This window comes from Dermacentor albipictus, chromosome 6 (genome assembly GCF_038994185.2).
Source record: "Dermacentor albipictus isolate Rhodes 1998 colony chromosome 6, USDA_Dalb.pri_finalv2, whole genome shotgun sequence".
NCBI lineage: Eukaryota > Metazoa > Arthropoda > Arachnida > Ixodida > Ixodidae > Dermacentor > Dermacentor albipictus.
Genome location: NC_091826.1, coordinates 55,381,118 through 55,453,206, shown reverse-complemented (window position 1 = coordinate 55,453,206; position 72,089 = coordinate 55,381,118). Strand labels below are relative to the sequence as shown.

At 46.1% G+C, this 72,089-nt stretch overlaps 1 protein-coding gene across 4 annotated transcripts; it reads left to right on the top strand.

The window, feature by feature from the left end:
• Positions 1 to 36,027: 36,027 nt before the first annotated feature.
• LOC135907811 (serine/arginine repetitive matrix protein 1-like) lies at positions 36,028 to 63,140 on the top strand. 4 transcript variants are annotated; one of them, XM_070540588.1, is made up of 12 exons: positions 36,028 to 36,051; positions 38,728 to 38,832; positions 41,249 to 41,495; positions 42,233 to 42,474; positions 43,570 to 43,791; positions 48,436 to 48,684; positions 52,203 to 52,621; positions 55,224 to 55,330; positions 56,115 to 56,141; positions 56,759 to 56,836; positions 61,996 to 62,084; positions 62,776 to 63,140. In XM_070540588.1, the coding sequence occupies exons 2-12, from the start codon at positions 38,773 to 38,775 to the stop codon at positions 62,806 to 62,808; spliced, it is 1,773 nt and encodes a 590-aa protein (XP_070396689.1). In that variant the 5' UTR covers positions 36,028 to 36,051; positions 38,728 to 38,772; the 3' UTR covers positions 62,809 to 63,140. The 4 variants fall into 4 exon arrangements, with proteins under 4 accessions (XP_070396689.1, XP_070396687.1, XP_070396686.1 ...); XM_070540586.1 differs by lacking the exon at positions 36,028 to 36,051 and adding an exon at positions 38,275 to 38,301; XM_070540585.1 differs by lacking the exon at positions 36,028 to 36,051 and adding an exon at positions 38,585 to 38,645 and having other exon boundaries at positions 38,694 to 38,832.
• Positions 63,141 to 72,089: the final 8,949 nt, after the last annotated feature.

The window sequence follows — 72,089 nt, the reverse complement described above, 5'->3', positions numbered from 1 at the left end:
ACAACTAAAATAAAGGCTAGTATGCTTCGCATCCTGGGCTTAACCTTACCTAAGCCACAGCCATTTTTTTTTTGAAGGACAACGACGTGATCCTTTTGGGTGAACCAGACCATACAAGTCGGCGTTGACACAGGTTGATATCCCTGGCCAATTCATTAAAATTACATTGTTTGCGCGTTTGGCACGTCACTGAATGGTACATGTTAACGTAATGCTTACGTAACTTTCCGAGGCTCTAAAAAGATCTCACTGATACAAGTTCTTTCACAGTAAGTTCTTACTAGCCATTTCCACTAGACACTCTGTACATTCGCGTTCATTCGTTGTATACATTAGTATTAGTATTTTCCTTTCGAGATATACCGAGACAAATAATTTGAGTCTGAGACCACTACACCGGCAGTGACGTCATCGAATTCGCAGAGGGAGAGGCAGTATGGGAACGCTGGCATAATGAGCGCCACCGGAGCTATACTCGGCGGACAAATTCCTGTGGCAATGAAGGCAAAGCTACGGTGACAAAGCGTGCACAAGTGAGAGCGCTTCTGAAAAGAGTCGCGTGTTTTCATCCACGTTCGTTTAAGCTAAGGAAGAGAAAACAAACACTTTATTAGCAACAGTTAAATAAGATAAAAGACACCACTCAAGCCAAAGGTTCACTTATTTTGCCGCTTTTCCCTTCCGCGTCTGGGCAAACGCGAAACCGCCGCACGTGAATCTGCGTCGACGATTCAGCGTCTGTTCCGAGCAACGAAAAGCACTGTCAAACGCTGGTGGACTACTTGGCGTGGTAACACATGTGCAGCAGCCAAGCGCCCGTAGCTTTCCATTCATTGGCACAGGAAGTTGTCCGCGAGTAAAGCTGTGGACGAAGAAGACGACGACGAACGCGTGAGTTGTGACACAAGCGCGTTCACGCGGTTACGCCGAGGGACGCCAACGAGCCAGCGGTGGAAGAAGACGACGAAGAACGCGCGAGCAGCAGCACGCGAGCCATTGCTTATGATGCACATTTCCTCGCACACATGAACATTTCACGGAACCATAGCCCTAGAGAGCTTCAGTCTAAAAATGATGTGGTCGTTATCTACTCAAAACTCGCGATTGAGCCCAAAATACGGCAACGAACTTCTGCAGTAAGCCTGATACCTTCCTGCAACCGCTATGTTTTCTGTCGTGTATAGACAGAGCGGCCTCTCACGGAAAATTTAAAAAAAAATACGCCAGGCTTAAGGTTGTCGTTTCTGTGACTTGCGGCGCGAAAGAAGTACTGTCGTTGTGATAAAATAGGATTGTACTTTGGATACGTAAATGGGTGAAGGATGAGTCTTCTGAAATCACGACAGCTGTGAGCGTTCCTAAGTTGGGTCAAAACATTTCGCCGTTTTAACTGCGCTTTGGCAATTGTTGGTGGAGGAGTACGCTTTTATTGTTCCTCAATCTACGCTCACGACCTTGTGGGCAACATGCATGCGGAAATATTTTGCGTTTTTTTCTGCGTTTTCTACCCCTGATTTGCAGGAAAACCTTCCAGCACAGCCAAGAACATAGTGACAGTGCCTCCGACGCAAGTTCCAAGCCATCTTGATCGTCGGAACCGAGTGCGAGCTTGAAGCTCGAAATAGCGAATAGTCATGTCAATTTACGTATACATTTACATTTATGTGTAATTAGTGCAACTAATCGTGTTCAGAATTTCGGTATTTAGGACAAAGCACTATTAAAACGCAAGCTCAGGTATGTACTCATGCGGAAAGACCGTGTTCGCACAAATTACTCCCATATTTCATTAGGGGCTTCAGCGTCCCAAGAACCACCATCCGATCCGACTGGTCATTCGAGTTATCAAAGTTAATGTAATCATTATTCTTAAGGTTTCCTAAACTACGTTTGGAATGTTCTCTATGTAAAGGAAATGGGATCATTTAAGGGACACTTAAGGCAAATACAAAGTCGACGTGGACTGTTTAAATACGATTCCAGAAACCTCGCAACGTTTCTTTCGCGCCCAGGAAAGATTTAGTTTACTAGAAAATTGCATCTCAAATATCCGAATAGCTTTTAAGAAATTCAAATTTGCCGCCGCCAATCCTGGTGAGTGGTGACGTTGCATACGCCATCACCGCCTTCTGCTGCCGTCGGTGAGTAAAACGGCGCCCGACGGACGGCGGTACCGAGCCAAGACAGAGCGGTGGATTCGCCGCTGCAGCTGCGTTTTGTTCAAGTGGCCTAGACCGTACGGGCATGCCGCTACGTCACATGCAAGTTGAATTCTCTGCCACTTGCAGTTTGTGCGAGTTCCGCGAGTCAACAAAGACAGCGCAGAACCCACTACGCGAAAACGAAACTACTGAAACGCAAAGCGTGGCCGGCGCAGAGTCGAGCGAAAACGAAACCTTTCGACCGACCGCGTTGTTTGTGGAGAGTAATATTAGAACTGGAGAAGTGGCATTTTATTTTGTCTTATTATACAATACAACGATGTTATTGCAACGAGTGGTTGAGTACTCGTGGCAGAATTTAACTGAGGAGGGCTTTCATCCCCGGACGAGTACTTGAACGTCCCGGGGGACTGTCTAAACATGTCCTGTATTTGCCTCGAATTCTCGGTTTTTAAAACTCTATTCGCGATAATATCGACGCCTCAGAGTCTCTCTAGCACTAATATATCACTTTAGCTTGACTTAATATTTGGTTTTAGTGTCCCTCTAGGCGATTTACTGGGAGTCGCCTTTATCACTGAGCCTCAAAATTGAATACGACGTTAAAGTATTTCAAAATATATAAAAGTGAGCGAATCAGTAAACTATTCGGATGACAGGGTTCATTTCTGTCATTACGGTCAATCACCTGGCTCTTATTGTTCAAAAAAATTAGTACAATTTTTACAATACCATGCATATTTATTCGCTCATGTCATATATTCTTAGGATATGAATATATGACATCAGAGGTTTAAGATTTATGACATGAGGTTTAAGATATTTCTTACGCATTTTATCAAATACTGAATAAATTAGATATGTGACTGGCTTTCAGTGCCCCGGTTTTATTATCTGTATCAAAGCGACAACGTTAAGGGCACGGTTTGCAGACAATGCGGTGTCGGTTTCGGCTGAGTTTTGCGTGAGCGAAAACTTCCGCATTTATTCAGGCATATGTACATGACGCGCCTTGTTGCATGACATGCAGCGTCTGTGGGCTATAATGTTATACTATTCCATTACTAAAGTTGCTCATACCTTGTCTTACATTCCTGACAAAATTATTCCTCACAATTTTCAGAATGATACACCACACACTTGAAACAAGACACCCACAGCGCATGACTTCTATGTTAGATCTTCTCAAAAATAAATATAAAATGTGCAAGGCAATAACAGGAACCTTAAAACAACCTGAATTTCTTATTTCTTTTTCTTTTTTTTTGCGCGGCTGTGCACTACCTTCGCGATCGGCCCTCGCAAGGGGCCGCGTTTCCACCAGAAAGCTTGCCTTCGTGCATAGCGTTCTCCTTGGCCGTTTCGGTGTAAACATCGCGACTACATAAGCAGCAGTTGCCGGTAAACGTGAGAAGCACTCGGGTATCTTTTAATGCTATCGCGTTCCACTCTTAAATGCGATGCTTAGGCGTCCTCCAAGTTTTTTTCCTTGTGTTTTATGTGGACGAGAGCGTCGATACGCTCACAAGGATTTGTCTTAAAGCTTGGTTTTCCAACCTTCATCCGGCGCTGCACGTCTTATGTATACAGCTCAATATACGCACTCGCCCTTTGTTCCTGGATACGTCTACATTGTCCTCATTGGTTAAAGGGAACATAAAGTAAGCATGTCTCGACTCGTTACTAATATTTAGGCACAGAGGCCTCGGAAATAACTATTTATCAGCGCAAGCCTAGATAACGAATGATATGCGTTTTTTTTAATAAAGATCACGATGAGTTCAAGTTATGTTTGTTTGAATATTATATAGTGCCGGATGGTGGTGGCCACTTTTCAATGGAGGCGAAATACAAGAAGACTCTAATAACATTCATTGCATGCACCTTAAAAGAAAGCCAGGTGCTAGAAATTATTCCAGAATCCCCTACTCCGGCGCGCCTCGTATTTGTATCGCGCTTCTGGCACATCAAACCGCTGAATTTATATATGAATGCCGAAGCATTCTTTGGCGATTACACCATCAAACTCTGTCCATCACGCGAAAAGAGTGCCACCTGCAGGTGAAATGCGTAGTTTGCGAAGTTAAGACATTTTAGCGGTACAATAATGTACTTGAATGATGATGAATATTATAAAAAATACATAGCCATTCCACTATGTAAAGGTGGACGAACAGCGAAGGTGTTTCACCCATGACACAGAGACAACATCTAGATTTGAAGAAAGGTACGAACACATTTATCGTCCTGATCGGTGGTCACCCGGACGATAGGTATGAACACACATTCTCGTATTACCTAATGGAAGGCTTCCTCTCCAGTCATGAAATGCGGCAGGCTACGACCCAAACACAACAAAAAGTCCTTAAACAAATCAAGTTGAACTGCCCTACAGATGCTAAACCGTCCAGACACCTTCCAGAAGACTCATGACGTCACGTAAAGACCCATGCATTGCCGAAATATATGCACCCGGCCCACCACCAAGGGCGGTGCGAAGAAAGAGGTAAGGCCCTGGGCAGCACCTGTGGGTCCCTCCAAGGGGTGGTATACACAGATCCGAAATGGGAGCTTACCATGGCAGAAGAGCCAGAGCCGTCATTGGGACGACAAAGACGGAGCTCCTCGTCAGCACCATGATACCAGATGCAGCAAAACAGGAAGCAGAGCAACAAGCCGTGGCATTAGCCCTAACACGCGGTACGGCAACAGTCATCATAACTGACTCTCAAGACGTGTGCTGGAGTTTTACATCGGGCAGGGCGCCAACGGCTCAACGCATACTAACAGCCAAGCTGCCAGAAAGAAGTGTTAAAATAGTGCGGACGCCCCCTCACGTTTCCTTGGAGGGCATCAAGCTCGCCCACTTCAAGGCCCGAGAAATTATCGACCAGACCCCGCAGGACACAAAAGATCCCACTAGACTGACACCATATCAAAAATCACTCAACACTGCAGAGAGAAATAAAATTCAGCGCGGCATTCCTATTGACACCACAGAAGAGGAATTCTAAGCTTAACTGATGCGCGGAGGGCCGAGCGAGCTGTGGAAGACGATGACGAACGCGCGACCATATAGGCCCAAGCTCGTTCGAGCGGTTGAGCCGAAAGCGGCGCAAACGACCAGGCTGTGGAAGAAGACAACGATGCTCGGGCCATTGCTGGAGCATGACAGTTTATGAGGATGCTGATTATGATCATAGTTTCCTCTTGCCAATGAATGACTCATACCCCCTTAAGCAATGCGCGGCAACGGAGCCACTGTGGAAGGAGACGACCACGACGAACGCATGAGCACGGGCAAGTTCGCGCGGTTTGTGCCGAGGGGCCGCAACGAGCTAGTTCGCGGGTTTTTCGCGTATGACGGAAATGTCCCAGCCATCCACAGCTTCGCTGTTTAAAAAAAAAATGGCTGTGCCTTAGGTAAGGTTAAGCCCAGGATGCGAAGCATACTAGCCTTTATTTTTGTTGTTGAACCACTGTTTAGCCTGGTGAACTGCTGTTGCTTGGCTATATTTGGTTCGGCTAGACGAAGAAACAACTCATGCGTTACTCTGCTTCGCCTTCAAGAGTGGAACGCGACAGCGTTCCCGTCGACCCGCCAAGGGGTGTACGACAATGCGTTACGGCGCAGCGACTACGCGCCCCGCATTGGACGCGGTGAGCGTCGAGCAACGCAGCGTTCGGCGCGGCAACGAAATGTGCGCCTGGGCAAGCGACGCACGCCTGAGCCTTAGAAACAGCTCGTTTCTAAGGCAACACCGCATTTACCAGAGGCGCTTTTGTACCGCTTTGAAGCATCGTACTCGTGGCTCAGTGGTAGCGTCTCCGTCTCACACTCCGGAGACCTTGGTTCGATTCCCACCCAGCCCATCTTGCAAGAGTTGAGCCAAAAGCCACTTATCCTCTGTCGTGACGTCACGGTGTCATGTGGTATTGAAGGCGACACCGCCGCGCCTGAGGAGCTGGGTTGAGCTCTCGTAATATGCTTCGCATAAAAACGATCAGAGAGAATACCCGTATGACCAGATTTTTCAGAGTTACGCATACCCATAGGCATACGTAGGGCTCCAAAGAACATGTATGGCAAAACCTATAATTAGGGTTGGCCCAACTGAAATTTGGGGGTATGCTTATACATAGCAACGCTATTCGAGTCTCTGGTTCAACTGGTCGCACAAGCATCGCGTAATTGGAGCCAAATAGCTGTTGCGAATGACGACTTGTTCTCAAACAGAGCGGTTACAGAGACTCATGGAAAATTTGCCAGTGTCTGACTAGCGCTTCTTATTTGTGCGTCATCCTGGAATTACAGAAGTGGCCCCTTTAAAACAGTCCGCAAGCAGCAAAAGTCTTTTAGTTCAAAATATTTCCAGCCCGTCTTGAAAAAAAGCGATCACGCAATATTACAGACGAAATCTCAATGCATTTTTAGCAGTTTGAGCATTCTCCTAGGACGTTTTCAGCGATGACGCCACTATAGGCTGAACTTTATCGCTGCGGGCGCGTTCAGAATACGTCATAGAAAACGAAAAAAGCGCGCGATGGCATGCCGATGCCAATACAAATGCAAGACTGCCTGTGAGATGAAGAATTTTCATTCCTAGATGTCGTACTATTCATACGTTTGCGCGGTAATTTGTACGTATGTTGCGCACGTTGCACGGGTCTGCATCTGCGATCCTATCATGCTTCGCTCAGGCGCAGCAGCGCATACAAACACAAACGCAGGAATGAGGCTTCTGAAAATTTTCGCTTGGAAATTTCTTTGAAGGATAACCACGTGATCCTTTCGGGTGGACCAGACCGTACAAGTCGGCGTTGACGCAGCTTGATATCCCTAGCTACATCATCGTAAATTACATTGGTTGCGCGTTTGGCACGTCAATGAAAGTTACGTGTTAATGAGACAGCGTGTTATTGGCTTACGCAACTCCGCGAGGCTCATAAAGAGCTGACTTATACAATTTCTTTCACGATACGTTCTTGCTAGCTATATACACCTAATTAAATGTTCTGTGCCGACATAAAAAGAACTGTTTGCTCAAATAGCTTATGCGCGAAGGAGCGGCTTCAAGTAAGGGGAGAAAAGGACGACCGGAGAAGGACATAACCTCTTCCATGACACCGGTTGCATTTATAGCTTAGGTTAAAACAACTTGTGAAAAATTGAGTGTAAAATGGTCAAAATTAATCAGGAGCAAATCAAACCTTTCTCATTGAAGACCGGTATTTGTTCGAGTCAAAACGACAGTGAAATAAACACCACCAAGAGAAACATGCCGTATATTTAGGAGTTACTCGAGTATACCACGGCTTCGTCAAGATTGCCCAACATCGCGACCTTGGTGTGTTCTCTGACCTGGAGGGGCAGGACGTTGACGAATGGCTCAAGCTATATCAACATGCCCGCGCTAATAACAATTGGGACCCAACCATTATGCTTGCCACTGTCATCTTTTACCTTGGCGGCACCCCACGCGTGTGGTACCAGACGCATGACGAAGAGATCAGCAGTTGGGACTCTTTCAACGAAAAGCTACTGGAACTGTTCAGCGACCCCATTGGCCGCAAGGTTGCCGCGACAAAGGCTCTTGCGTCTCGCGTTCAGGCATCTACAGAGCCGTACGTTTCCTACATCTTCGACGTCTTGGCTGTATGCCGCAAAGTTGACGATGCTATGTCTGAATCAGATAAAGTGTCACATGTCCTAAAAGGCATCGCTGACGACACTTTCAATTCGCTTGTTTTCGGCAATGTCTCGACAATCGACCCATCATTAAAGAATGCCGTCGCCTTGAACAAACCAAGAGTCGTCGTATCACACACCACATCACACAGCTACCCAACACCACTGCTACGTCGACATGTGAGGGTCGATCGCGTCAGGCCAGCACCTCTGACGACGTCACCCGTATTGTTCGCCGCGAGCTGGAGGTCGCCTGTTCGCCAGCTTTCTCCACGACGCCTCCCGATCCGCCAGCAGCCACGATTGCCATGATTCAGACCGTAGTCCGACCAGAATTTGAGAACATGTTTCTGAACTCCGTGTGTTCAACATCTCAACCCAGCGTTCCCCAATTCTCCACCGGCCCTCCTCGTCCCCGACAGTCCTTTTCCGCCACATCTCGCCGCAGCCCGTCCGATTGGCGTACCCCTGATGACAGACCAATCTGCTTTCACTGCTGTCGCATCGGCCACGTCGCTCGTCACTGCCGCAACCGATGTCCTCCGCCTCCTCGGACATACGCCGCCACTTACTCCCGCACCTTTGGACCTTCTGTTCCATATGCCACCCGCCGTGAACCCACTGCCGCTGATGCTCCTGCTCCGAACCTTCGCTACAGCCGCTCGCGCTCACCTCGACGCCGTCAGTCCCGTTTGCCCCAACCCCGCCGCTTCTCTTCGCCGCCTATCACCTCCCGGGCCTTGCCGGAAAACTAGGCACTGCAGATTCTGGAGGTTAAGCTGCGTTGTCGACACCGCCCTCAAATCCTCTGCTCACGTTAAACACGAACCAAAACCTTCTTGACGTTGACGTTGATGGATATCCTGTCACGGCACTCATCGACACAGGGGCACATCTTTCTATTATGAGTGCTGCCTTCCGACGACGACTGAACACGCTCCACACCCCAGCGTCGGCACGCGTCGGCACGCGTCGTCCGCGTTGCGGATGGCGGTACTGTGCCTATCATCGGCATGTGTACGGCACGTGTTAGCATCGCCGGCCGCCACACTCCTGTCCTCTTCACCGTGATTGCTAATTGCCCCCACGACCTCATTCTCGGCCTCGATTTTCTCTCCGCACATTCTGCTCTTATTGACTGCTCTGCCAGTACCCTTCGCCTTGAGTTACCGATTCTCGCAGAACCTTGTGACGCACCCCAGTGCTGCCTACGCTTCACTGGCTTTATTTGCCTGCCGCGAAAATCAACAGCCTATACTGAACTCTTGTCTTCCCCACCAGTCCCGGATGGCGAGTACCTCGTCACTCCTCTGCGCGACATTCCACTACAGTATGACGTTACCGTGCCTCACAGTATACTTACTATTACTGCGAACCGCACTTTCATGCCTATCTTTAACTTTGGATTGGCGAAGCAAATTCTACCACAACATTGATTGTCTCGGCGACCATCACGTGGCAAATATATCAACCGATCCTTCTTGCAAGCTTAGCAGGCCTCTCGTGCCAGCCTCGGCCGCCGATCCCAAGATACAGAAAATGGTTGCGACAGACCTGTCTTCTGCGCAGGCTGAAGACCTTTATCGAGTATTATCGGCCTACAGAGATATTTTCGACTTCGACGATCGCCCTTTAGGCCAGACGCTCGCGGTCAAGCATCGGGTTCTTACTGGCGATGCTGCTCCTATTCACCGACGACCGTACCAAGTTTCTGCGTCGGAATGCCAAGTTATTCAAAGCGAAGTGAACAAAATGCTAAACAAAAACATCATTGAACCTTCTTCGAGTCCCTGGGCGTCACCTGTAGTGTTGGTTAAGAAGAAGGATGGCACGTGGCGCTTCTGTGTAGACTACCGTCATCTGAACAACATTACAAGGAAGGACGTCTACCCGCTCCCACGTATAGACGACGCCCTTGACTGCCTCCACGGTTCCAACTATTTCTCTTCTATTGATCTTAGTTCTGGATACTGGCAGATTGCCGTTGACGATATGGACAGAGAAAAAACCACCTTCATCACACCTGATGGCCTATATCAATTTAAAGTAATGCCGTATGGATTATGCAACGCCCCTGCCACATTTGAGCGTATGATGGACTCCTTGCTCCGAGGTTTCAAATGGTCCACATGTCTCTGCTACCTCGACGACGTCATCGTCTTCTCACCCACGTTCGACACTCACCTTGAGCGTCTCAGAGCTATACTTGATGTATTTCGAAAGGCGAAGCTGCAACTTAACTCGTCCAAATGTCGTTTCGGCCGCCACCAAATTACTGTTCTGGGCCACCTCGTTGACGCTTCCGGAGTACAGCCTGATCCTGACAAAACTCGCGCTGTCCAAGACTTTCCGTTTCTGAAGACAGCCGCCGACGTTCGAAGCTTTGTAGGGCTATGCTCGTACTTTCGTCGTTTTATTCAAATTTTGCGGCAATTGCTAGACCCCTCACTAATCTTTTGAAGAAAGGCGTACAATTCTCATGGGGTACTGCAGAAGCCGCCGCCTTCTCTCGTCTCGTTACTCTTCTCTCCTCACCACCCATTCTCGGCAACTTCGACCCTGATGCCCCTACAGAATTGCGTACAGATGCCAGCGGTCATGGCGTAGGTGCCATCTTAGCCCAGCGTCAGCGTGGCCAGGATCGCGATATTGCTTATGCGAGCCACCTCCTCACACCACCGGAGCGCAACTACTCCATTACGGAACGAAAATGCCTTGCTGTAGTCTGGGTGGTATCGAAGTTCCGTCCTTACCTTTACGGTCGCCCTTTTTCCGTAGTCACTGACCATCATGCTCTCTGCTGGCTCTCATCGCTAAGAGATCCTACAGGCCGGCTTGGTCGATGGGCTTTGAGGCTACAAGAATTTTCATATTCCGTGGTGTACAAGTCTGGCCGCCTGAAGAACCAAGACGCTGACTGCTTGTCACGTTACCCTGTTGACGACCCTGACTCCTCCAATATTACTAGTGCTGCTTGCGTATTCTCTGTGTCGCAGCTGCTTCATTTCGCCTACGAGAAACGTCGTGACGCCTACATCAGAGCACTTATCGACCGTTTTGAACACTCTCCGGCCGACGCCACACTACGCCTCTTCGTCCTCCGCGACGGTACTCTGTACCATCGTAACCTTCATTCGGACGGCTCTGAGTTCCTACTTGTCATACCTAAACACCTCCGCTCAACTGTATTAGAAGAGCTTCACGACGCACCAACGGCAGGACACTTCGGCGTATCTCCAACCTATGACCGTGTACGTCGCCGTTTTTTCTGGCCGGGCCTTGCCCGTTCCGTACGACGTTACGTCGCCGCCTGTGAACTTTGCCAACGACGCAAGAAGCCTTCCCAGCTCCCCGCTGGTTACCTGCAGCCGCTCGACATCCCTGCCGAGCGCTTCCATCGTGTCGGCTTAGACCTTCTCGGCCCATTTCCGGAATATACATCAGGAAACAAGTGGGTTGCAGTCGCGGCGGACTACGCGACCCGCTATGCCGTAACCCGCGCTTTTCCGACCAGTTGCGCAACTGATGTTGCGGACTTCCTCCTGCATGATATCATTTTATTTCATGGTGCTCCGCGTCAATTGCTAACAGACCATGGCCATAGGTTCTTAGCCAAAGTCATTGACGACATCATGCGTGCCTGCTCAATACAGCATAAGCTTACCACCTCCTACCACCCTCAAACTAACGGCCTCACTGAGCGTTTGAACCGCACCCTTACAGACATGCTATCCAAATACGTTTCAGACGACCACCGTGACTGGGACCAGGCTCTACCTTACATCACCTTTGCGTATACCTCTTCCCGTCTCGACAATGCTGGCTTTTCTCCTTTTTACCTAATGTATGGCCGTGAACCGACGCTACCACTGGACACTGTGCTTCCGTCCACCACAGCATCAACTAGCGCTTATGCCCGTGATGCTATCGCCCATGCTGACCATGCTCGCCAACTTGCGCGCGCTCGTCTACAAGTCTCTCAAGACAAACAAAAGCAGTGCTACGATCTCCGTCACCGTGATGTCAATTTTGTGCCCGGCACCCTCGTGTTGCTTTGGTCTCCATCGCGTAAAGTTGGCCTTTGTGAAAAACTGCTTTGCTGCTACACGGGCCCATATCGCGTGCTTCGCCAAGTGACAGATGTCACCTACGAAATCGTTCTCGCCACGACCACTACGTCCTCTGCTGTGACAACCAGTGACATTGTCCACGTCGCCCGACTCAAGCCCTACAACTCTCCACGTGCCTTGGATATTTAACAGCACCGTGACGGCGCTTTTACAGCCGGGGGGTAGTATTACGATATTAGTTTGCCTATTCAATCTGAACTATTCATTTTTCCCGCATAACGTGAATCATTCATGAACGGGGCAGATGTGACGCTGCCGAACGTGAAGTGTTTTGAAGGGTAGAAGCTTGAGCACGGGGGTAGCTAACGTTTACATTAAAAGCAGCGCAAGAAGCAGAAGCGAGCCACAATAAGAGAAACGTGTATATCTTTCTTCATTTGCGCTTGCTTCTCGCACTGTTCTTATTTTAAACCTTAAGTGTTCCTCAAGCTGTCGCGCTTTTTCTGTTAGAGTATTTGGAAATCAAATGTAAGAGATGCAAAATATTTGCCGACAGTACAAATTGTTTACTGCTTGACATATACCTTTAGGTACACTGTGATCAGACAAAAAAAATAAATTATGGGGTTTTACGTGCCAAAACCTCTTTCTGATTATGCGGCACTCCGTAGTGGAGGACTCCGGAAATTGCGACCACGTGGGGTTCCTTAACGTGCACCTAAATCTAAGTACACGGGTGTTTTCGCATTTCGCCCCCATCGAAATGCGGTGCCGTGGCCGGGATTCGATTCCGCGACCTCGTGCTCAGCAGCCTAACACCACAGCCACTGAGCCACCACGGCGGGTTGTGATCAGACAATTCCACGGTGCAAAACAGTCATAGCATCTTCGTAGTATTAGTACGTGTATTTCGTGTATCGGCGATAGCACCGCTAAATCCCACATCATGCCCATCTGGTCGAATGGTAACAAGAAATGAAAAACTGTTAGCCAATGTACAAAAAGTGTGCGCATGCGCACACTGTTTGTATTTTGTATATGTATAGTCAACCGCCAAGTGAGCCTACCGATGGAACTGAGAAAACGTTGGAACTCCGAGCAGTCTGCGACCATATCGAGTATGTTGCAGGCTTATACTTGCATAGTTACGAAATCCGAATACCAGGTTGCGTTTTAAGGCGGTGAAGATGGTGACGTTTTTGTCAGATTCCGAGGTCTGTGAAATTTTGCAGTCAGCTGTACATTAGTTTTTCTTTTTTTTTTCAGTAAACGCAAAATTGTAGTAGGAGGTACGTGTCCTACAGCCCTTCTTCGCCTTGTTCCAGGTTTCACGAGCGCTCTAAGAGAAAGTACGAACATCTTGCTTTGTGGTGCACATACCAAACGTATATTCATTATTTCCACACGCAGTACACCGTCGTTTTGACAAAGTTATCGGCACAGCAAATGGGCTTCGTTACGACTTACAAACAGATATTTGGTTAAAGATTAGAGCAGCTATACACCAGAACACCGTGAATTCAAAGGGCGCCGCCATATTGATGAGCGCCGGTCGCGCCATCTATCCCAAGCGCCGCGAAGTAGCAGGCCTGGGCTGCCACGCCGGGAGATGCGACCCGGCGCGAAAGCGAAACTTGGGCTTTTTAGCTGGGCGGAAGGCGTGTTTCACGTTTTTTCTAACCTGTCATTTTCGCTGTCTGGATTCAATCAAACTTCAAGACCTCGTGCAAGTCCACAATGGACACACTGAGTGCTGTGCAGACTGCAGAAGCGAATACATCGGGTAGGTACGCTATTACGTTTGTACAAACCGCGCGCTATATGATAAAACACCTGTGAGCTTTTTGGCACGTAACCTGTGAAGGAATTTACAGCACTGTGTTGGTGCCATATATTATTAAAGCACGCAGAACACTGTCATCTGCACTTTCAGTTTGGTCTTCTTTGTAATGGTCTCTACTGGGTTGGCCGCGCTTGGCAACCAACTGGCGAGGTCGTTTGACTTCCTGGTTAGCAGACGCCTGCCCTTCACCACCTGCACACTGAAAACAAAATATATGTTATAGTAAGAAGGGCTGTAATTCTTTCCCATGCCATCACTTTTGCGAAGATATAAAGTCCTTTCAAAATGAAATAGAAAATACACCAGGCCAATTGTATCGTGCAACCACTTAAGAGTACAACATTCAGAACAAAAGCCTACAGCACTCGAACAAGCAGCATATGATGCTAAACCTGCACTCATTGGAAAATGAGGTACTACAGTAGTTATAATGTTCAACTACATGTGCAGTCAAAGCCCGTATAACAGGGCGAGCATGACAGATGCAGGTGTTGTACAGTTGCACAAACCATGACAGGGCACGTAAAATTACCATCCCTACTTAAAGCTGCATCATCAGGACCCCTTTGGTACAAGACAACAACCGCACCTGCATTCCAAGAAATTAGCCACACCAACTGCAGCGACCTGGTACCAGACCTGTTTCGCTTGTGCGAGGCCATCGGATTGTTGGCGCTCCCTTAGAAAAGAAAACAGTAGAAAAAACTAGTGAGAACGATCAAAATTTTGTTACAAAATACAAGTATAATTAAGCACCTTATTTTCCTCGCCATATGAACGGAAATATTTTGCGCTTTGCCCCGCATAACAGCCCGCACGCAGTTTAGAGCTCAGGAGGCTCAAATGAATTCGTTACGAATGACACCTGCAACACCAGCTCGTAAAGGTAGGTGCGCTGCAAGAACACCTTCGGCGACGAGTAGTCGTCGTTTACGTTTTTGTGGACGCATGCTACGTGACGAGCAGACTTCGGCTTACTTTCATTAATAACGCTCACCAGCAAGGCCTACAACTTGTCGTTCACGCTTAATGGTCATTCCGTGCACCAGCTGCAAGTATCGCTAACCGCAAACTCAACTGTTCCGCTTAACCGTCGGGAGCTCTGTTGAATGAAAACACGAAAAGGCTTGCCTTTTTGTTATAGCCAAGGCGAAGCACCGGCGCGGGATTCTGCTCTGTAGGCTTGTTGCCCAGAAAGTGCTCGGAGCAAACCTGCGTATTACGTTTGTAGGGCGCAAAGTTGAACGTGACACCAAAATATACACAGATCGAATACTCACTCGTGCATTTTCACTGGGTTGGTAGTTCTTCCTATTCACTGCAGCTATTATCCACCGGTGGCGCAGCTTGGCATTCTTCGTTGCGGATGGAAATCGGCGCAGGCTGAAAATACCGCACCGGCACGATTCCCTACCTGTCTTGTGCTCTTCGCAAACAGCGCTAAGCAACCTGCTCCTTTTCCGCTGGTTGTTTTGGCATCCAAACACGACGCAATGATGCCCAGATGACTTCTTCTACTTTGGATCCGTGTGAACGGGCACATTTCCGCACTTTGGAGCCCTAGAGCTGGCGCTTGCCACGTCTACTGGTCGCCGGCGAACACACTTTGGCAGCCCAGTACAAAATAGCGCCGGTCGACAGGGCAACCCGGGTGCGAGAGTATGCGTTCGGTTAGTCTGGGTGCGAGACTAGCGTGTTCTGGTCTATAGGGTAGTCATTGTAGCGCAGGAATAATGTGTGCTCCCATAGCGCATCACCTCGTAAAACTCGCATTGGTCGCGCGTTCCAATACTCGCTGCCGACGGCGAAGTAGGCGGAAAACGGAGAGCGGCCATTTTACGCCACGTTCCAATTCCGAAGAAAATGGTCAAAGAACATGGCTAACATCTAAGGCAACGTCGAAGTCAAAAACGATGCAGTCTACTTTCTTATCCAAACAAGATGCTGAGGCCAGGCGCACAGGCGCCTGGCCTCAGCATCTTGTTCGGATAAGAACGATGTGTTGAAGCCGAAGAAGACCTCGATCTTCTTCGGCTTCAACACATCGCTAACGTTGTACGAGACGTCGATCGAGAACGACAGCGTTACGCAACGCTTGTTCCCGCCGCACTGGAATTTCGGACACCTGCGCCAGCGAGTCCCGCGTGGTGTTCGCGCTTATGATCGACCGAACGAGAAGCGATTGGCAGTTAATTTAGCCCGAGGGCGAATCATCGACGACCGATAGGGAAGGTGTTAGCGTTACGGGAAAGGCCTCTATAAGAACGCTTGGCGGGATTATTAGCGCAGGGAAGCTGGCTTCTCAGGCGACGCAGTTAACTGCAGGTGACGCGTCGCAGGGTAGTTGCGACTCCCATGTGCTACCGCAAAGCGAAAATGGAGGAGGGATCACGAGAACGACCGATCGTAATTGCCTTAATTCCCCGGCGGCAGCAAGTTGACCGCATCGTATTGCTTTACACAGGCACTGAAAGAGGGCGTCGCAAGTTAAAATGTCTGAAGCTGTGACTCGGAAGCGTGGATGAAAAGAAGCAGGCGGCTAACGTGCGTAAATATCTCCACCACGAAACCGTGAGCCCGGAATGACGGAGAGAGAGCGAAAAAGAATGGAGGGAGGGAGGAAGGGAGAAACGGAGTGTGAAAGGCAGGGAGGTTAACCGGAGGAAATTATGGCTTGCAATCCTGCGCTGGGGCAAAAGTAAGGGGAATTGAAATTCGGAAAGAAAAGCGGAGAGGTACAGCAGAGGTACGAAAAAATTAGGAGCAGGAGATGGAGAATGTCTGAGAACTATAGTCGCTCTAATAGGCCACTCGAATGAATGAATATCAAGGGGGCCTTGATATTCTTGTGGTCCGACGACTGCATAAGCCGGTATTCCAGTACTGAGGTCAAGAAATTGGCGACTAAGTACAATATAATTTAAAGTGGGACCAGAAAGTCCGGAGTCGACAGAAAGGAAACGAAAGAAACAGATACTGTAAATCAGACGGGAATTATTGAAACACGAAAGGTTATTAATATTTACAAATGCGGCAAAAAAGAAATCAGGAATAAAATTGGTACAGTACCACAAAGGGCAGAGCCTTGTTTGAGGTCCTAGCTGGCTGCCTGACGACAAAAACAAACCGGGTAAAATATTCGTAACTGCATGAGACATGTGCATCTTCAGCCAAAGCATGGAAACTATTGAGCATATCGCAATTTGTTTCAAGGTTATTCCGACTTCCGAATGACACATATTTATTCAGACCAAGAAATACGTGTGGGAAACGGCCAACTTCAAGGAGCGCCGGGATTCAAAGCTGATGGATGCAATAAGTGGTCAGCCGCCAATATAAGCAAGGTGCATTTAGAGTATTGGATGGGAAAGGGCGACGAAGAAGTGGCTAGAACCAGAGCATTTACTGAGATAGGCAAACGCTCAATATAGAGATAGAGGATTTAATAAAGAGAGAAAACATTAAGGAAAGATAGGCAAAATTCTACAATTCTACGCCTGATCGATACCTGATCAGCTCATACAGACGAAGTGACTATTTGTCACCGCCCCATTTCGAAAGGGATGCGAATAAAGTTAACCACGAAGTTTGACTATTCAACCTGAACAATTCTTTTCCCCGCATAGCGTGAATCATTCGTAAACGGAGCAAATGTGATGCTGCCGTACGTGAAGTGTTTTGAAGGGTAGAAGCTTGGGCATGGGGGTAGTTAACGTTGAAATTAAAAACCGCGCAAGAAGCAGCACCGAACCACACAAAGAGAAACGCGTGTGTCTTTCTTCATTTGCGCTTGCTTCTCGCGCTGTTCTTTTTTTAAACCGGAAGTGTTCCTCAAGCTGCACCGCTTTTTCTGTTAGAGTATTTCGAAATCAAATGTAAGAGATGCGTAATATTGGCCGACGGTACAAAATGCTTACTGCTTGACATATACCTTTATCAACGCAGAGCACAGACAATTCTGCGTTAAAAAACACTCACAGCATCCTCGTAGAACTAGCACGTGCATTGAGTGTACCGGCGATAGAACGGCTAAATCCCGCATGATGCGCATCTATACGAACGTTAAAAATAAATGAAAAAAATGTTAACCAACATACAAAGAGTGTGCGCATGTGCGCACCCTTTGTATGTTGGCTATGTATAGTCAACCGCCAAGTGAACGTACCGATGGAACTGAGAAAACGCTGGAATTCCGAGCAGTCTGCGACCACATCGAGTATACAGCCATGGAAGAATATGTTGCAGGCTATATGTAACCGCACAGTTACGAAATCCGAATACAGGTTTGCAAACTTTTGCAGTCAGCTGTACATTAGTTGATTTTTTTTTTTCAATAAACGCAAAGCTGTATTTGGGGTACGTATCCCACAGCCCTTCTTCGCCTTGTTCCAGGTTTCAGGAGCGCTCTAAAAGACTGTAAGAACATGTTGCTTTGTGGTGCACAAACCAAACGTATATTCATCATTTCCACACACAGTACACCGTCGTTTTTAGAAAGTTATCGGCAGAGAAAATTGGCTTCCTTACAACTTACAAACAGATATTCTGTTAAAGATTAGAGCAGCTATAGGGTATTCATTGTAGCACAGGAATAATGTGTGCTCCCATAGCGCATCACCTCGTAAAACTCGCATTGGCCGCGCGTTCCAATACTCACTGCCGACGGCAATGTAGGCGGTTAAACGGAGAGTGGCCATTTTAAGCCACCTTCCGATTCCGACGAAAATGGTCAAAGAACACGGCTTCGCTAAGGCAGCGTCGAAGTCAAAAACGATGCAGTCTACTTTCCTGTCCAAATAAGAAGCCGGCCGAACAGGACACTGGGAAGATCGACGGGAACGCTGTCTAGCCACAAGAAGTAGTCACGCTTTCCTATACGCTTAATGATAGACACGCCGTGTTTTTCGTAGGTTCGTAGACGCTATGATATGTAATGCGTGCTTTAATCAAGTTTGTCTTGTGATTCCTAAAGTATAAGTGGCCCAACTGAAGTTTGGGGGTTTGCTTATGCATAGAAACGCTATTGGAGCCTCTTATAGGGTTCATCGCCTGGATAGGGTGTGCTTGGAGCCAAATAGTTCTTGCGAATGACTACTTGTTGTGGAACAGAGCGATGACAGTCCCTCAAGGAAAATTTGCGAATTTCTGACTATCGCGTCTTTTTTGTCTGACATCCCCGAATTACAGGAGTGCCCTCTTTAAAACAGTCCGCAAGCAACAAAAGTCTTTTAGTTCAACATATTTCTAGCACATCTTCAAAAACAGCGAGCACGCAATATTACAGGTGAAATCTCAATGCATTTCTAGCAGTTTACGAATTCTCTTAGAACCCTTTCAGCGATGGCGCCGCGATAGGATGAATTATCACTGCGCACGCGTTCAGGATACGTCATCGAAAACCAACAGAGCGCGCACTGGCACGCCGAGTACCGATACAAATGCAAGCCTGCCTGTTGGATGTAGACATCACATTCCTAGATGTCGTACTATTTATACGTTTGCTTGGTACTTTGTACGTAAGTTGCGCACATTACACGGGTTTGCATCTGTGATCGCATCACGCATCGCTCAGGCAGAGCAAGGCATACAAAAACAGACGCCGAAATAGGGCTTGTCAAAATGTCCTCTTGCAATTTTTTTGGAAGGATAACCACGTGATCCCTTCAGGTTCACAAGACCGTACCAGTTGGCGTTGACGCAGCTTGATATCAAATAATAATATTTGGCGTTTTACGTGCCAAAACCACTTTATGATTATGAGGCACGCCGTAGTGGAGGACTCTGGAAATTTTGACCACCTGGGGTTCTATAACGTGCACCTAAATCTAAGCACACGGGTGTTTTCGCATTTCGCCCCCATCGAAATGCGGCTGCCGTGGCCGGGATTCGATCCCGCGACCTCGTGCTCAGCAGCCGAACACCATAGCCACTGAGCAACCACGGCGGGTGCAGCTTGATATCCCTAGCTGAATAATTTTACAATGGTTGCGCGTTTGGCACGTCAATGAATGTTACGTGTTAATGAGACATTGTGTTTATTGGCTTACACAACTTCCCGGGGCTCTAAAAAGCGCTCACTGATACAATTTCATTCACACTAAGTTCTCACTAGCTATCTGCGGCAAAGACTTCGCCGACGAAGCTGCTAGGAAAACACACGAAGGAGCAACCCTTGTTTCCGTACTTTTATCGCGAACTGAAGCAGCCCATTCACTTAAGCAAGCTAGAGCGCCGTATGACATTGGCGAAGTGGCGTAGACCCGAATTCAGCCGAGATCGATTGCAGTCGCTTGCCCCATCTCGGCAACTACGGCCGTTGCATGAGCTTTCGCGAAATGAAGAAACAACGCTGTGCCGCTTACGCTTGGGCATCGCGTTCACCTATGCGATGCATGACGTGTTTGACTGAAATGGCTGATAGCGCCGAGTCAATGGCCTGCGGTTTCGAGGAGACTATACATTATCTACTGTGCTCTGCCCATCCTTTGAATATGAAAGGCATGACCTCTGAGCAGCTCTCCTTGCTTGATTTGAAGTCCCGGTAAAATTTCGTTGTAATCTGCGTGTAAAGTTCATAGTGTCGTAGCACACGGCACGAAGTCGCCTTCGCGCTTTCCAACGAAACAATGACGTGTTTTCAAGAGAAACTCAAATCCTGCCGCAACCCTTGGAAACCGCTAGAAACCCCACAAGTATGGCTGTAAGTTTAATTCAAGTGGTCTTTCTGTTTTCTTTTTCTTCTCTTCATTTGCCGACTAAAGTTTCAGAGCTACGTCATATCGGATTGAATTGTTACCTATAATCTGAAAGTATGCTTCCCTGTTTACCCCTCGCCTCACCATTGACAAAGTGTAAAAGGAAAAATTTTAAGTTTTTTCGATTCGGAGATTTTACATACTGTTACGATATACAGACGCCTAAATATCTCCGGTCGTTTCAACTACAGCTATCTCGACTTGACAGAAATGAGAGGTGGGAGACAAAATGAACGAAAAAAATCATGAACCATCCCACTCTGTGAAGGTGATCACCAACGAAGCTCTGTAGCACACGACAAATAGATGACAAAGAATTTTGAACAAAGGTACGAACGTATTTACTGTCTTGATCGGTGGTCATAGTGACGAAAAGTACGCATACGCTTTTATGTTTGTAAAGGCTGTCCCAGCTAACGAGCCAGAATGTAAATATATGCAAATGCCACATCGATGGCCATACCAAATATAATGTTGTTAGCCATCGCTTGGAGATGCTCAAACTAATTATTTTTATTCCTCCTAATTAGACAATTAGTTCTAAATAATTATTCAACATCTAAAACATTATAATTAGATGAAAAGTGTCAATGAGGGAACTGTAGAGCGGCATGAAAAACTCCCGATATAGCCTTCTTTTTCAGAGTACGTGTTACATGGTGTTTTTCCAAGCGTGAAAGAAGCCCGCAAATGCATGCGAAATCACCCCGTGACTGGCCACTCGAGGCACTTTGCGTGCATTCGCGGGCTTCTTTCACGCCCGGAAAATAACTTTTATGTGGCCCGTATTGAGCAGCAGAAAGCTTTATCGGGAGTTTTCCATGTCGCTGTACAATTTTTTCATTGACGCTTTTCATCTAGCTCTAATATTTGAGAAGTTGAATACTTAGTTCACTAATTATCTAGTCAAGCGGAATGCAAAAGAATACTTTGGATATCTCTAATCGACGGCAAAAACATTACCTTTGTTCTGTTCAGCTGCGTGGCATTTGCATATTTTCAAACTCTGGCTAAAGTTAGCCGGGACACCCTGTACATTCGTTTCATTCGTGGTATACATTCGTTATACACATTCGTGCTTTCTTTTCGCTATATATTGAGAAAAAGAATTTGAGACTGAAATCACCGCACCGACTGGCAGTGGACCAGTGACGTCATCGCCTTCGCAGAGGGAGGGGCAGTGTGGGAACGCTGGCATGATGAGCGCCACCGGAACAATATAGGCGGACAACTTTCTGTGGCAATTATTTACATTTACAAATACTGCTATCCCATGAATTGGAACATTGCAGGAGTGGTACAGAAGATTATACATAAACAATATTAGGAAAGTGCATGATTACAAATGTGAGTGTAAATATTTACAGAGGGAACAGTGCAGTGTCATGAAAAAAATACATGATTTGGCAATTCTCGCACAAAATTATCAACAGACATTTCACGTAACGTGCCATCTAAATCGTTCCACAAATCAACTGAGAAAGGAAAAAATGAAAATTTGTAGCTATCTAAAAGCGGCATAAACGGAACGATGTTAAGCGGGTTGGAACAGTGCGTGACACGTGCTGAAGAACTGGCGAACGAAGGGGGCGTCAACATAAATACGCTTGTTGATAATCTTGTGAAGTAGGATAATGCGATCACATATTCGTCTGCGTTCAAGTGTGTCTAGTGATAACGTGCGGGCGTGAACTGTGGGATAGAAGTGACGGTCGTAACGCTTATATGTAAATCTTATTGCTTTTTTTCTGCACATTTTCAAGTTTATTAATATCTTTGGCGGAGTGTGGCGACCAGAGCGCCGATGCATATTCAAGGACAGGCCTTACTAAAGATTTGTACGCCGTCAGCTTACAGTTTTTGGTTGCATCTTTTAATGTACGTTTTAAGAACCCGAGTTTCCCGAGTGCCTTGGAGCAAGTTAAATCTATATGCCTAGACCAATTCAAGTTTGAACAGAATGTTACACCGACGTACTTCAACTCGTTCACGTGCGTTATTTTATGCGTGTTGGTAGTGCACGAAAAACGGAAAGGATTTTTCTTGTTAGTGAATGACATCGATACAGTTTTGCTAAAATTTAACCTCATCTGCCATGTGCTGGTCCAGTCACAGAAAGAAGAAAACACATTGTTTAGAATACGCTGGTCGCATGTATTACCTATATATTTGAATACAGAACGCAGTCATTAGCATATAAATGGATTTTCACTGCAGTGTTATTAGTTATCTGGACGACGTAATAATGTAAATGAGAAATAAAAGTGGTCCTAGAACTGATCCCTGCGGGACGCCAGATGTTATATGGACAGATGTTGATTGAGAGTGATAACGTGACAAACTGTGATCTTAATCGCAAGTAGCCCTTAATCCAGCCTATTAGACGCCGTGAGTTCCCTTGAAAAAGGCACCAAGTTTGGTAATGAGCTTACTATGACAAACCAAATCAAATGCTTTTGAATAGTCGATAAAGATGGCGTCCATGTGACCGCGATGATTTAGGCATGATGCAATATCGTGTGATAATTCAATTAACTGCGTGAGAGTAGAATACCCAGCCCGAAAGCCATGCTGAAGATTAGACAGAAGATTATTGTTAGACAAGTACAAGACAATATGTTTATGAATAATGTGTTCCAATACCTCGGAGCAAGTGCATATTAACGAAATCGGTCTATAATTGGGGAGGCTTTGTTTGTTACCAGACCTAAATAATGGTACTACATTAGCTATTTTCCAGGTTTGTGGAACGGTTTCAGTTTGGAGGGATTTTTGGAAACTAACAGTCAAGTACCGGGCGCATCACTCAGAATATTTTTTTAGGAACATGTTAGGTATATTATCAGCTCAAGCACTTTTAGTCGTGTCAATTTGCAACAAAAGATTCAGAACTCTGTTATAACTTATATCCAACTTCGGGAAGGCTGGCAATTCAGTAACTAGACTAAACATCGGTCTAGTGTCGTTGTCGCTGACAAATACCGATTTAAAATATTTATTAAGAGCTTCAGAGATTACAGAAGGGTTAGAACAGCGACCAGACGGAGTAATTGTTTTCCAGAATTTGTGCGGGTTGGTTTCCATAAATGTTGTTAGTGTGTGCTCATAATAAAATTTCCTAGCGTCATGCATTTTAGTTCATAGAGCCGTTTTCAAGGAAACTAGAAGCGCACCATCACTTATATGCTGTGGCCTACATCGCTTGCGAAGTCTTTTTATGCGACGGATATGTTGGGTGATTTCCCGGCTGTACCAGATATGTTTGGGATTTCTTTTAACATACTTCTTGGGCACAAAGTTACACAGACAGTGTAATAATATCGCTCAACCAACATGTCAATATTACAGTGTTTACTACTAAATAAAAAATCATCAAAATGTTACGCCAGAGCACCAAGTATCATGACATCATCAGCACGAGTGAAGTCAGTAATCATCCTGTATTCTGGGCTTTTGCGTTCAGGTGCAATATTCAATTTAAGAACGACTACTTTGTGATCAAACAGACCATCACCGACTTCACATTCGAAACCACATTTAACCAACTGCTCATTCAAAAGCACAAGATCCAGCAAAGAGTCACCATGCGTAGGAGACTGGACAACTTGTGAGAAATCGAAAGAAACTACTATGTCAATGAGCATGTCACACTGTACCTTGTCGCGACCAGTCGATACGAGTGAAGCCCAATCTATGCATGGCAAATTGAAGTCCCCGCACAAGACTATTTTGTAGTTATCTAATCTATGTGCTGCGATATAATCATTCAGAGCAGGAAACACATTGTAATCGGAATTTGGAGGACGATATATTACGCCTATTACTAACGTTGAGAAGGAAATATTAACTTTGCACCAAACTGACTCAGTTTCTGGAAGCTCGGGTAGCAAAGAAAAGTTGATGCCATCTTTAATGAATAAGGCCACACCGCCACCACGACCGGACGATCTATCTTTTCTTAGGACGCAATAACCAGGTGGTACGAATTCTTCATCTACGATTCAGTTATTGAGCCAAGTTTCGGCCACACAAATCATAGAAGGGTTGTAGGTTTCTATGGGCCAGTTAAAATTAACGATTTTGTTGAGTAAACTGCGAGAATTCACATTTAAAAGCGTGAGGCAAGGTATTCTACTTCGAGCATTTTCATTCAGTAATCTGGTCTCACACTGGTCACGTCATTCCCGGTGGAGCGATTCACCATCTTGGTTGTTCGCAAGCCTCACACGCGTGTTAGACTGCGAGTCCCACGTATAAGTGGCACGATCGATAAAAAGTTTATCGCGGACAATCTGGTCTCACACTGGTCACGTCATTCCCGGTGGAGCGATTCACCATCTTGGTTGTTCGCAAGCCTCACACGCGTGTTAGACTGCGAGTCCCACGTATAAGTGGCACGATCGATAAAAAGTTTATCGCGGACCAGCTTAATCTTTGCCCCGTTGCGCTTTTCTTCTTGCACTGATCGCCAAAGCAATGTCCTTTTTTGCGCCGTTTCCCGAGAGTAGTCATCAGAGACACTGTAATTGGTTCCTTTCAGTTTGCTGCATTGTTTGAATATGGCTGCTTTTTCATTATTGTCATATAACTTCATAATAACTGGTCTGTGTCCCCATTTTTTCCTGTGACCAATCCTGTGAATGCGCTCCACCGATGAAATAGTGACGCCAAGAGTATCAGAAAAAATTCCCTTCAACAGTTTTTCTTCAATATCCTGTCTTGTCTCGTTAATGCTCTCCGGAACACAGAAAACAATCAGATTATTTCCTCGCGCTCTGTCTTCCAATTCAATCAGTCTTTGTCGGTGTTGGTCGACTATGCGATGAAGATGTTGAACAGTACTTTCAAGGCTAGTTAATTTACCGCTCAGCTCGGAGAAAGATTCTAGTTTTAGTTCAATTCCAGCTAGTCTAGCTTCCATCTGTGTCTTCTTGTCCAGGATTTGATGCAATAACGCCTGCGTTGTTGGACCCGGATTGGTTTCAATTTCCCCGGATAGCATAAGTGAAAGACGTGACCATAAGACACTGAGCATTTCAGAAATGTTCACTGGGAGCGGCAGTACTAAAAGAAAAGGATCATTTGAGCAAAAATGGGATACAGAAGTGTAATATCCAACTTGCCAGATAATCCATGGATGTTTGAACGACATGTTCAACGCCGTACCGCCGCTCCCACTGAAGATGGGTCGATGTAGGGGCGCTTTTATACGCCCGGTGTCAGGTGACGTGCCCCTGCCAGGGTGTATCCGAAGGCTTTCCTCGGTGACGTCACAGTGAATGATGAAGGATGGTTCAGGCAAGGCAGGAAGTCTGTAGCTCGTTCCTTGCGAGGCAGTCATAAGCGGCACAATCTGCAAGATAATCCATGGATGTTTGAACGACATGTTCAACGCCGTACCGCCGCTCCCACTCAGGCACTCCCAGGCATATACACTTGAATCGGATTCTCAGAATAACACCAGTTTCGGGATAGACACCGCCAAGCTTGCGGTAAAAAATTCACTGTAAAAATGCAATGAAAGAAAGAACATTACCATTTGTGCTAGACTCAGCATCATGGCGAACACATAAGATACCCGCCCTTCACCAGCTGAAAATTACTTAAAATAGGCTGCGTGGTAGAAATTGCAGTGAGACAAGTACACGGGGGATGTATCCTTGAAGGTGAGCTGCACTATTTCATCAGCGGCGAAGGTTATGCGCCAGCGCAATATTTGCAACCATTGCCACGCGTTACCGAGCTTATCTAATATTCAAGGCATACGCACCGCAACGGCATACAATTTTTAGCGAGATCGAAAAGATATTAATCTGAGCGAAACTCCTGCATTCATCACAAAAGTAAGCACCCCAGTTGACCGCCATTCGTTAAAGAAGAACGCAGAATGGCACCGAACAAACACTAAGCCCACAAAGAAATAAAACGTTACAGATAACTTTCTGAATAGAGCTGAACATTTGTCGACCATATATAACGAAGGTCTCTGCAGGCACCAAAGTTTGAAGAAGACGAAGTTTTGCTCTAACTTTAGGAACGTGCGAAAGATGGAGGCAAAAATAAAAATCATGCGACCGCTTTCAACCCATTTGTCACGAATGCCACGGCCCTTTTTTTAGAGTATTTGAACCTACCTCACTAAAAGTACCATACAAAAAATCTGTGTGGCACTCATTTTGGTTTCGTGTCTTCGAAACACATACAGCTTGGTGAACATGAGTTCGAAGACGCCTTTAAAAGTTTCCCAAGTTTTGTATGACACGGAACACTGGTTAGTTTTTGCCATCACGGATAAACCACACAAATTCCCTATATCTTCGAGGTCTTCTTTTCCGTTCAAGAACAAAATACTAACCGGCGTGTTCCCAGCTGAGCCTCCCTTGCATATATTGTTCTTCAATTTTAAGATCAGTCTCCGTGCCATGTGTCGTGCCTAGTTTCCTGTTAGGGGCACAGTACTTGCCTCCGTGTTTAGTTTCCTGTTATCACTTGTAGATTTTTTTTTTCAGGCGCTGTAGCATGTACAGACAATTTCGAACATTAGGCCAGGAGTTCAAGCATGCTAGTTGTCTCTTGCCGTATATGCTGCACAAGCAAAAAAAAACTATTTCACTATATTTATAAATGTTTCAGCTCCTCTAGGTGTATGAGTGAATGATACTCCTTTTGTCTTCTTTGCAAATCGAATATAAAAGATGTGAATAGAAACTTCGATTGGGACTCCTCTGCCTATGAATGGCACGCCTGCAACTTGCTCTCGCATGCGTCATAGATCTCTCTCGTTAGAAAAATTTAAGCCTGTCCTAGCTAGAGCATCGCCTTTCTCTGTGTTTAGCACACTATATTAGCCGTCACGTGTTTCTGTCAACTTGAGTCATTTTAGTTTCGGGCATGTGTGCGGTGGAGAACCTGAACCGATCAGTATTTGCGTTTGAAGAGAGAGAGAGAGGGGAGCCTTTATAAGAAGGCATGGAGATGAACCATGCTGGGTCTGGTTGGCTACCCAGCGCTGGGGAAGAGTGAAAAGGGAGTGAAAGTCCAAAACGAGGAGAGAATTTCAAACAATGTACGGTCACGCACGGAGTGAATCGTTCATCATTCAGAAGTCGGTGACAGCCATACAATATGCAGAAATTCCACTACCGGCGTAACACTTCTCAAGGAGGTACTCATAGGACAAAATTTTCGATAGCGATGGCGTATACTGAAATTCCATAGTTAGCATTACTTTTCGCATGAAAAATGAAAGAGTATTCATTAAGCATGTCAAGCGACGATGCGCAATCCCTTTATATATGTTTACGGCATTCTTGCCAGAAGTATTTAAGACACTATATTTGGAAATTGAACATGCCATCCTCAGGAGGGACAATGCACAGAAAAAGACGGACAACACGTTCAGTTCAGAAGATCACCAGTGAAACCAACACTACGCCGTACCGTGTTAGGAAAGAATAGGATGTCTTTTCGTAATTCTTCATTCATTGCAGGCAGGACTGACCATTTCAGGACGCTAGCTACAAGCGCACTATCCTTCGTACGTCAGGGCTTATCATCTCTAGTTTTAACTCATATGTTGCCGCCTAACGAAACCTTACGTTAGGTTATCAGGTTTTTATTCCGAGAAAAACTTATATACTGAAAATACGAACCTCGCGCCAATAAGGCCCTGCTCCCGTATGTGACAGCGCACTCAAAGGTGGTAAAAAGAGGCATCGCGAAGTTATGCCTGTCCAATTTTTTTATGTGAGCGGAAAAGAATTAGAAGGTGTGATATGAGTAGGAAAGTCCCAGGTACTGGGAGGGCGAGCTGACACGAAACATGGACAACTGAAGATCACACCCAGAAGTTTTCGTCGTACCGTGTAAACAGGCTGCTGGTGATTATGATCCCACAATCCCGGATTTAGATGGGGAGCCTAGACGTTAGTGGCACATACCCACTGTGGGAGATCGGCCGCGAAATGAAGATACGAGAACTTATACGTAAACAAACAAACTAAATTTGTGAATATATAGCTGAGAATTAATAGATATTGGTAATAAAAATTGCAGGTAATCATTACACACTAACGAAGAAATTATTTAACGCAATAATACAGCTAATCGAAATGATTTTGTACAAGGCGAACGGTGTGTCTAAGGTTCTTTTTTCGCAAATTAGGATATATTTTTCAATCAGTGAGCAAATGATCTATTTTTCATGTTCCCCACGAAAAGAACAGATTGGTGAGGGAACCAGAACAGCCCTGTCTGGGTGAAAATTTAGAAATGGAATTCGACAGCGTAGTCTACTGATAGTGACTTCAAATGTTCGCGTTTGACAGAGTGTACTGTTCCAATGGCGTGCATAGTGCTGACAATCTGAGTAGTTCATTAAAGATGGCGTTTGCCATACCTTCAGCATCATTTGTGGACGAAAACTAGCCCCTATGATGAAAGCTCATGCCGGAAGTATTTGAATAATCAGACCATTCAGGCACGCTTTCACCAACGAATGTGCCATTTTGTTTAGAAATATAACGTCATTCCTTGGATCCCAGACCAACCTAATCAAAGCTAAATGATAGAGCCCTAACGATTTGAAAGCGCTCAAAATCTGAGAGTCATAATAAGCAGTAAGAGATGAGCACAACGACAGAGTCCGTCACAAACTCCGTGGAACGTGTTGATGTATTAAATGCGAAGCACTTTTTTGCTGAACATTTGCCATTTAGACGATATCTATCTATCTATCTATCTATCTATCTATCTATCTATCTATCTATCTATCTATCTATCTATCTATCTATCTATCTATCTATCTATCTATCTATCTATCTATCTATCTATCTATCTATCTATCTATCTATCTATCTATCTATCTATCTATCTATCTATCTATCTATCTATCTATCTATCTATCTATCTATCTATCTATCTATCTATCTATCTATCTATCTATCTATCTATCTATCTATCTATCTATCTATCTATTATAGCCGCCTGCGTCTTGGTACTTTCATGGTCGTTTTGTTAATTTGGTATGTACCAAAATTGGTATGAGAAGACAGTATGACGAACAATAATGATAGGTAATGAAATGAATGTCATGACATGCGTATCATGTAGGTTATGAAAAACCCGCCTACGTGTTTGTACTCTCATAGTCGTTTCGTTAACTTGGTGGGCTCCCCGTACACTGCTTCGCATAACATCGATTCCCAAAGGGTGTGGGATCTGCAGGCTTTTTTTAGTTTACGGATGGCTTGAATTAAAGCTAAAAATTCTGCTGGAAAGTTGGGTACGTAGTCTGGGAGGCGAAGAGAAAACGTCCAGTCGAGAATAGGAGAAAATGCTCCAATTCAACACATTTGTTGGCTTTGGGAACGTCAGCGGCAGTAACTGTTTTGATCGGTATGTGCAAAAACTAATCGATAATGGTAGGGCGCAAATATGCGGTAAGTTAGTAGCATTTCGTTTTGAGGAGGAATATCGTCGAACTGTACATTAATCGAATTGCTGTTACAAAAAAAGAGCGTTCATTTCATGAACTTGCACATTTAATTGATCTAGGAGAGCTCGCATAAATAATAATTCTTGATGGCCGGCATATACGCTACTTTTCTTCTGTTTTAAGAGATCGCAAACATGCTCATCAAAGCCTGATGCGGCACGTGTAATCGCGTTCTGGTCTCATTTCTTTTTCAGTTACTTCTCTGCCATGAACCAGTGAATATGTCGTCCTGAGCCGTCGTAGGCACCCATTGTTGGCAATAAAATTATATTGAGCACCTTGGCACCATAACCAGCTCTAAATATTACCAAACACAGAAATGCAAGAAAGGGTGAAAAAGAACACGAAGGATGCCCCACATCGGTGATAAACGGAGCTTTCTTTTGATATTTATGAAACGTGATGGGACGACTTCATCTGCTTCTTCTCATCGTGTGCATAATAGCTCGCTGCACGCTCAACGCACGATCTCGTCCCATTTCATTCACTTCTTTCTGCAGAGTGCGATTCTTCTGGTGCCGGCTAGAAACCTATGCAGTCGATTTCTGCTATTTTCGCCTCCCGAATTCTTTACTTCTTGCCTTAATCGTTATCCTTCTGTATTCGGGCACCTCGCCGGTGGCGTGTACTACATGTTGACCAAGTATGCTAACGTCCCACGAGGCCTAATTTCTTTAATGGGACATATAGCCAGTGCCGCATCTCTATGCAGGGGGCCCAAGACTATCTGCATGCCACCGTCTTTCAAGTAGTGTATTTGGGCGCACACCTATTTGCATGTTGGGGTTGTTGTTTGGTTTGGTTTGGTGCCTACGGACAAGGCTCAACCAACTACGAGGGATCGGACATGAATTGGGCGCCAGTATGTAAAAAGGCCAATATAACCAGCGTTATAGAGCAGTTATACATACATACATACATACATACATACATACATACATACATACATACATACATACATACATACATACATACATACATACATACATACATACATACATACATACATACATACATACATACATACATACATACATACATACATACATACATACATACATACATACATACATACATACATACATACATACATACATACATACATACATACATACATACATACATACATACATACATACATACATACATACATACATACATACATACATACATACATACATACATACATACATACATACATACATACATACATACATACATACATACATACATACATACATACATACATACATACATACATACATACATACATACATACATACATACATGCATGCATGCATGCATGCATGCATGCATGCATACATACGTTGTTTCTAGTGCTTTGTCCGCAGCATGAGATAAAACAAGGCGATGACAGGTATTAGCATTTATTTCTCTCTGTAGGAGCGCAGAAGTAGCAAGCGTAAATTCGGTAAGTGCTAGTGAAAGCCTGCGATGGCGAGCCGAAGAAGGCGGCTCCCTCTCGCACGCGCGACGGAGGAAAGCGGGGAGAAAGCGCACCGTCTTCCGCCGAACGCAACGCACCCAGGGTAGGGGTGGCAGAAGAGGTGTTCTACTCCGGCGGCTGCTGCGTAGGCTGCGGTCGCATACGCGGCCACACCATACGCAGCAGCCGCTATCCACGATGGAAGCAGAGTGCGCTGAGTGCGGATAGCTTCTTGTGCGCTGTTTTTTCGCCGCTTAATTCGTGTAGAAGCGAGAGGCAGCACCAAGGTCAATTTGCTGGCTGCTGCTGCCGCACTTCCTCACTCCAGCGTTCTGACAGAGAGTTTCCACCGTGATCGAATGAGATGTGTTCATGTTTGGTTGTGCGCGCGTGACACCATGCTCGTTAATTTAGTTAATAAGCGAATGTTTACAAGTTTATGCGACCGATAAAGCTACTATCCTTTTTTCGTATAGCTGTCTACTAAAGTTATATCGCAAGAGATGTTTCTCCTTTCGCTCAAAACTGCGACCACTGCGACTTTCTTTGTGTATAATCTGACGTATTTGTACTTTCGACCTTCCTACAGAAGGACCGTTCGCACACGTCCGCATCCTTCACGTTAGCGTGTATGGGCTCCAGATGTTAAGAAGAAGAAGAAGGAGAAGAAGAACCTAAAGACTCGGTGCTACATCTACATCTGCTATGGCTGAACCTAAGAGCTCGCCGTACCAGACATTGTGGTCCCACGTCGCTCCAAGAATAAGCAGCCTCGTGTCAACCAAGAAACCGCGCCACCAGTTATTCTGCGCCACCGCCATCCTAGTGGCTGTGACGGCACTCGTCGTGGCCGTCATCACCCTGAGCGTCTACCTCAATACTCGCGAACACAGGCAGCGTGAAACCGCTCAAGCCAAAGGACAGCCCTTCTGCTGCCCCGACGATGCCCGGGAGATCAGCCGACATATCAACGCAAGCCTCAATCCTTGCCGCGACTTCTTCGCCTACATTTGCTCCGACGCCATCAAGCAGGGCCTCTGGAAACGAGTCGGCTGGCGTCCAGAGCTCGAACGCGTCATGATCACGGGCAATATTCCCGAGGGCTTGGAAAGCCGCGACGCCGCAACCTTCCTTAGCGCCTATTACAAGTCGTGCATCGAGACCGTCCCGCACCACCACAACTTCATCTCCGCCCTGGCGAGCGCCATTGTTCAAGGCACACACCATCTTCTCGCTAAGCCGGATGTCAGGAACACCTTCGTTTACGCCACAATAATGTCGGTCAAGTACGAGCTACCTTCGCTTCTCCGTATCGCGTACCGCGCAGCAGATTCGCGCATGTTCCTTCGAACCGGTGTCAACTGCCTTGAAAACGCTGCGCCACCAGATGTCCTCGGCGCTACCGCTGCTGCTCTGAGCGACGCCGGCATCAATCATACGCTCACGGCGGGTGAGATGGCTGAGCTCAATTTGAAGATATGCAGCCGGTATCCCGGCAAACTTACCGAGAAATGGTACGCAGCTGCAAACGACAGCGACGCGTTTGAGCGGGATGTGTGGAGCATAGACAGCTTGCGAGACGGCCTCAACGCTATCGGCTACCGGTTGAGCAATGCGACGAGTATCTTCGTCGTCGGCGCCGGCGAGGTCCGGGCCATTCACGACGTTTTCTCCTCGGACAAAGAGTTGGTCTCCGTCGGTGCCAGGGCTGGCCATTTGGTCAGGCACAGCATCGGCAGCGGGCTCAAACAGTTAGACGTTTCCCACAACGTTTCCTGGCCCCATGTATTCCAGACCTGCAACGACAGCATCACGTGGATTCGGGAAATGTGGGAGACGTTCACGGCGGAAGTCCTCACGAGCCACCAGAAGGACCAAGCTGCAATTTCAACTTTCGCAGCCGTTAAAGTCGCCGTGTACTGGGACGCGAGGAGGAGTTCGCTCTTCGAAGCCAAGGAAGACGCCGAGACGCTGAAGACGTTTCTGGAAGACTTGTCCCTCCTCACCCCAATGGCGGTCAGACCTGAGTTGGTGGCCATTCCGAAGCCCTCCACAGATTTCGTCACGAACCTGTTGCGTGGCCGTGCGTACGACTTCGACGTTTCCAGGGCGCGCATACTAGCTCTGAACGCCGGAGACAAGCTTGTCACTCCACACATGTCCCTGCTGGGGTCTCGCTACTTGATGCTTCCCCCTTACTTATACGCCTTTATTCGTCCCGGGTCGGATATACCAAACATGGCCGGCATAGGTTGGATACTGGCCGAAAATTTGTGGTTCGCGTTGTTATACGGCGCTACGTGGTCGCCCGCGGCGGAAGCCAACATCCGCCGGCTGCGCCAGTGCATCACCGGCGCTCTATTCGCAGCCCAGAAACACTCCCTCGTGGCAATCTACGCGTTCCCCTTAACCTTAGGGTTGTCGTCCGTGCTGAGCGCTGTGTCCCGTACTGACTGGAGTGTACTCAAGCAGGCTTGGAGCCTCGAGAGGATGTCGCACGGGCAACTGTTCTACACCCTCGCCGTCTATATTCGCTGTACAATGCTAGCGTCGCCTGACAACGGGGCAATACTTATAAACACGCCGTTGGTGCACGTCGACGACTTCGCGAGGCTGTACCGCTGCTCGCCTGGTTCACCCATGACCGCGTCTCAGAAGTGTCCTCTGCGTAGCGCGCCTCGTACTTGAACGATTTCTCTGAACACGTTATGTCACCCTCATGTTAGCACGGACATTCGTATCCAAATTAATACCAATACAGACGTGTGAGCCATACTTTCTTGCTTTCGGATTTCAGTCAGAGTTGTTTGTTTAAACTGTTATACTCTAAACTATTACTTTTTTCTAATGATCATAATTTAACGCAATGTTACATGACTCAAATTATTAGCGTAAGCGAAAAAACATGAGTAAAGTAATAAGTTGTAAAGGATGTTGGTGCAATAACTACTAGCCTCGCCTTCTATAATAAACTTTAATTCATTGAAAAGTGAAATTTGCCTGCAGTTTCTGTTGCACGTATCGATGGCAAATGCACATAAAGGTGATCGCACGGATTTGTCAAGTTGATCACGCTAGAGCCTTTCGATATCATCCGTGCATGAATAATCAACTGTCGAGTTAAAAGGCACCATAGTTCTCTTTATTTTGCGTAACTAGTGAAACGCGGGGTAGGGTCTGTCGCAGTAGACAGCAGGTGAAACCGATTTGCCCCACGCCATCTTCCCGGCGAGCGTGAGGAAACAAAAGTGCCAACTCATTCACTAGCAATATACATTGAACGAAGACTTAGAACTTCGCTTAAGAGGAAGCTTTACTCAGGCCCAACTCCAATGCCGCCTATTCAAGTACATGTAGAACGCAGAAACGCTTTTCTGAGGTAACCACTGGGCTGATAATAATGAAATTTGTTGCATCTGAGAGAGAAAACTAAATTGTAGTGACTCGCGGAGGCGGAATTACGATTTAGGGCCTGAATTTAATAAAATGGTTTTTTTATTGGTGATTTTGTAAAGAAAAACTTGGAGGACGCTTAACCTTCCCCTTTAAGAGTGTAACGCGAAAGCACTCAAAGGCCCTGGCTGCTTGTCACGCTCCCAGCAACAGCAGCTTTCTTGAGGATGCCCGGAGGTGAGCGCCATCTGGATGCTCTTTGCATGCAGCAACTGCTTCTTATAAATGATAGGAGGATGGTGGAGTAGACAGGAGAAGTATCGCGTCTTTTTTTTTTCCTGTGTAGCTTGTTTTGTTTCGCCGAAATATCCTTGCACAAATGGTTTGAGGGAGTCATTCATTCATTACAGCCCATTGTGGCGGGGCATGTATCCCAAAGCCTGATTGTTACAGCACTCATATTGGCGTTGTTTCAAAGCTCTCAATGCCCTCTAGAGTGCCTTGAAAGTTCAACTAAAAGTAACTTTAATAGAGGTGGCTTGCTATGTATGCAAAAGCTCTTCGCGCTTGTGGTTTATGCGCTTTGCCAGAAATTATTTTCGCTAATTTCAACCGGGAGCACATAAATAAATAAAAATTGTTCATATGTTTCTTGGCATCTTGCGATTATCATTCATTTGCTTAATAGAAGATTAAAGGACAATTGCAGTCGAAGACAACTCCATTTTGTTTGGTACTGCTAATGCATTTCAAAATACTCATAACCATATTTCACACAGACAAGAACATGCGATGTATTTCACAACTCATTAACATATTCACGTGCACTAAGGAACGCTCGGCGTATACATCGCTTCACTGGTAGTTGAGTTGAGTTGAGTTGAGTTGAGTTGTTGTAGGCTACTGGTGGGATTAGCCTTGCAGTTGCTGCCGCCAATTGCTCCACCGTAGCGACACTTAAAATAATTAAATCACGTAATTCGACACAGACCTCCCAATTACAAATGTCCACTCCTCAGTTCACCATGTGGAAGCCAAATCCGTGTCCTGTAGGTAATCCTGTAGCTGCACTGGTACATCAGATACTGCGCGTAGAGGTCTTGGAAAAACATGGCACACGCTTGGCGTTTGGCAGTGAACAAAAGTCCCCACCATGGAAAGGAAGTAAACGAAGAAGAAGAGATCCTGTTCCAAAGGTAAGCAGATTCGGTGCGCCCACGCTGATTTCGACGAACGCATTAAGCTTGCTCGACACAGGCGGTAGTATGCAGAGTTGGTGACACTTGGTATAGCTAAGGTAAACGACAGGGAGGGGCACGCCATTTTCTTGCATATCCTTAAGGGCATAAATCTTCCTTGATGTTTTACAAATTAGATTTATGAATTTCTAAGAGAGAGAAAATTCTATTGCTCTGAAGGCTGAGTTTCTACGTCAAATATAGTCAGAGGAGTTGCACATGGTTCCGTACTTTCTCAGATTTCGTATAATACGTCCTGACGAGTTCAATTCCAATGTAGCCTACAAGTGTACGCTACATTCTTCCAGTCAGCGAGTGATAGCCAATCGCTTCAGAGAGTATTACAGTCATATTTATCGTTACTTGAAGATTGGCTTGAGGTTCTTCTTATGCCAATAAATGTTAGCAAGATTGCGTTGCTTACCTATACCTCCTAATGTATCCCTCCAATACCATCAAGGAATAATCCCTCAGCGTGACATTATTAAGTATCTAGGCGTTATAACCCAAATTCTAGCTGGCGCAACCACGTCGAACATGTCGCGTCTAAGGCAGTGCTCGCCATAAACATGATTCGCCAACTAGGTCGCCGCCACGCTGGGCTACGCCGGCACACACTCATTATGATTTATCGTGTGTATGTTCTACCCATACTGGAATTTGGATGCGTTTTATTCTCTGGCGGGCCAGCATACAAGATTAACCTCTTCGTTCTTCTAAAGCGATAGGCTCTCCGGATTCGTCTCGTTTGCCAACATTTGTCGCTAATAATTTATTATATCAGGAAGCCCGACTGCCCACACTTGTTTGCGGATTCCGCATTCCTGCAGTGAGAAACCTACTTGAGCATTTACGCAACTCAATTGAGACTATCGCAGTATGTATTTATTAAGGAAAGATTTTTGTTCTTTGAAGAAACGTGGTTCCGTCTATACAATCCGCCGGTTCTTTTTGTGCAAGCACAACTAGAAGCATTACAAGTTCAGACGCGCGAAATCCTTCTCCTCAAAAAACCCGTAAATACTATTGAGGTTGAACTTGACTGCATATTTCCTTCCAATGCTAAACGTCTGCTCACTAGATAGTTAAACGGCTTATTAAAAGATCATTTAGCGCTATTGAAAATCGGTGATGTAATAGCGACGGATGCATCAATGTGTGGAGAGAAAGCGGGTGTAGGCATATTTTCTCAGGCGCTATCCTGGTCGTATTCACTGCGACTTCCTGATTTGACACCCGTATTTCAAGCACAATTATGAGCAATTACTTTTGCTCTTCGAAAGCTTCCTGTAAATCCTTTTACAGCTGTAATAGTGACCGATTCGTTGTCAGTGTGCACAGCACTCACTTCATCCTCTGACAGTGTAGTTTTGATTGAACTATAGCAGCATTAATCCTTTCGACCTTACGTCTCGTGCGCTTGATATGAGTACCAGGTTGCCGTTGTTCATATTTAAATGAAATATGGCCGACACATTAGCAAATACAGCCCAAGATAGACCAGCCATGCGTGTTCTGCCGACTTCTGCTTATATCACCGCGGCTTGATTTAGAAAATTATCTCTTTTGAAATGCTCAGCAAAACAGACATTCCAAATAACAGACTTAAACCATTTGCTTTATCCTTGGGACAATCCATGGTGTCCCACACGTAACTTGGAAATCTCTTTCACAAAATTACGACGCCGTATTCCATCCCTAAATTTTTACCTACACAGGCCTGGTCCATGACGCTGTCCCGTCTATGTCATTGCTGCAAAGAACCTGAAAGCCATTGATCATTTTTTACTAACCTGCCGCCGATTCGTAATTCAGAGCAAGAAATACGTGAAATTTTCATTCCGAAAGTTAGGCATTGCTATAAACACTGAAAACATTCTCTCCTTTGGGGCATCTACATTGGGATTTAGCTACATGAGCGTATGCAGGGTCTAATGGGAGTTCCTTGGTGACACGAGGAGAATGCCTATTTAATTTCCTGATTTATTATTTATTATTTTACAAAATTTCCATTTGTGTTAAGTTACTGATTTATTATTCATTACTTTACGAAATTCCAAACAAATTGAATAAAATTTATTACCTTCAAGCTTGCTCTCCTTTCAAAAACATGCGTTTTCCTGTAAACGTTTTTCATTTACCCGTGGGCTTCTCGGCCAAACCCCCGGTAGTGGGTACGTGCCATGGTATAGGAAGCAAGCAAGCAAGGTAAGCAGATCGCTGTGCTCGTTTCCGATACGATGGGCACGGACAGTGCACTTCAGCTCTAAAGCGACAATAATGCGCTGAAGCTGCGTTATTCGAGTGATACACGTTCACTGCTTAACTCGTGCTTGTCTTGAATCTTAGTGGTAGCGCCAGTCATGTACTTGCTTGAGACAAAATGAAACACTGGTTCTGTATCTTCACAGGCTCAAGACTGACTCTCACAAAGCAAATAATAATTAGTGCGTCACCTTTAGGCCACCTTACGTTTAATTACTCCAGCTACCAAAACTACGGCGTCAGGTGCTGCTTCCTGTATAAAATTGTGGCCTGGTCAGGCAACGATGGTATGTCTAACGAGAGAATGGTGAACGTGGCATCGCCGGCTTGTTCAGGTGTGTTGCGCTCTTTCTTTTTTTCTTTTCCCAGTTCACTGCTGTCTCCTCGAGCGAATAATTAAAGGCATTCCCAGCGATGGACGAACACCCCGACGAATCTCAGTCGCAGGAATCTTACGTCACATCACCCACGAAGGTAAGAAATGTTTTTGTCTTTAACCTGCTTTTAACATGCTACTTGCGTAAGTGCTGATGCGCACTTTAATGGCTGTACAAAAGGAGGCAAAAAAGAAAGATGCATCATTAGGCGAAAAATATTGCTTTACCTTTCCCCCATGCCTATTTGGCAGGGCGCACTCGACAAGAATGTGTGTTTCTTGCGGATAATTTTCTATAAGCTAAAATTTCTACGACTCTAATTAATACCACACGCTAAACTTCAAAAATAATCTGAAATTTATTATCTAGAACACGACTTTAACAACCTTTTTATATTAATTATGAATGATTCAGCCATAGAATTCACAAAGTCAGGTATACCATCAATTTTTTTTACATACTTATACAGTAATTGGAAGGAATGCTCGGCAGAGGAAATTCCAAACATGGTATAGTGACGTGTCAGTTATTTTTCATGTCATTGTTTATAGCTCCCAAAGAATAAAAAATATTTTGTAGGGCAAATATTACAAAAGAAGACTGTAAGGGCTGAGCGCGCATGTGTATCACTCTTACAAAATGTCACTATACACAAAGCACATTTGCATCGCACATAAGTTACCACAGCTGCTAGGCCAGACATAGTTTGAAAGCGAAGGTTTCTTTGCCTCTTCCTTCGATTTTTTCCACTGCTGCTGCCGCTGCTACCGTTCTGCACGCCGCGTCAAGGGGTGGTTCAGAGCGTGTATATACATAAAAGGAGCGTGGCAGAGAGGAAAGGCAACGCGAGAAACTTGTTTGGACCTTTCCATCGCGTCGCATTTGCACAATGTTCTCTGGAATCGCCCGAACGTCGGCACATTAGCCGTTTGGTAGCTGTAATTATCCGTGAGCCCACTGCAGAAGCATTGGAGAAACTGCAGCGTTTAACTTTTTTACAAACGAGCAAGACCAGGCGAGGAGGAGGGAGAGAATGGGCAGGACCAATTAACAGCCTTGCCACTCTTGGCTCACAGTTGCCATACGAGGGGGGGAGGGGGGAGATGAGCGAGGAAGGAAAAGGTGAAGTGGAAAGCAACGAAACACGACAGCGGTTGCGGACAAACTGCTACGTTTCTACTATTTCTGAAAAGTGAACATCATGCAATTTCCACAGCTGACGAAGGGCGTGCAGACCCAAGAAGCACCGTAGGATCTAGGCGACTCTATGGAAGCGGTGGCACGTCAAATCAAAACTTGTGCCCGCCGCGGTAGCTTTGTGGCTATGGCATCCCGACCACGGCAACTGCCTTTCGACGGCAGTGAAGTACAAAAACTCTGGTGCACTTACATTTAGGTTCAGGTTGAACAAGGCTATGGCAATGAAGAAATTGCGATCATTAGCCAAGTCAAGGTGAAAATAGCACAGAGAGGCGTTTCACACTACGAAAAGTGTTATTCTAGTGTTATTCTAGTTTGTCGTGTTATTGAAGTGTTACCTAGCGTTATTCTGCAGTTCTTTTTTTCTTTGGTGTGATCAAGGAACCCGTACGGGTCCCGAAACGTCTTTGTGTGTTGTGTTCACCTTGATTTGGCCAGTGACCACACTTTCTTTATCATGTTACCTGACCAGGCGAACTTTCGTGGAACTCTTGGCTATAATACTAGGGTGTCAAAATTAATCCGGAGTTCGCTCCTAAAGCTTGCCTCATAATCATATTGTGGTTTTGGCACGTACAGCCCCATAATCCAATTCAAGTTTAATACTCTGCCACGATGTGCCATAAGAGGCAGTGACAATGCTCCACCCTATCAGAGGTTATAACACATGGCGCACAACAGTGCCTCCAGCAAACACATCTCCCTGTGTGTTCTGTGTACTGTACAAACACACAGCAGTGATGCACGCAAGGTAACGTTTAACATCAACTCCCTACTTTCGTATTGGACTAAACATTATAAACAATAAATTAAACGTTCCTCTTCGACATCGCCGCTAATTACCGTCGATCAAGGCAAACAGCACAGAAAGTATTGGTCACACTTATTCCAGAGGTGCACGGGATTTTTACAAGAGATTTACACAATTTTGCAATGACAGCTTCACGGGTACCATCGTAATCCTGTTTAATTTTGAGACGGTAGCGGTTCTACAAGTCTAGTAAATTGGCAATGCTGGCGTTTTTGTATTTTTTGTTTTGTTTTGTTTTTTGTCACCAGTCCGAAACAGTTAACAAATATCCCAATCTTAAACTGCTGCCCAATGCGGAACGCAGTTACGTCACTGCGTCAGTAGAAATGTTTAAAAAATCATGTAAGCTGACATCCCATTCTACAGCCAATGGTATAGCTTGCCCGAAGCGCTCAAGAAAAATGTCATTGCTCATTTCTGCACCAATCAAGTCACTGTGCTTCAAACCATTCGCATGGCACTGTCGTGTTTCGCACACAAGACGCTCCCTCGTCTTACGCAGGCGCCGCGCCAAAGGCAGCGTAGCCCGGACGAACGCAGAGACAGACGGGTCGAGGCAGAAGATGTCACCGAAGATCAAGAATACCTGCTAGACGTCGACGCGAGCTCGAAACGACCGCGCCATGAAAAAGAATATAGCCCCGTCGCTCAGGGCTACGACGAAGGCTGCGATGGAAGCCCTATACCGACTGGACTCTGCATGGATACCGTGGAGAGACAAAGAGACACCAGCCCGTATGCCGGAGAAGGTGAGATCGTGATAACAATAAGAAAGAAAACTAACAGAGGAAACAGTGGGACGAATACTCTTGCAACAACCCGTTCGTCTAGAGAAACTAATGGGAATGAATGCTGCACTAACGCCGTTCGTACGGTGTTTTTTCTTTCTCTCTCTCGCTTTCTTTTGTCTTGTTGCTGCCGAACAGACACGATAATTTTCGTTCATGTGGTACCTGGTTATAACTGCACATGCAAAACGGAACAGTCAAGTCATGCCGTCATATATATATATATATATATATATATATATATATATATATATATATATATATATATATATATATATATATATATATATATATATATACACTCTCAGGCCCAGGTGTAAGAAGTGCCTCCAAAAGAGCGCCAATTTGTTTTATTCATCGCTTCTGCGCCGGGTGACAACGTGACATAACGTCACGAGTAATTAAGGCACAAGTTACAAGTCATAAAGTCACGTAATGCAGACCTTTGACGTTCGTCTAGCAGAGTTCGCGTATCTATTAAACGCTTCGCAATACCTACGATATTACGATGCCTAATAGTAGCGCTAAATAGTGCTTCCTTACCACGAATACCTATCTATATCGGCATACCTATATAGCTACGCGACTCAAAACAACAGCGTGGTCACAGCGCAAACTGACATGGTCTCGCTGTCGCCACGTAACGCGGCGATTAAATTTTTTTTTTTCAATTCACCGTTTTGTTATATTTCTCGTAGAAACGCGCGCAACCAGGGCATCCGAGACCCGCGACGAGGGCGACCAAATCCCCGCGGCGATCTCGGAGGCTCCAGACGGGCCTAGGCGGCGAGAGCCGAGGGAAACTGCGGCGAGAAAGGACGTCCGCGCAAAAGCGCCTGCGCCCTGGGCGCCGAAGTACGAGTTTTCGACGAGCTCGTCAAGTTCGGAGCTGCGGCCGGTAGACCTGCCACCGATGGGGAAGCGGCAACCTGCGGCCAGGGTCAGTTTGCGCATCTGCTTGTAGAAAAGCGCGTCGACTTTCTCAGTTGCAGCTGTGATAACACGCACGAAGGAGGGATCGCGTTCAAGTTGCTGTTCCAAATTCTACGCACTTCACTCCGTTTTAGAATAATCGTCGCTCGGGATTGTTGAACCGAGAATCCGGCACACGCCGATTCGAAGCGCTATCGTGCGAGGGAAACGTCCTAACACCTTCCTAACAACTTCCTAACACCCGGTGCCCGTGGTGTTAGGAAGCCCAATACGGCATAACGTCAGCGGCATGCGTTAAAGAATGCTCGGTAATAAATGCCACTCACTCGAACCATGTTTAGTCCTGTCATTTATCGCATGTTGGCGCCGCCATACGCAGTCTTGGGGCTCCTTAGAACAAGGGCGCCGTGTCGCAGTTCACACTGAACGCAACTGTACATGTTCCTACGCTGGGCCTTACTACCACGTCTAGACGTTGTTCGTTCATTCTCAATCACTGGAGCCCGCCAAGTCTTTTCCACTGCGGCATCAGTACAGTTTGAAGCATAGTATAACTTTTTTTTCCCTGTATACACGTTTGACTAATTTATTTACAAACTGTGCCAATGGGTCCACGTACGTGCAATGCCCATCGAAACAGACTGCGCACCCAAAATGAAAATTACCGGCATAACAATTTTGCGACCTCAGAGAAAAGCAACGCGATGAACGGGACGAAGCAGGCTGCATACATGCATACACTGCTGTGTGTATCTTCTCTCGACTCTCATCTCCTCTCTATTTTCTGTTAATCGTATTCCCGTGTTCTGCTAGCCCGAAACAAATGCTGGAAAACAAACTTTCTATGGGAAATGTTCTCCATGTTCTTCGCATTTCCTCGTGAACAGCGGCTCTGTACGACCGGATATGACATACTAGCCCTCTACAGACACTTGGCTTGACATCAGCCACTCGAATGTAGGTTGATTAATTAGCTTACGAAACGTTTTACGCTTCTTTTACCTTCCGCGGTTAAAGGCGTAAAATTGCGCGATTTTCTTTCCACAAACAGTAGTACCACGGTAACCGCAGGCTCGAAATGAACCTCTCGCTGCGTTTCCAGCCCGAAAGACCGGTGGAACGTCGCAAGAGTAGCAAAGCCAGCGTGGGCGGGACGTCTACGGCTTCGGACCGACTGCCAGCTTCGACCGTGAGCGCGTCGAGGAGTAGGAGCCGTGTATCGCGAGCGAGTTACAAGCCGACACGATCTGATGCGACCGCACCGCCGCCTGAGGATCGACCCTCGGACACGGCACCACGGACGGCTGGGCCAGGACCATCAAAGGTCAGCATGTTCATTCAGAAAATTGCCCTTCCTAAAGAGGCACTAAAGGTTAGCTTGATATATTCGCTTTATTTATTCGTGGTGAAAGTGCCTTGAGAGCGATGTGATGTGATATTGTCACGTGTGAGAAATTATAGTTGTTTTCTTTGTGCGCCTTGTCTTGGGCACGAAGTTTCACTGTTGCCTCTCCTGATAAGAATAGTGAGTTGAGATGAAGTGACTCAAAAAACGAACACACACGACAAATTTAAGCGGTAAGGCTTAACAGCGCCAGGTTAGCTTCTCAATGCAATATAGCATACTGTCCTAGACAATATAACAATCCCGTATACTTAACAGAAGTTCGTCACATTGGCTGTTTTGTGGCCTTCCGGCCGACCGGCCATTCATGGTGAAAAATCTTTCTGTATGCAGCTAGCCCTCGACAACTGTGGCCTGAGGTAAACAAAAGTGCGGCCTTCTTTTTAATATACTCGATACAGTGGTCGCCATTCGCGGGCCAATCTGGTAGCTAACTGCGCTTGTACCAGCCAGTATGGTAACGCCCGTATCAAGTGTCCCACAAATTTTAAAGAATATCTTAATTTCTATAGATGTGTGTGTGTTAGTTATTACACGTGACAAACAAGGCTAAACCGGTGCGTGTCACGCTATCCGGACGTAGTTGATTTGTTTCGCTGGTGATATCGTCAACATAGCGGAATCTAATTTACACAATCTTCACGGGAACCGAAAAATAAGATTCGCATTATCGCATTATCGCAGATTCGCATTATCTAAAGCGAGCTCCAAAAAGCTTGAAAACAGGCGTGCTCGTTGACAAACTTGACAGCAAGTGCTCGTGAGGCCTCGAGTGATATTGCTCCGCATAATACGTTCTGTGGAGCAGCAGTACTCGACGCCGCACCGACCGCAGTGATCGCACATTATTTAGCAACCTTCAAATAGCTCGTCAGTTTGCGCTCAACTTTCGCCCTAGCAATGTTCATAAAAAAAGTTCTCCTAGAAGTTAGAACACAGAAGCCGCTCTTTCTGAGCAGCGGCTTGCTACCCATCGGTGATTTCACGCAGCCCTATCAGCATCTTACCACCGGTGGCGCGCCGAGGACGTTTTTCCTCCACTGTGGCTGAGGCTTGATACGGAATGTTATTTAGGCTAGTACACTGGAATATAAATCTATGAGTTCTAGAAATACCAGTCAAAGCCCAAATCCTTATTTGTATAACGCAGCTTGAGTTTAAAACGGGATGGCAATGACCGTATGAAAAAATTCACCGACAATTACGATACTCCTAACGCGAAATTTGAGCGCAGCTCTACACGTGTTTTCATTTCACGCGTAAATACGTTGCATTATGGTTATATAGGTAAGCGGTTTAAATTAGGAAGAAAACGGTGTGAGTGGCGCAGCTGGCACGGTCAATCTCTCTCGTGCGGCACACTGCAAACGGAGCGAAGTACGGCGCGACTGCCTCGCTAATCGAGAGATCGCGAGAGGCAGCGCGTCGGTGACGCCTGGGCGCGATTCACAGACGCTGCAGACAGACCTCCGCTCACGCAGTGCTTTGTTTTCATACAGACGAAGCGCGCTACTGCGGCGCCATATGTGGTAGCCATTGTCGCCGCACAGCCCGTCGTGTGCGGCACTACGCTTTTCTTCTCGCGCTTTCGTTCCGCCAACGACGAGAACCGCCCTCCGTCCCACGAAAATCGTGCCACCAGTGTCAGCGGAGACAACACCCAAGGCAACCTCACATGGAGCCTTACTCGTAACCAATCGCCAGCGCCCCCTGAAGAAGTGATCCCCGCCGCACACACTGGTACCGCGGACTGACCTCAGCAGCTGACGCCGCGAACGAGCGTAGCCCTCCCCACCTCAGGCCACCCTGCCACCCTCCGCCCCCCCCCCCCCCACCCGTTCTCGGAAGCGCAAATGAGATCGCCCACGCGGCTGAGGATGCCATAGCTGCCAGCAGCTTAGCGCGTGCGCAGGCCGTCTCCCCTCCTCTCCTCCTCAGCTTTCCGCCTCATGCTTCAACTGCAGCCTCCTCCTCCGCTTTCCTCCTCGTCCTCTCTTATTTCATTTCCCGCTGCGCTCCGCGTTCGCTTTCAACCTTCGGTATGCTCCTGAAACACGATTACTAGGCACGACGCCTAGGCACGTGGAAGCTCAACGCAGTAGCAGGCGCCTTAGAGCTGCGCTCTAAAAACATTACTACTATGGGACGTCGGCCGGGAAAAAAAGTATTATCCCGAAAAACGTATTATACGGAATCACATCAACAGCATTCTATTCTATATCAAGTTTTGCTTTTCTTATCTACAAGCTGTCAATCTTGATTGAACTTTGTTAGGCAACGACATTGCATTAGAAAAAGCATTTTGTAACAGTTGCCTTCACCTAATTTTTCCGCACCTTCTTTTATCAAGAAATGCGCTTGAATATTTGGAATGATATTTTTGCCTAATGCGTCAGCGTTAGCAGTGTCAAAGAAGAAAAATCTGGGAAGTGTGCAACGCCGATCACGCGGCACAGGTAGAGAGGAGACATGAGAGCTCAGAAGAGCGTGTATGTTTATTGTTATATGGGGTGATCATTTTTAAGTTTTATGGAATATTCAAAATCACCTGTTGTAGATACCATAACTTTAGTCCTTGAGCTGGAATGTTGAGAGAGGCAGACATTGCCTGCACTAAAGACAAAAACACATATTCAGTCAACTTCCGAAAATGCACTAATTAGCTTCTTACAATCTATGCGGCACGTATTGCAATTTGTGAATTCGAGCTGGTGAGGCTTGAAGATATATTCATTGGAAATTAATTGCCAGGCTGAAAGCGCTTGGGAGATTTGTGCTATAAAACTCGCCATAAATAGTCACTGTTGGGCCACTTACTTTTTAACAAAACGCTCCTTTATGCATTGAAGCACAAAAGCAACTTGAATGCCCATGTGAACGCCCATGGGTGTCGTCTAATGGTTTGAAAAATATCTCGAAACTTGTATGATCGCAATTCATTTCAAGCGCATGCGCCTTGCGAACTCACAGTCCCCAATTCCCATCATAGGCTACCATTCGCAAAGATCAATATGTGCTCTAAAGTAATCATTTTAAAGTTACTTAGTCATTTTTGCTAATTAGTAGAATATGTCTTTTGATTCAGCGTGCTATAGTAATGTCCGCCTCTTCGATTAATCAAGCTGAACGACAAGAATTATGCTATCAGCCGCAGGCGATTTTCAAAAATTCCGTAAGACGTCAACATGATCACTTTGCGTATATTTTCAGCGCAACACCTTGTATAATTTACAGTCTACTCCGGACCACCGTCAACTGCGCTTCGGTCCTCGAATAGGCCGGACGTATGACGAGGGAGCTCTTTAACACTTTTCAATGCGGTACACGAGGTTTAAATCATGGATCCAAGACCTCACAGAGGCGCGACGTAATGGTAACGCATTCGTCCTGCATTTACAGCTAAAGCGCCCCTGAATAGCGCCCCTGTCCTCCTCGCCCGCCACTCCGTACAGAGTGGAGACAACCGCGGCGTCTACTACGGCACTGGCCACAAAAAACGCGGACGCCGTAGTAGACGCCTTTTGCGGAAGCCGTAGGAACGCGTTGCTGACGCTCATGTGTCTTGAAAGTGGTCTGCGACGTGGCTAAATTGCGCGCCTACACCGGCCTCATCTTCAAAGCAATCTGCGATGTCTGCAGAATTCGCGTAGTGCCGGTAGCTTCGTGTGCGCTGTGCATTCGACGTTTCGTAAGCGTTGAGGTGACAGATGCACGCAAATCAATAAGCTCGCGGCTGCTTCCACGATTCCTAACTCCATTGTTTTCGCAGGCAGTTTCCGCAGTCATCGAGTGATGTGTGTTCATGTTGAGCTGTGCGCGCGTAACGCCGTGCTGGTTAATTTAGTTAAAACACATTGAAGGACTAGTTGGTTTGAATGCATGATAGAATGTGTAAGCGCTACTGGACAACCACGTAGAAAGAAGAAGACACACAGAGACAGCGCTGTTCCCTTGTGTCGGTTTCTGTCGACGTCCTCATTGAGTCATGCTTACGCATTCTATCATTGATAATTTAGTTAGCAAGCGAATGCTTACAAGTTTACACGGCCAATAAAAATGCTATGCTTACTTCGTACTGTTATCTACTAATTTGCTATCGCAATCTATGCTTCGGCTTTCCGGCGGAACAGCGAATTCTTTCAATTATGCTTGCATACGATGCGCTGTGCTGCACCGTAAGCATTCATATTATCGGTTCAGCTTTGTAACCCTTCTTCTATGGTGTACCGTGCAGTACGGTTCACTGCAGTGTGCCGTAGATGCGATGGATGACACCTGACGCCCTCACATCTGGCGGCTAAGCATGTGCGTTACAATTGCAGAATTCGGCTTAAAAACCCGGCTCTCGAAACAACCCCTTCTTTCAACGTCATGCAAGCGGACGGTTGTGCGCGCCCACTACGGAATTTCAAGAGTCTCAGCGCACAGAATGATGTCTAGCAAACAATATTCGTCGGCATCAGTAGACATCGAGCATGACGCTCCATATGCGTTTTTTGGTCGGTTAGACTTCAGTTCTTAATCACGGAGAAATTCCGAAAACCTTACGCATTGGTGTTCCAGACAACCACGTCGCTTAAGGAGCCTACCCGCGCGGATTCCACTGTCAAGACTCCACGGCATCCGAGACAACCCAGCCGGAGCGCTGTCAGCCACAGCAATATCAGCCGCAAGTCTATCACGAAGCAGGCGTCTCAAAGATCCATCAGTGCTGGTGCAGCGGGCAGGAAACCCCAGCCCACTGCTGAGCCGAACGTCGCCGAAGCCAGCCGAGTCAGTACGGCTTCAGGGAAACGACAGACTCCAGGAAAGGTTAGCTGCTTTCTTTAATTGTAGAGTACGCAAGTTAAGATTAGAACAGACAGACACAGACATTAGACAGATAGACAGATAGACAGACAGACAGACAGACAGACAGACAGACAGACAGACAGACAGACAGACAGACAGACAGACAGACAGACAGACAGACAGACAGACAGACAGACAGACAGACAGACAGACAGACAGACAGACAGACAGACAGACAGACAGACAGACAGACAGACAGACAGACAGACAGACAGACAGACAGACAGACAGACAGACAGACAGACAGACAGACAGACAGACAGACAGACAGACAGACAGACAGACAGACAGACAGACAGACAGACAGACAGACAGACAGACAGACAGACAGACAGACAGACAGACAGACAGACAGACAGACAGACAGACAGACAGACAGACAGACAGACAGACAGACAGACAGACAGACAGACAGACAGACAGACAGACAGACAGACAGACAGACAGACAGACAGACAGACAGACAGACAGACAGACAGACAGACAGACAGACAGACAGACAGACAGACAGACAGACAGACAGACAGACAGACAGACAGACAGACAGACAGACAGACAGACAGACAGACAGACAGACAGACAGACAGACAGACAGACAGACAGACAGACAGACAGACAGACAGACAGACAGACAGACAGACAGACAGACAGACAGACAGACAGACAGACAGACAGACAGACAGACAGACAGACAGACAGACAGACAGACAGACAGACAGACAGACAGACAGACAGACAGACAGACAGACAGACAGACAGACAGACAGACAGACAGACAGACAGACAGACAGACAGACAGACAGACAGACAGACAGACAGACAGACAGACAGACAGACAGACAGACAGACAGACAGACAGACAGACAGACAGACAGACAGACAGACAGACAGACAGACAGACAGACAGACAGACAGACAGACAGACAGACAGACAGACAGACAGACAGACAGACAGACAGACAGACAGACAGACAGACAGACAGACAGACAGACAGACAGACAGACAGACAGACAGACAGACAGACAGACAGACAGACAGATAGACAGATAGATAGATAGATAGATAGATAGATAGATAGATAGATAGATAGATAGATAGATAGATAGATAGATAGATAGATAGATAGATAGATAGATAACCCACCGGCTATTATTTCTGTACCCTGTGCATATTACCTACCATATTGTCTCCGCTGTAATTGGCTCAGAGGGCTGTTGCGGCTACTCTGATTTGCCCAAAACACAAGCACGGTAAGACTAGACAGGGCGAAGTTTCACAGCATCCCATATAGTACCCGGGGAGTACATCCTTACAATTTACGTTTCCCACAGCGGGAAATTCATAGTGTGCGTGCACACAGGGCTCAAGCCGGCAGCGAAGGCGAAGCTGGGAAGTGAGGAGGCGAGGATGGAAATTTGTCTGAGTTCTACCACTGTAGCACGGGCTGCCTGTGTTATCAAAGTACACAGCCGGTTTCCTATGCGCATCCATTACAAGAGGGACGCATACGTTCCCTTCCGTCGAAATTGTATTTCGGTAGGATCCGTAGCCGCCTGTTAGTGCATCTCCGAAATCAATCATTAAGCTTACAATATAGTACAAAGGCTCAAACTGCGCAGCAGTGGAGGATATTAGATTAAAGGAACACGCAGGTAATCAAATGTTTCATGATAATTTCATTCGTTTATAACGGCAAATAAAGGTAACGAAAACAGTTGTGCAAATGGCCACGCAGCTGCCAGAACTTCTACGGAGGTTGCCCCATGTGATTAACTTCGTCATACGGCACCTGGGGTTCAGCGTATGTACGTGAAGTGAAGTACAACAATACTAGAAGCGACGACATACACTTGTTCTGTTCTTTGCTTCGTTATAAGTGTAAATACATACAAATTTGCTGAAACTGAACTTCAAAGCAACGGTATGCTTTGAACCGAATGGGGAGCCTATTCAGATGCACTCCAGATGACACTTGTGGCGAGAGCAACTGGCCAATCATGCACGCTAGTTTTGTGTCCTGCCTGCGCTCCAGTAGCCTTGACTGTCAAGTTGGATGCTTTGTCCAGCATGCCCGTGCGGGTATCACAGAAACAGTAGTAGACAGTACAGTAGCTATTGACATCATCATCTCCATAATAGGTTCGCGTTCCTACGCTGTCACTGTCATTCCACCAAGCCGCTTCCACCAGTGTGTAGCGGCAGGCTACAGTCGCATCACTCGCCTGACCACTCCACTTCTCTTTTGTACAAGTACCTATCTCTGTCAACTTTAAGAAAATAAAGATACTTTAATAAGAGAAAGGTGTAGAGGTCGAGCCTGAGTGGCGTTAAACTAACCTCCCTCTCGCAATTATCCACCATGGTGCCTTTTGCGCTGGTAAGCACGAGGTCGCGGGATTAAATCCCAGAGGCAGCGCCAGCATTTCGATGGAGGCAAAATGTAAAAACGCCCATGTTCCATGCACTGGGTTCACGGTAAGGAGTCCGAGGTGGTCGATACTGGGAGTCCTGTTAAGCGGAGCCTCATAATCGGATCGCGGTTTGTTTCTTGCGTAAAACATCGGAATTTCATTTTAATTTATTATCTCTCTCACTCATACAGTGATGTTATACATCTGACTTCGTTAACCACTTCAGGCGCCAATTATTGCTGTCCACTGAAAATTATGTTTTACCACATTTTCTTTACCTTGATATTCAGGTAAAGTGTACAGTTTCAAAATGAATTACGCAATTCGATTCTGCACTGTGTTTTGTTAATATTACGGAACGTAGGAACAGCAGGAAGACTGTTTACAGAAACGTCCGATTTGAGAGCAAATATTTCGTGGCAAGCATAGCTGGAAAGAACTTCAGCGGGACCTTGAGAAGTATCTATGACTCTAAATATTCCTAAAGACAAAAACGGAAGTGAACCCGCTACATGACGCCAGACTGAGACCGTGAGTAAACATCTGGCCGTCTCCACAATCTACCTCGTTTTCCTAGAGCACTACAAACGTAATATTCAAACTTCCAGAGCGGGTCCAATCAAATGTTTGAAGATGAACGCGAGTCACAACACGTTCCAAATTCCATTATTTTCATTGGCGCTTGTTCTTTCGGTTCTCTACCTTGGAGCGAACAATTGAGGACACAGTGCCTGTATGGGCTAGGTGCACCAGGCATTATCATCGCATGGACATACGTGTCGTTCGGGAAGAGAAATTTCAGTATGCGCAGTGCCCGTAACTGCCACTCATGTGAGGAAACCTGAAGCACATGGCACCGGGGAAGTGTAAATAAAGAAAGTAACGAAAATGACACAGCAGCAAAAGCACCCTGAACGCACACCGGAAGGCGGGGCCACAGGTGATCGGACAGGTGACAAGCGTCAGTCAAGTGGAACCTCGTGTGCACTTGACTGACGCTTGCCGTGTGCAACCCCGTGTGCACATTGAAGCCCCGTGTGCCGTGCAATGTATTACGCTTTCCGCAGGCCCCAGCCCCAACGTACCGCGACGAGAGAGGCAGCGCGATCAGTGCTGGTCGCCGGTCACTGGCGTCCAAGGCAAGCGCCGATAGCCGTCGTAGCCGAGCATCCACTGGACTCCCTGGCGACCAGTCCGGTGGCAGCAAGAAGACCAGCGATGGCCCGCCAGGCCCGCGGCACCAGCGCCACCAGCACCCCGACTGGCAAGGCAACCTCGACGCGCAAAGAGACACAAGCGCAGCCTCGATGTTACCGCTAGCCGGGGACAGTCGCTTGAGCGCCAAGTCTTCCCAGCGTTCGCTGAGGCCGATCGGTCCGGAGGAAGTTCCCCTCGACAAAATGCTGGAAGAAAAACCCAAAGGGAAATTCCTGGTGATGCCGGACGGTACCTACGTACGTCTCCAGGAGAAGAACGTATGGATAAGGTGGGCGACACGAACGTTGGTAATTCTAGCCAACTGGCTAAGTCGATCATTTTGTTAAGGGCACTTAATGCGAGTGACAATGCGAAGAGAGATAGTGAACCTAAGCTGCCAGGCGACGTAAAGATTGAACAGCTATTGGCTTTTTCTTCTGTTTTCCTTTTCTCTTTTCCTTAGTTTAAGATGCATGGTTGAGGGAGTGAAGAACATGTCCCGGTGGTGGATGGGCACTCTTTCTATGTTGGTTATGTATAGTCAACCGCCAAGTGAACGTGCCGAAGGAACTGAGAAAACGTTGGAATTCCGAACAGTCTGCGACCACATCGAGTAAAGTCATGCAAGAATATGTTGCAGGCATATACTTGCCCAGTTACGAAATCCGAATACCAGGTTGCGTTTCAAGGCGGTGAAGATGTTGAAGTTTTTCTCAGATTCAGAGGTCTGTAAGCTTTTGCGGTTGTCTGTACATTCGTTTTTTTTTTCCAGTAAAAGTAAAGTTGTAGTTGGGGTACGTGTCCCACACCTCTTCTTCACCTTGATCCACGTTTCAGGAGTGCTCTAATAGACAGTACGAACATGTTGTTTTGTGGTGCACATACCAAATATATATTCATTTCCACACGCAGTACATCGTCGTTTTGACAAAGTTATCGGCACAGGAAATTTACTTGGTTTCAAGTTACCAACAGATATTTAGTTAAAGATCAGAGCAGCTATAGGGCATTCATTGTAGCGCAGGAATAATGTGTGCTCCAACAGCACAGCAGCTCGTAAAACGTGCATTGGCCGCGTGTTCTAATACTCGCTGCAGACGGCAAAGGAGACGGCTAAACGGAGAGCGGCCATTTTAAGCTACGTTCTAATTCCGACGAAAACGTCAAAGAAGACAGCTTCGCGAAGACAGCGTCGAAGTCAAAAATGATGCAGTCTACTTTCCTGACCAAACACGAAGCCAGCTGAGCAGGACACTTGGAAGCTCGACGAGAACGCTATCTAACCACAAAACGTAGTTATGCTTTCCTATACGATTAAAGGGAAGCTGAAAGGTTTTCCAGAAAAAATGAGTGAACATCTGTACACAATGGCTTTCAACCCTCCGAATTCGAATATCGTATCAAAATTGAGCGAAAGAAAGCGCAAATATATTTTATTGCGACGAAAATTGCAGCAGCGGACACGCCCAGCTCGCGGGTCTCGTTTCCGCCTGTGATTGGTCGGGCGCCTCGTGACGTCAACCGACCGCTGCCGCTGCACATGAAGCGCGGTGTCAGGTAGTTTGGTGCTGTTTTCCTGAGACGGTAATGGAAAATTTAGAGAGACTGCGTTTTTCTGAGGAGTTCGGCGTTACTCCCTACATGTACGAACCGATTGCGAAGAGCCGGCCTCTCGAAGAAGCAAACGATGCTGGTGTGAGCAGTGCTTTCGACGCGAACGAAAGCAAAGTCTTGGGATCTCCTCGTGTTGCAAATGCTTTTTGGTGAGTATGTTTTTTTGCAAAGTGATCTAGTGATCTCGGCTATCTTTCGCCGATCTAGTGAGCTAGTTTCCGGTCAAACAACTGTAGTGTTGTGTTCCTGCATGCCTCCTCATGGAACGTAAGCGGGGATGCGATCGTCGGCATTTGTGCGCTGTCCAAAGTTGTCGGCAATCTACAAAGACGGTTTAAACGCGTGAAAAGTTCCCGGTTCATGCAGTACGTGTGGTCACCTTCATCTGTTGACTACCACTCACGTTGACTACCACGCACGTTGACTACCACTCTACATACACGCTGACGCAGCAACAAAAGAATGCAGGGTCGATCGAAGCAGATTACGATGGCACGGACGCAGAAACAAGCGTGGTCAGGCACGGTCGCGGACGCTGCGAAGGAACGAAACACTAAAGTTGACGTCACAGCACCGCGGTTTCCCGTCTCGGCTCGCACCGTCAGCGTCAGCAGCAGCGCGCGGCATTCGACGGGGGGCGGAGCTACAGCGCAATTTCAACCGACGATTACGTCACTCCTAATGGAAAAAGAACCCCAAATTTTACCTACATGGTTTATAAGGTTCCCGCATCCGTATATGAGCGTCTTAATGAATTCGACAGACTCTTCAGCTTCCCTTCAATGTAAGCCATGTCGTCGTGTTTTTCATAGGTATGTAGACGCTATGACAGATAATGCAGGCTCTTGTCAAATTTCTCTTGTGATCGTGAGGTGACGTCATGTCGCAGAGGCGTACTCCACGCGTCTACCACACGGTTCCAGGCGCGTTCCTTTGCTTGGGCTCATAGCTGTCTCGGCCGTCTCCTTAGTCGTCAAGGAAAGCTGTCTGCAACGCTGGCGAGAATCGGAACACACCCATCGAAGCGAAGCCGTATTCGATAGAGGTTGCATGACAGTGACAAAATTGTTTTTACGACCTCCTGCATTGGAGATTCACTCAATTTAGCTACGGCTTTTTTTTTTTTTTGGGTCGCTTTCGTAGAGAGAGATGCTTTGTTCACCGTGACAATGTTTGTCGTCTCCTCCAGGGGCGTGTGCTGTGTTTACTGCACACTGTTTTGCATCACACTTAGTGAAGCAGCCATGAATCCGACCTTGTGCATCTTTCTCGTGCAGAGCGATGCAAGAAAAGTACCTAGCCATTGACTACAAGGCATGCAGCATCAAAGTAGGTTTCGGTCTGATGCTCATCGGCTTCATCTACATCATCATGTTTCGTCAGGGTAAGCGAACCTTGGCAGCCACTTGGAATGTTGTCGCACAGCGGTGTTTCCGGACACTCTCAAGCACGAAGCTATGAATCCGGGGCTGAATTCATAATGCTTAATTCACAAATTCACCACGTCCGTAAATGCTCTCTGCTACTGGTGGGCCACCGCCATTAATATCTCCACAGTCATGTCGGGCAAGTACTTACTCTTACAAACAATACTAGCATAATGAATTTTTTCGTAAATAAGGGCTTTGATTTCTTGCTGAAATAACACGAAACGCGGTGGATTGATGATTCAGTTGGTAAGCGAGCATGACATTGCCGAGGGGCACCGACGCTCTCCACCAAAAAATATATCGCAGGCGAATTGCATAATCGTACGGTCGTGTCAATCCAGCTTAGCCGTGTACGCTACAGTCAAATTGAGGAAACACGCTCTTCTGGCCGATACCTCCTTTTTTTCGTGAGCACGTGAATTAAAGTGACCAAATATTTATGCTTTTCCTTGTCACTAACTTTAAAGTCATGTGTTTGTGTAACGAAGGCCGCAACTGCAGTTCTTTGAGAGCTGCAGTTACCTGTCGTTTGCCTAGTCCCCGTGAAGTACATGATTCCAGCACATTGGCCTGTGTATTCATTAATTCATATGGAAATCGGTTCCTGTAAGCGTATGGGACGCATGCTCTCATGTCATGTACAAACATCTTCACAAACACGTACTCGGACCTAAATGTGCTAAAGGTGTAAATAGTTGAGTACAAAAGTTTCTGTTTTGCAACCATTATTTCTTGCAGATATCTTATTAAACATGGCTATATTCCGTAAGCACGAACGGTAAAATTAACTACTTTTCCCGAAGATTTTCTGCATTATCTGTCATTTTATGCATCTCTTGTGCGTTCTTAAGTTTTGTATCAGCGGTTTTGTACATCAAAATTTTCTTTTTTTTTCTGTTTCGCGGGGACACGACTCAATCATTTATTTAATGTAAACCATAACAGAGGGTCCACCATGACACCCCAGACAATATAAGAAGAGCATTCGCTAAGTATTCCGAGGTTTCGCTAAGTTCCTAGCCTAGCGTGATTCCAAGGCATGTCCAATTACAGAGGGCAGCGTTTTTTTCTGCAAATTGAAAAAAAAAAGAATTCAAGGTTATCATACCTCTGTTCTTAAATGTGGCAGTGATATCGCATTTCACGGCCAGGATTGTGCAATGTAAGATTCCACACCGTTACTTACCTGGTTCCTAGTGTGAATTTGCCTTCGTCGGCACCCTTCGGCTTTTTTACCATGTAATGTTGTAATGTTAGTATTTTTTTCCAGAACAATTAATAAGTGATCTCGCCGCGGATTTTTTTTTTTTGCATAGGTAGTTCGTGAACATTTTCACCCATATTGCATTCTTACTAAACTTGCTTCCTTTTATTTTCTTCAGTGCGAGATTACGTTTATGATCCAGATACAGACGCGCAAAGCAAGGAAAAGTACAAGCATGATAATAAAACTTCACCAGGTAAGCTCGAATCGCATAATTTCCCCCTCTTCGGGAGGGAAGAGTATACATTCTCAACAGAGGTGTGCAAATACTCGAAATTTTCACTACGAATCGACTTCTATTTCGCGTCAAAGAATGTGATTCGAAAATTTGATATTCGAGTCCTTCGAATGCTCTATGGCGACCGAATATACAATCTTACAGTGATAATTTCAGACTACTTGTGGTAAAAAATAACGGCCACGAGCTGTTAAAAATTTCTCTTTAGGACAACCTCATAGAGCGGTTAGTATTTCCGGTTTTTTTTGTTGTTGTTGTTGTTGTTGCTGTTGTTGTTGTTGTCCTTTTGTCTACAAGCTATTCAGTTCAACTTACTCACTGAACACGTACACTAGCTGTATTGAGGGCAAAGAAACATGAGCCGAATTCAAGAAATTTTTGTTCGTACTGATTCTTTGCGATTGGCCGGCCACTTTCGCTAACATTGTGTCCAAAATCCTGACTTGCTAGAAGTTGCTCTTACAAACAGTTACAGAGCAAGTTATATTCTTGTGAACGAAGGCCCACTCTGTCTTTTTTTCTGTGGCTTTTCTTTCCATTTCTTCATTTAAAGCAGAAACATTCAGTATTCGATGCGACATTAATGGCCGTGTTCTTCAACCAGTCAAAGTCAACTCGATTGAACAAATTCGTGTTTTAAACATCCCCAGCACTAAAGCAAGTTAGCCACTATATAGCCTCCACTTGCCTATAAAAAAAACACAAAATGAAAGATGACTCAATTTTCTGCTTGCTCAACAAAACAGTCCAACAAAACGGACTGGTGGGCTAGTTGGTATTGCATGCCAATAGTTTTTAGCGCGAAGAAACGCACGAAACGAGAGAAGGCACACAGTTCGTATAACTTACAGAAACTTTCTCGGCTCTACGGATATGCGAGCATTTCAAGTGGCGTGCTCGATCCTGATTAATGTCAGTCGCAAGCCTCGTGGGAACGGCCTCTTCACGCCTAATATAAAAGCCATATCGATCACCCAATGTGTAACGAATGAGCAGTAATCCGGATTTTCGTGTTACGACACGACTGATTGCATGAACTATCGGTCTTAGCCAGCTTGTTTTCCTGGAGACAGCAGCAGTTCGTGTCGTCATTTCGTTACACATACGTGGCGAATTATGGTGACTCAACATTGAAACACTTGGGACTCCAAACAGCTGGAAATATTTTGCTATGCGCCATCGAGAATCCCTCTGGTTTCTCTCAGAACGAACATTAAACGATCAGCACAGTAAGCCAAATTAATAATATAATACTGTTATAAACATTTGTGTTTCTGCGCCCCAAACCAAGAAACATCCCTTCTACAGACCCAAAAACTAGCTTATTCAGCTATCGTTCGGCATCAACTGGAGTATGCTTCTTCTATATGATCTCACCATCAAAAATATCCTGTCGAACTTCTGCAGGGCATCCAAAATATTGTAGAGCTGTTCCATTTCAAGCATTTATACTTATCGTTCATCATCATCATCATCATCGTCGTCATCACCATCGTCGTCGTCGTCGTCGTCGTCGTCATCAGCCTGGTTACTCCCACAGCAGGGCAAAGGCCTCTCCCATACTTCTCCAACTACCCCGGTGAGGTACTAATTGTGGCCATATTGTCCCTGCAAACTTCTTAATCTCATTCGCCCACGTAAATGTCTGCCGTCCCCTGCTACGCTTCCCCTCCTTGGAATCCAGTCTGTAACCCTTAATGACCATCGGTTATCTTCCCTCCTCAATACATGTCCTGCCCATGCCTCCTTATCGTTAAAGTGTAACCCTAATAAAGCTCAACCTTTCATCGCAACGATTAAGCATACTCGCTGTGACGTTGCCCCCATTTATCCTTATGCCATTGATTTATGCCATTTATCCTTATGCCATTGCCCCAGGAAAGACGTCGCCGACGAAGCTGCTAGGAAAGCACACAAAGGAGCAAACCTTGTTTCTGTACCTTTATCGAAGACTGACGCAGTCCAAAACTTAAGCAAGCTAGCCCACTGTATGACATTGGAGAAGAGGCACACACCTGAATTCACTCAAGATCGATTGCATTCCCTCAACCCATCTGTGCAACTGCTGCTGTTACCTGGGGTTTCGCGAAATGAGGAAACAATGCTGTGCCGCTTAAGCTTGGGCATCGCATTCGACAATGCCTACACGTGTTTGCTTGGTATGGCTAATAGCGCCGAGTGCAATGCCTGCGGTGTCGAGGAGACTATAGAATATCTACTGTGCTTCTGCCCATCCTTTGAAAATGAAAGGCACGACCTCTGCGCAGCTCTCTATGCTTCTTTTGAAGACCCGGCAATTTTTTGTTCAAATCTGCGTGTAAAATTCATACTCTCGTAGCACACGGCGCCAAATCGCCTTCGCCCTTTCCAACGAAACATTGACATGTTTTAAAGAGAAACTCAAATCCTGCAGCAACCCTTGGAAACAACTAGAAACCACGCAAATACGGCTGTAAGACTTAATTCAAGCGGTCACTGTTTTTTTTTTCTTCCCTTGATTTGCCAAATAAAGTTTCAGAGCTACGTTATACGAGATCGAATACTTACCAATAGTCTAAAAGGATGCTTCACTGTTTACCCCTCGCTTCACGAATGACAAAATGTAAAAAGGAAAATGTTAAATTCGTTCAATTTGGAGACCTTACATTGTGTTACAACTTATTAACGCCTGCATATCGCCGGCCGTTTCAGTGACAGCTGTCTCGACTCGACAGAAATTAGAGGTGTGAGACAAAATGAAAGAAAAAATATCATGAGCCATTCCACTCTGTGAAGGTGATGACCAACGAAGCTCTTTAGCACACGACAAATAGATGACAAAGAATTTTTAATAAAAGCAGAAACGCATTTATTGTCTTCATCGGTGGTATTCGTGACAAAAAGAATGGACACGCATTTATATATATAAAAGCTGGCCCAGCTAACATCAGCCACAGTTTTAAAAAATGCAAAAGCCACGTAGCTGGATATAACAGAGGTGATGTTGTTAGCTGTCGATTGGAGATGCTCAAACTATTTTTCATACCACCTAATTAGATAATTAGTGTAAACAATAATTCAATATCTCAAATATTATAATTATGTGAAAAGTCTCACTGAGAAAATTGTATAACGACATGAAAAACTCCCGATACAGCTTTCTATTGCTCAATACCTGCTACATAATGTTTTTCCGAGCCTGAAAGAAGCCCGCAAATGCACGCTAAATTGCCGCGCGACTGTCCGCTGGAGGCACTTTGCGTGTATTCACCGGCTTTTTTCACGCTAGGAAAAACTCTTTCATGTAGCACATATTGAGCAACAGAATGCTATATCGAGAGTTTTGCTATCGCTCTACAATTTTCTCATTGACACTTTTCATCTATATACAATATTTGAGAAATTGATTAATCAAGAATAACTTTTTAATTAAGCGGAATGATAAAGAATAGTTTTAATATCTATAAACGACGTCAAACAACTGTACCTTTGTTCTTTTCAGCTACGTGGCAAATGCATATTTTAAACATTGGCTAAAGTTTGCTGGGACAGCCTGCACATTTGCATTCATTCGTGGTATACATTCGTTATATATATATTCCTATTTTCCTTTCGCGATATATTGAGGCAATGAATTTGAGACTGAAATCACCGCGCTGACCGGTGGTGGACCAGTGACGTCATCGATTTCGCAGGGGGAAGGGCAGTATATGGGAACGCTGGACAACTTTCCGTAGCAATGAAGGTAAAGCTACTGTGGCAAAGCGTGCACAAGTGCGAGAGCTTCTGAAAAAAAGAGTCCCATGTTTTCATCCACGTTATCTTAAGCTGGGGAAGGGAAAAGATAAACACCTTATCAGCAACAGTTAAATATGATAAAACACGGCACTGAATTTAAAAGTACTCTTATTTTGTGGCTTTTTCCTTCCGCGTCTGGGCAAACGCGAAACCGTCGAACACGGAAACCACGTCGATTCAGCGTCTGCTCCGAGTACACAACAGCACTCTCAAACGCTGGTGGACGACTTGCCGATAATAATAATAAAATGTGGGGTTTTACGTGCCAAAACCACTTTCTGATTATGAGGCACGCCGCAGTGGGGGATTCCGGAAATTTCGACCGCCTGGGGTTCTTTAACGTGCACCTAAATCTAAGTACACGGGTGTTTTCGCATTCCGCCCCCATCGAAATGCGGCCGCCGTGGCCGGGATTCGATCCCGTGACCTCGTGCTCAGCAGCCCAACACCACAGCCACTGAACAACCACGGCGGGTTTACTTGGCGACGTAAGAGTTGTGGAGACTCTCCGCCCCCATGGCTTTCCCTTCATTGCCACAGAAAGTTGTCCGTGACTATAGCTGTGGAAGATGACGCCAAACGCGCGAGCAGTGGCACGAGCCATTGCTGCTGATGTAGTTTTTTCCCGCACACATGAAAATTTTCACGGAACCGTGGCCATAAACAGTTTCGGTCTAAAGATGCTGATGTCGTTACCTACTCGAAATACGCGATTGAGCCCAAAATACGACAAAGAACATCAGAAGTAAGCTCGACACATTGGGCTCTATAACGTAAAACTATTCCGGTATGTTTTTATTCCAATGTCATGAAGTTAAATTTGCGTAATCACCGACGCAAGCATCGGGTGCTCACCCGCAGGGTTGTCTGAAGAGACCAATCAAACGCTCTCCTCGTTCATAGGAGGTCAATTTTGTTTGTTGGAAAACGAATAACATTGCCTACACTGAGCGGATTGTCTTATCTAATTGGCTCAGGAGAGGCGAGGAGGATGCTCAAGTGGAGAGGGATTCGATGGGGCCGAGCCACTGCGTTGCTTACCGATAACCGGTAAAGAGGGTGGTGCCGGCGTCCGGGATTCGTCCGCTTTCGCTTACTTAGCTTGCGGTGGCTCGTCCTCAATCGCGGCAGCATGCAACGGAAGCTTAAGAATGACGCTAAAACGGATTCTCAGCAAAGGACAGTTGGTAGAACGAGGTCGTAAACGTGCCGAAAGTGCTCCCAAACGTTGCACGGCCACGCAAGAAGCTTTATTATACGCAAATACACCCATGCTCCCCGGCAGGTGCGAGTAGCCAGTGCCTGAGCGATCGGTGGCAACCATCTTTTATTCGTTTCAGAACAGGGCAGCCTGCGGCTATTCACAAGAAAATTCAGTTTTGTTCGGCATTTTAATTCATCTTTAGCGTGGACACGTCACTTTGACGCGGTGAGTTTTTGTCGTTTTGTGACGTTGCGTGATGGGCAGGTAAAGTGGGTGCAGCCCGGAAACTTTTGACCAATAGCCGAGGGCTAATGACGAAAAGGCGTCGAATCAGAAATAACCGTTTTTCTTTTGTTTGGTTAAATCATGTATAATCAATGTGTACACGTCGTATCAGATGCGGAGCTATAGCAGTTTTCGTGACGTCGCGTGACAGACAGGTGAAGTAGGGGTTGTCCAAAAAAAATTTGACCACTCGCGGAGGGCTGATTGCATAATTGGAATGGAAATCTTTGGAATAGTTTTACGTTATAGCGCCCCTTCTTGCAACTACTATGTTTTCTGTCGTGTCGACAGAACGACCTTTCGCGCAAAATAAAAAAAATTAAAATATAATACGCCAGGCTTTACGCTGAAACTTCTGTGACTTGCGGCACGAAAGAACTACTGTCGCTGTGATGAAATAGGATTGTACTGCGGATATGTGTATGGGTGGTTCAAGAATACTTCTGAAATCACGGCAGCAGTGCGCATTCCTAAATTGGGGCAAAATATTTCACTGTTTTAACTATGCTTAGCAATTCTTGGTGGTGGGGTATGCTTCATTGCTCCTCAATTTACGCTCAAAAATTTTTGGACAACACGCGCAAGGAAATCATTTTCGTTTCTTTTTGCGTTTGCTACGCCTCATTTGCAGAAAAATCTTCCAGCACAGCCGAGAGCGCAGTGACAGTGCCGCCGACGCAAGTTCCAAGCCATCCTGATCGTCCGAACAGAGTGCGAGCTTGAAGATCCAAATAGCGAATAGTCATGACAATTTATGTATTCATCTGTATTTATGTATAATTTATGCAACAAACCCGGTTGAGAATTTAGGTATTTAAGACAAAGCACTATTAAAGTGTAAGCTGTACTATGTACTCATGCTTAAAGACCGTGTTGGCACAAATTACTCCCATTTCTATTAGGACCGTCAGCATCCCAAAAACCATCCGATCCATCGGGTCATTCGAGATATCAATGTAATCATTATGCTTAAGGTTTCCTAAACTGCGTTTGAAGTGTCCGATGTGTAAAGGAAAAGGGATCATTAAAGGGAAATTTAAGGCAAATACTAAGTTGACGCGGACTCTTTAAGTACCATTCCAGAAACCTCGCAACACTTGTTTCGCGCCAGGAAAAGACTTAGTTTACGAGAAAATTGCATCCGAAGTATCCGAATAGCTTTTAAGAAATTCGAACGTCCCGCCGCCCAACCGGGGAAGAGGTGACGTTGCATACGCCATCACCGCCTTCTGCTGCCGTCGGTGAGTAAAACGGCGCCCGACAGACGGCGGCACCGAGCTGAGACAGTGGATTCGCCGCTGCAGCTGATTTTTGGTCAAGAGGACTAGATCGTTCAGGCATCCTGCGACACCACATGAAAGTTCAATTCTCTGCCACTTGCAATTCATGCGAGTTTCGCGGGCCAACAAAGACAGCGCAGCACTACTCTGAAACGAAAATAGTGAAACGCGAAAGCGTGGGCTGCATGGAGTCGAGCAAAAACGAAACTTCAGGACCACCCGCCTCGTTCACGGAGAAAAATCTCAATGAGTTATTTTTTCCAAAAATGAAGTAGAACTGGGGAAGAAGATTTTATTCCGTTTATAATACAAGGTTGTTGATTGCAACTAGTGGTTGAGTACTAGTGGCAGAATTGAACTGAGGAGTACTTTCGTCATCGGACAAGTATTTGAATGTTCCGGGGGAAGTCTCTAATCAGGTCCTGCATTTATCTCGAATTCTCATTTATTAAAGCTCTATAGAGGATAATATTGAAGCCTCAGAGATTCTCTAGCACCAATATATAACATTAGCTTGACTTATTACTTGGCTTTAGGGTCCCTTTAGGCGATTTACTGGGAGTCGCCTAAACCACTCAGCTCAAAATTTATTACGACATGAAAATAATTATAAATATATAAAGGTAAGCCAATCAGTAAACTCATGGGATGACAAGGTTCATTTTTGCCATTACGGTCAATCGCCTGACTCTTTTTGTTAAAAAATGAATTAGTACAATTTTTGTAATAACTTCCGCATTTATTAGCTGATGTCATATATTAATATGACCTATATAAAGAGAGCACCTGTCGTATGTTTAAAATATTTCCTACGCATTTTCTCAAATAATGAATAAATGGGATATGTGAATGGCTATCTCTGCCCCGGTTTTCGTATCTGTATCAAAGCGACAACGTTAAGGGCACGGTGTTGCAGGAAATCTGGTGTCGGTGTCGGCTGAGTTGTGCGTGAGCGAAAACTTCCGCATTTATTTAGGTATATGTATAAGACGCGCCTTGTTGCATGACATGCGGAATCTGTGGGTTATATTCTTATACTATTCCATCACTAAAGTTGCTCATACCTTGTCTTACATTCTTGGCAAAATTATTCCTCGCAATTTTCAGAAGGACAGACCACATTCACGAAACAAAACGCCCACAGCGCATGACTTCTGAGTTAAATCTTCTCAAAATGAAATATTTAAAGGGCCAAACAATAACAGAAACCTGAAGATAACGCGACTTTCTTTTTCTTCATTTCTTTTTTTTGTGCGGCTGTGCAAAACCTTCGCTATCGGCCCTCGAAAGAGGCCGCGTTTCTACTAGAGAGCTCGCCTTCGTGCATAGCGTTCTCCTTTGGCATTTCCGTGTAAACCTCGTGACTACATAAGCTGCAGTTGCCGTTAAACGTGAGAAGCAGTCAGGTATATTTTAATGCTATCGAGTCCCACTCTTGAAAGCGAAGCTTAGGCGTCCTCCAAGTTATTTTTTCTTTGTGTTTTATGTGGACGAGAGCGTAGATACGTTCACAAGGTTTTGTCTTAAAGCCTCGTTGTCCAACCTTCATCCTGATGTGCACACCTTATGTATAAAGCTCACTATATCCACTCAACTTTTGTACACCGATACGTGTACAGTATCGGCATTTGTTAAAAGGAACATAAGTTAAGCATGTCGCAACTCGTTACAAATGTTTAGGCACAGAGGCCTCGGCATTAACAATTTATCAGTGGAGGCCTACCGAACGAATAATAATGTCATGCGCTTCTTCTAATAAAGTTCTTAAAAAGTTTAAGTTATGTTTGTTTGAATATTATTTATTGCCGAGCGATGGAGGCCACGTGTCAATGGGGGCGAAATACAAGAAGGCTCGTATAGCATTCATTGGATGCACCTTAAGAGAAACCCAGGTGTTGGAAATTATTCCGGAGTCCCCTTGCTCCGGCGCGCCTCATAAGCGTATCGAAGTTCTGACACATCAAGCCCCTGAATTTATATATGAATGCGTAAGCATTCTTTGGAGGGTGCCCCAACAAACTCTGTCCGTCACGCGACAAGAGTGCCGCCTTGTATCTGCAAAAGAAATGCGTAGTTTGCGAAGTTAAGACAATTTGGTGGTGCAATAGCGTACTTAAGTGACGATGAATGATTTCAACAAAAAAATCAGAAGCCACTGCACTCTTTGAAGGTGGATGACCAGCGAAGCTGTTTAGCTCATGACACAGAGGCGACATATAGATTTTAACAAAGGTACGAACATATTTATGGTCCTCATCGGTGGTCACCATGACGATAGATAGACACCCACATTGTCGTATCGCCTAACAGAGGGTCTCCTCTCCAGTCAGATAATGCTTCCCACTATGACCGAAACAGAACAGAAAGTTCTTAAACGACGATAGTGGAACTCCCCTAGAGATGTTAAACGATCAGGACAACTTCCAGAAGGCTGGCGACGTCACGTCATGACCCATCCCTTACCAAAATATATGCTCCCGGCCCACCACCAAGGGCGGCTCGATGAAAGACCTAAGGCCCTGGGCAGCACTTGCGGGTCCCTCCAACTGGTGGTATACATAGATGCGAAATGGGAGCATACCGTGGCAGAAGAGCCAAAGTCATCGTGGTGACGACAAAGACGGATCTCCTCGTCAGCGCCACCATACCAGATGCAACAACACAGGAAGCAGAGGAAGTGACCTTGGCATTAGCCCTCACACAGGCTACGGCAACAGTCATAACTGACTCTCAAGACGTGTGCAGGAGCTTTATGTCGGGCTGGGGCACCAATGACTCAACGCATACTAAGACCCAAGCTGCCAGAAAGAAATGTTAATATATTGTGGACGCCTGCTCACGTCTCCCTGGAGGGGAACAAGCTCGCCCACTTCAAGGCCCGAAAAATTTTCGACCAGTCCTCGGAGGACACAAAGGAGCTCACTAGACTGACACCATATCAAAAAGCACTTAACACTGCAGACTCAACCGCAGAACGCTCCCACTACAGCATCCACAGCTCATGACGACGCAAGAGACAGCCCTCAGATTGATACAAACCAACACGTCGACTCGTATGACGAACAATGTAAATACTGCGAACAGCTAAGAACCGTCCTGCGCATTGTCATAGAATGCAAACGAAATGCAGTCTTGCGTCATCTACCCCCTGCCCCCAAGAGCAGTGGGAGGACCAGATCATGCTTTGTGAGAGGGCGGTCGCCGCCAATACAACGGATGGATTCCCGTGAAGAAGGAACCATTGCTGTAAATCACGCCACCTTTAGGCTCATTAAGGATGTTTTCTCTCTATCTCTCTGTTAACAAATGCGTCGTCACGTACGACAATGAATAAGTCAAACCCTCTTAAGGTATGGTTCATACCACGGTAAAAAAATTTTTAAAAATTAAGTGCCCTTCATATGGATACGCAAGAAGAGAAATTCTAAGCCTAAATGATGCGCGGCGGCGCAGCCAGCTGTGGAAGACGACGAACGCGCGAGCATATAGGCACAAGCTTGTTCAAACGGCTGAGCCGAAGGGGGTGCAATAGAGCCGGCTGTGGAAGAACACGACGATGCTCGAGCATGACTGTTTATGAGGATGCTGCTGCTCATTATGATGATAGTTTCCTCTTGCCAATGAATGGCTCATACCCTCTTGAGCAATGAGCGGCAATGGAGCCACTGTGGATGGAGACGACGACGAAGGGGACAACGCAGGTTATTACCTGCGGCATGCTGTCTTTTCATCCACTTTAATTTCCAATAACTTATCCTTTCTTTATTTCATTTATTAGGCACAACCAATTTCCCCTATGTTGTCCATGGTGTCAGTGTTTGTTGGCTTCCCACGATATGACTAATAAAGATCGGGACCCTCCGTTAACCTCCTCCTTCTCGTTTATTACATAGCAAAGGTCTTGAATACGGCAACACTGATGCCTTCAGGTAGCATATGTGGGTTTATTGACCAGTTGCCTTTACCCAAAAAAGATCACATTCTCGTGAAGCCTGCGGCAAAAAGGACGTGTCCGCCGCTAAGGTCTGTGAGTGGTGGCGCTGGCTAACACTCCCAGGTTTCTACTAGGACACATAAATACCCAAGAAAGTGGATGGGTAAACAGCGCCGCGGTACGTAACATGGTGGAGCATCGCATGCGAAATGCGAAAGTTGTCGGTTTGGTTCCCACCTGGGGCAAGTTGTTTTTTCATCTACTTTAATTTCCAATAATTTATCGTTTCTTTATTTCATTTATTAAGCACAAGTAATTTCCCTGATCTTGACCTTGGTGTCAGTGTTTGTTGCCTTCTTATGAGGGATTTGTCAGAGTTATTCATACGCATGAGGATATATAAGGCTCCGTAGAACATGCACGGCAAACCTATTGTACTGATGTTTGCTATTCGAGTCCCCTGACCTTGCGGCGGACCGTTCCGCAATTGGAGCCGAATAGCTGTTCAGAATGACTACTAGTTGTCGAACAGAGCGATGACAGTCACTCAAGGAAGGTTTGCGACTCTCTGACTAGCGCGTCTTTTTTGTCCGATACCCCAGAATGGCAGAAGTGGCCGCTTTAAAACAGTCCGCAAGAAGCAAAAGTCCTTTAGTTCAACATATTTCTAGCGCGTCTTTAAAAAAAGCAAGCACGTAATATTATATGTTAAATCTCAATGCATTTCTAGCAGTTTACTCATTCCCTTGGAACCCTTTCAGTGATGACGCCCCTATGGGCAACCAGCGCTGAAGCTTCACGTGCCGACAGCAGCGCCGTAACACACAGCCTAGCGAGCGGTAGACACAGTTTCCAGTAGCACACGCAGTGATTTGGTGTCAGCAAATTCGCCGATTGTCTTGAGTCACACTTTTCACGGCTCCTCAAATGGCAGGGAACCGACGTGCTAGGACGTAGCAGCGCATGCGCTCTACGCAGCGCGCACGGCCATGGACAGAACTTGGCTAGCCGCATCGGGCTAGGAAAACATTGATACAGGCGCACGTTTCTTATCGTTAAATATGTCGTGCCATCTTCGTAGCCTCCCTATCGGACGGTTTCAGCATATTTTAGTAACGCATGAAAAATGTCGTAGCGCCTCCTGGCCAGCGCTGGTTCCCCATACGCTGAACTTTAGCGCTGCGGGCGCGTTGAGAATACGTCATCGAAAACGAACAGAAAGCGTGCGGTGGCATGCCGAGTGCCGATACAAATGCAAGCCTGCCTGTTGGATGTAAACATCCCATTCCTAGGGGCCGTACTGTTTATGCGGTTGCTCGGTACTTTGTACGTAAGTTGCGCAAGTTGCACGGGTTAGCATCGCGATCGCATCACGCTTCGCTCTGGCACAGCAGCGCATACTAAGACAGACGCAAAAATACGGCTCTTCAAAATGTCCTCTTGCAAATTTTTTTTTTGAAGGATAACCACGTGATCCTTTTGGGTCCACCACACCGTACAAGTCGTCGTTGACGCAGCTTGATATCCCTAGGTAAACCATCGTAAATTACATTGGTTGCGTGTTTGGCACGTCAATGAATGTTACGTGTTAATAAGACAGCATGTTATTGGCTTACAGAACTTCCCGAGGCTCTAAAGAGAGCTCACTCAGAGAATTTATTTCACGGTAAGTTCTTACTAGCTATCTCCAGCAAAGACTTCGCCGACGAAGCTGCAGGGAAAGCACACGAAGGAGCAACCCTTGTTTCTGTGCCTTTATCGCGGAAAGACGCAGCCCATGCACTGAAGCAAGCCAGCACACCGTATAACATTGGAGAAGTGGCACACACCTGAATTCACCCAAGATAGATTGCATTCCCTCGATGGTGGTGGTGGTGGTGGTGGTGATGTTGAAGTGGGCGGGGTTGGCCTGGCATACATAGCCGGCAATTGTTCCGCCTGATCCTCCTTCGATTTGAGATCAGTGGTGTGTCACCAGGTGTTGATGAGCCCCGTGTCTCGCAGGAAGGCTATCAGCAGTCGTCGCGCTCTCTTCCTGAATGCCGCGGGCCCTCCGGGGAAAACATGCATTCCCTCGACTCGTCTGTGCAACTACGGCTGTTACCTGGGCTGTCGCGAAATGAGGAAACAACGTTTTGCCGTTTACGCTTAGGCATCGCATTCACCAAAGCGATGCTTGACGAGTTTGACTGAAATGGGTGATAGCGCCGAGTGCATTGCCTGCGGTGTCGAGGAGATTATAGAGTATCTACTGTGCTTCTGCCCATCCATGAAAATCAAATACAGGATCTCTGCGCAGCTCTCCGTGCTTGTTTTGAAGTCCTGGTAAATTTTTGTTCTAATCTGCGTACAAAATTCGCACTCTCGTAGCACACGGCACGAAGTCGTCTTCGCGCTTTCCAACGAAACAATGACATGTTTTGAAGAGAAACCTGCAGCAAAAATCTTGCAGCAACCCTTGGAAACACATAGAAACCCCCTCAAATATGGCTGTAAGACTAATGAAGCGGTCATCCTGTTTTTTTTTATTTCCTAATTTGCCGACTAATGTTTCAGAGCTACATTATATCGGAAGGAATTCTTGCCTATAGTCTAAAAGAATGCTTCACTGTTTATGAGTCGTCTCACGAATGACAAAATGTAAAATAAAAAATTTTAAGTTCGGATGCGGAGATATTACATTGTGTTACAATTTAATAACGCCTAAATATCGCCGGCAGTTGCAACGACGGGTATCTCGACTTGACAGAAATGACGGACGGAAAAAACTTTAATGGAAAAAGGATCTGCGAGGTTGCCAGCCCGGGCTCAGGCCACCCGGGCATTGTGTGCGGTGAGGCATAGCCTTTCCACCGCTGCCCGGGCCCGCTGGATAACCCACAATTGGTCGTGTAGTTCTGAGCTATTCGGAGCGCTTAGCCATCGCTCCTCGAGAAGGTCCGGTTCTATCTTGTCCTCTACGTATACTGAACCGATCTGTGTGCACTTCCACAAGATGTGTGCCATGTCTGCGTGTTCGTGTTTGCAGAGCTTGCAGCTTGCGTCTGAATATTGTGTTGAATTTATTCTGTTTAATTGTACTGGGTTTCGGAACGTTCTGGTTTGCAATCTTCTCCAATCTGTTTCTTGAGACCTGTCGAGTTGTTTGTGGGGTTGTGGGTATGCTTCTCTTTGTTTCGTGTAGTGTGTCAGTATGTCGTGGTACGTGACCAGTCTGTCCCTGTCGTCTTTTATCGCTTCTTCGTCGTCCTCGCCTCCTCCGTCTTCTCCATCGCCTCCGCCGCAGTCCTTTCCTCTTGCCCAAGGGTTGCGGGGTGTTGGGCCGTCGATGTCCGTGCCGCGGTGGGTTAGTGTTCGCGCGACTCGGTGGGCTTTCTCGTTGAGGTTGGGAGAGGCATTCATGGTAAATTCTCCCATATGTGCCGGGATCCATTTGAGGTATTTGGGTGTAATTGTGCCGTTCTTAAAGTCTTCTTCTCTGTGGTTCAGGATTTTGGCCGCCTCGGTGGAGACCCAGCCCTTTGTGAAATTCCTAATAGCCGTCTTCGAGTCGCTGATTATTGTTCTGTATTGTTGCCGACCGCTGATTATATCCAATGCGATTGCCGTCTCTTCCGCTGCCTCAGAAATGAGATGTGGGAGACAAAATGAACGAAAAAGAACCATGAGCCATTCCACTCTGTAAAGATGATGACCAATGAAGTTGTGTAGCATACGACAAAGAATGTGAAGGTGACTGTGAAGGTGTGAAGGTGAAGAAAGAAGGTGGCAAAGAATTTTGAACAAAGGTACGGACGCATTTATTGTCTTGGTCGGTCGGGCGGTGGGGTTAGCTGCGGAAGACGACGACGAACGCGCGAGCATATAGGCATAAGCTTGTTTCTTTACGTTTACATATTTTATCGGAAGTCCTAACAATATTTATTACCCTGCTAAACTACAGTAGTATCGTACCACGCTCCACTATAAAAATCTAGTTTCTCTCTACTTCTAACCATTCGGAAAACCGCCTGCTCCTTGGCCAATCCCCCATAGTGGGTACGCGCGACTGTATGGGACACAAGACAAGACAAGACAAGCTTGTTCGACCGATTGAGCCGAAGGGGGCGCATAAGAGCCGGCTGCGGAAGAAGACGACGATGCTCGAGCCATTGCAGAGGACGACAGTTTATGAAGATGCTGCTGCTGCTGATGATGATAGTTTCCTTTTACCAATGGTGGTGGTAACAACTTTATTGAGATTCTGCTCAGGTATCTGGCAGCGCCGAGCCCTAGGATGGCCCTTCTCGAGGAGCGACCCTTTTGGCCCAGGCAACGAGAACTTTTTGTTGTTTTTCATCTGGCGTTCTGAGCAGCTTCTCCCACTTCTGTAGTGAGGGAGCTGGCAGGAGCGACCTGGGAGGGGGTAGGGGCCCTCGCGCCACCCAAAAATGTGATTTTGGGTAGCCAATGTTTCATTTGTGCAGTTTTGACATATTGGGTTCCATTGCCCGTTGGTAATTATGGCCAGCCAATGTGGGCTGGGGAACGACTTAGTTTGGTTTCGACGCAGGATTGAGGCTTGCGCTCGCGTGAGGCTTGCGTTTGGAGGCGGGTAGATTCGCCATTTTTGCTTGTAGTAGTTCGTTATCTCGTGGCATGTCGGCGGTGCCTCATCCATGAAATCCGAGTCTGAGGGGCGAACCTGCCGGTTGATTAGACCTCGGACTACCCAGTGCGTCACCTCATTCC

What these genes read in the sequence shown, in the direction of transcription:
- LOC135907811 (XM_070540588.1), top strand. Translation starts at nt 38,773, where the DNA reads ATGGACGAACACCCCGACGAATCTCAGTCGCAGGAATCTTACGTCACA. An exon ending in AACGACAGACTCCAGGAAAG is followed by an intron (nt 48,685 to 52,202) that starts GTTAGCTGCTTT and finishes CGCTTTCCGCAG; the next exon opens with GCCCCAGCCCCAACGTACCG. An exon ending in TGATAATAAAACTTCACCAG is followed by an intron (nt 56,837 to 61,995) that starts GTAAGCTCGAAT and finishes TATTCGTTTCAG; the next exon opens with AACAGGGCAGCCTGCGGCTA.